General features: G+C 45.4%; 3 protein-coding genes and 3 long non-coding RNA genes across 8 annotated transcripts in view; 4 read left to right on the forward strand and 2 right to left on the reverse strand.

Annotated features, from left to right (window-relative positions):
- Window positions 1–10,141: 10,141 nt before the first annotated feature.
- LOC109753368 (uncharacterized) lies at window positions 10,142–15,277 on the forward strand. 2 transcript variants are annotated; one of them, XM_020312277.4, is made up of 15 exons: window positions 10,142–10,665; window positions 10,755–11,850; window positions 12,019–12,237; window positions 13,019–13,126; window positions 13,220–13,261; window positions 13,349–13,444; window positions 13,519–13,611; window positions 13,742–13,852; window positions 13,940–13,978; window positions 14,063–14,113; window positions 14,201–14,278; window positions 14,377–14,487; window positions 14,645–14,695; window positions 14,788–14,862; window positions 14,976–15,277. In XM_020312277.4, exons 2-15 carry the CDS (start codon window positions 10,771–10,773, stop codon window positions 14,979–14,981), a joined length of 2,160 nt encoding a protein of 719 aa, XP_020167866.1. In that variant the 5' UTR covers window positions 10,142–10,665; window positions 10,755–10,770; the 3' UTR covers window positions 14,982–15,277. The 2 variants fall into 2 exon arrangements, with proteins under 2 accessions (XP_020167866.1, XP_020167867.1); XM_020312278.4 differs by having other exon boundaries at window positions 10,181–10,665; window positions 10,760–11,850.
- Window positions 15,278–17,729: 2,452 nt separating this feature from the next.
- On the forward strand, window positions 17,730–38,915 carry LOC109753365 (ubiquinol oxidase 1b, mitochondrial-like). Its single transcript, XM_020312275.2, has 3 exons — window positions 17,730–17,813; window positions 37,557–38,387; window positions 38,531–38,915. Exons 1-3 carry the CDS (start codon window positions 17,730–17,732, stop codon window positions 38,588–38,590), a joined length of 975 nt encoding a protein of 324 aa, XP_020167864.1. The 3' UTR covers window positions 38,591–38,915.
- Window positions 38,916–60,027: 21,112 nt separating this feature from the next.
- Window positions 60,028–62,858, forward strand: LOC109753364 (uncharacterized). Its single transcript, XR_012203295.1, has 4 exons — window positions 60,028–60,585; window positions 60,989–61,720; window positions 62,050–62,127; window positions 62,542–62,858. It is a non-coding gene; the product is annotated as an uncharacterized lncRNA (long non-coding RNA).
- A 1,108-nt stretch (window positions 62,859–63,966) lies between these two features.
- On the forward strand, window positions 63,967–64,401 carry LOC141041252 (uncharacterized). The gene has a single exon (XM_073507378.1). It carries the CDS (start codon window positions 63,967–63,969, stop codon window positions 64,399–64,401), a length of 435 nt encoding a protein of 144 aa, XP_073363479.1.
- A 2,725-nt stretch (window positions 64,402–67,126) lies between these two features.
- On the reverse strand, window positions 67,127–71,061 carry LOC109753363 (uncharacterized). Its single transcript, XR_012203296.1, has 3 exons — window positions 69,254–71,061; window positions 68,591–69,153; window positions 67,127–67,368 (listed from the first exon to the last, which is right to left on the reverse strand). It is a non-coding gene; the product is annotated as an uncharacterized lncRNA (long non-coding RNA).
- A 19-nt stretch (window positions 71,062–71,080) lies between these two features.
- The window catches only part of LOC141041776 (uncharacterized), a 952-nt gene continuing 741 nt past the window's right edge, over window positions 71,081–71,291 (reverse strand). The window contains exon 3 of one of the 2 annotated variants that reach the window (XR_012203298.1): window positions 71,081–71,291. This exon is cut by the window's right edge and continues 72 nt beyond it. This is a non-coding gene — a long non-coding RNA (uncharacterized lncRNA). The other variant, XR_012203297.1, reaches the window with a different exon arrangement.

Raw genomic sequence — 71,291 nt, forward strand, 5'->3', positions numbered from 1 at the left:
CAAAACATGGCAGCCTGTTAATGGGCCGGCCTACTAGTGTCATCAAAATCTTTTGGGCCTTCAGCTGGGCCGGCCCATTATGGGCGGCAGAATCTCGTGGGCCTTTAGCTGGATCGGCCCATTATGGTCCGCAAAGTCTTGGGGGCCTTTAGCTGGGCCGGCCCATTATGGCCCGTAAAATCTCGCGGGCCTTTAGCTGGGCCGACCCATTATGGCCCGCAAAAACTTGTGGGCCTTTAGCTGGGCCGCCCCATTATGGCCCGCAAAATCTCGTGGGCCTTTTGCTGGGCTGGCCCATTATGGAACGCAAAATCTTGTGGCCCTTTAGTTGGGCCGGCCCATTTAAACTTTATGGGCCACTTTTGGGCCGGTCCACGTGTCAACATTTCATAAGCGCATCTCGGCCATTGGATGAGTGACACCTGCGCCAACGGGGAGCTGACACGTGTTTCCTCCAGCCAATGATGATTTTACACGTGGAAAATCCCCATTGGTCCGGGCTGTTAACGGGTTATCGGATCCAAAACGGGACCTGATAGCTTAACGGCGTTCCGTTACGGTGGATGCTACGTGTCGGTCACCCTTGACGAAAGCACTTCTGTGACGCACGATTTATCGTCATGGAAGTGGACACTTCCGTGATGATAATTTTGGTAATGTCATGGAACACTTCTACGACAGCACATGTATGACTATCTTGATTCTGTCATAAAATCGTCATGGATGTACATGCATGACAAAAAACGCGACCTACTGTGACAAACACGTATCATCACGGAAGTGTATTTTTTTTTTGTAGTGTAGCTAGTGGGAAGTGGAGTGGAGCGAGGTAGGATAACTTTTGCGCGAGGCTACCTTTTTATGTGTGCAAGTTTCTTTGTGGATGCTCATCTTCATGATTATTTGTCACATAAGAACCTTATACACATGAGAAAGTGCATATCCTTCTTTGATATCTGTTCGTTTTCTACCGGTCATTGAGATTGTCTCTTTATGATTCTTTGATGGATCCGGTAAGAGGATGAGTAGTGAGTGCTTGTATGTATTTCTTATATCATTGCACTCATGAGTTTTTGGATATATTTTGGAGCCATTTCCTATTGGATACTTCCCATATATCTTGTCCAGAATATGTTCTTTGGATCTTTTGAATGTGTGACTCTCATGTTTTATCTTCTTGTCGCATTCTATGGATCCCCAATATAGTTTGAGCTCCTCCATTTATCCATAAATGGTTATGTGCATTTGATTCCACTCACATTTGAGAAATGCACAAATTAAGGAGGAACTCATACTATATTGGCCTTCTAGATTTCTTACATTTTGGCATTGATGCCAATGGGGGAGAAGTTTAGAGGGTTTAGGAGAAGTGGGTTGGTTCTTATCATTCATACATATCTACATTTGTTATGTTTGCTTGTTGCACGGATGTGTATATAGAGAAAACTTCACCAAGTTCTTTCATGTGCATATATTGTGGGGGAGTTTGCTCTCTATAGTGTGGTTTTATTAGCATTAAATTCTTGTGTAGCATTTCGATGCTAGTAGAACCGGTTTTGATAACATCAACTATCTTTGTGATATTTGAGGCAATCAAAACCACCTCAAGTATATGACTTATTCTCGGATAGATTGCATACTTGTTTTAAATTCATTATATAAAACCTCTTGTTGAGATTTTCATCAATTACCAAAATGGGGGAGATTGAAAGGACATGTAGCCCCTAAGTGTGGTTTTGGTAATTAATGACAATCTCTATGGACTAGTGTTTTCATTGAGATATATTTGAAGGTATCGTCCGTAGAAGGTGCATCAGGGATATTGAAGGAATCAAGCATGAAGTCCATATATATGAAGATATATTTTCTCTAAGCTTTTGGTATTCATGGACAATTCCTATGGAGCATCAAGTGCATTAAATCCTATATGAAGAAATGTTCCATAGTGATGCATGAAGCATGTTGGATTATGTGGGAAGAATGCCATCAAAACATTCGAAGAAGTCCTCATGGTATCCCTCTCTGGATACCCCGTGCGCATGGGCCTCCTGACCCCCGTGCACACGGGGTCGAGTGTCAACTCTCTGGATACCGCGTGCGCACGGGGTCCTTGACCCCCGTGCACATGGGGCCTAGTTTTTGGCACTCGAGGTCCCATATCTAGTAAGGTTTCAAGTTGGTATTTGGGGATTTATGTTGAAGCCATCAAGATTGATTTTAATGTCTAACCAAATATATTCAAGGTGGAGTTCGTTAGAGGATCTCAAAGATGGACATATGTGGGCTTTTAAGGATCAAGGGCTTGAGAGAATAATCAAAGAGAAGAATTCAGGTTATGGTTTCAAGACAAGATCATGGTAAGCTCATGTGTTGGGTTTCGGTTGATCAAGTCTTGAAGCAAGCAACTAGAGTGAAGAGTTCATTATGCCTCTCAAGAGATTATGATGGAGTTTTTAGAAGAGCAAAATGATGACCAATGTGATATTCATAGTGAAACTTGATATGGTCATGAAAGAGTCTTTGGTGATATATTCTTGAAGCGATGAAGGGAAATGAAGAGTTCATTATGGCTTTCAAGATAGCAATATAGAGCTTGAAGTAAAGATGTTGGTTGACCAAGATGAAGCGCGAAGATTATCTAGATGGTCAACTCACAAAGTGCAATCTTTGTACCATGTGGGATCAAGTGATCTAGTGGTATGGTAAGTAATTGTGAACTGTGCTTTGTTACCTAACCCTTGCTATGTGTTTGCTATGTCTATGTGGGCTAGGTGTTTTCATGGGCTTGCATCAAAAGGAAAGATTTCAAGTAGCCTACGTATGGATGACATCAAGTGGTGATGGTCATCGGGTTCGAGGAGTCCAAGTGCAAGATAAGAAGCCGGAGGTTATATGCTTTGAAGCTTGCGGTCCACATCATGATAATGACCATGTGAAGATGGGCTTAAGTTAAGGCTTCCCTCATTTTAATACGAGGAAGCATTTCGAGTATCTTCACCAAGTGATTGTGGACAAGAAAAGGATTCCAACTTGAGGCAAACATTAAAGTCAACATCAAGCTCCAGTGGAAGGTTTAAGGAAAAGGTATAACTTAGCTAGGCTTTCCTAGTTTTGTCGGTCTCATGGTGCTTGGGGGAGACTGGATTATAGGTTTGATAGTCGTGCTATCAAGAGGGACCTTCGGGCGTATAGCTTGATCACGTCGCATGTAGAGAGCTAAAACCTTTGCATAATTTGCATCATTCTTTCTTGTTGATCTTGGGTGGTTCTCTTTGTGAGGACCTTGGGCTTTTCCATAGCTTTAAAACGAGCCCAAGATCATCGAATTCGGAGTTCGTATGACAAAGTTGTGCATGTTTTAGTGGGCTATTGCAGGTTGTTTCTGGGTACTCCGTGGGCACGGGGCCTCCGTGCGCACGGGGCTTGTACCGTGGGCGCGCGGGGGGGGGGGTGCCCAGGAAGTGTCCGTTGGAGCCCCAACTGCTAGTTTTCGAAGTTGGCTATAAAAAGCCCTTCCTCTATGTGAAGGGGGATTTGTGGATGGATCTTGGAGTCATTTGTTGATTTCCTTCATTGCATCCCCTCTCTTTAATCTCCTACTTTCGAGAGTGCATCTTGTGAGATTGAGAGAGTGAGTTAAACATTTGTTGCTTGACCTTGCATTGCATTTGTTGCATTGGTTTGAGCTCCCAGCATCGATTTGTTTGAGTGAGATCCCGTGAGTTTATACTCTTGGAGGCTTTCGCTTCCTAGACGGTTTGGCGATATTTTGAGAAGTTTGTGAAGAGGCCTAGGTGGCCAAGGTTCCTCCGGAAGCTTCCTTTTGTGGTGTGCTCCGGGGAAGGGTGTGAAGTGGCCTAGGTGGTCAAGTTACTCCGGAAGCTTCCGTGTTTGTGGTGTGCTCTGGAGAAGATTGTAAAGGTATGGTGGTCGCCTTCAAGACCAACCCCGAGTGAATCGAGGCTCATCCGTTGGGGGTGACCCGAAAGGGTGAATACGTGAGTCACTTGGTGATGTCTCGGAGCTTTGGCTTCGACACCGCTCTAATGGAGATTAGCACTCTCATGAGTGTGAACTTCGGGATAAATCCGCGTCCCCGGTTCCCTTGTGGTTATCTCATACCCACACTCTTTACTTTTCATAATTCATACTTGTTCATATTGATATATCTTGTGCTAGTTGAATTGCTTAGTTGTTCCTACATTTTCATATCTTGTGATATAGTTTGTGCTTGCTAGTTTTCTTAAGTGCCTATCTTCTTTAGCATAGGTTGTTGGTGCACTTAGTTGAGCCTAGCATATTTGGGATTTGTGCTTGAAAAGTAGCCGTTAATTTAATTCCACATTAGGATAAAGCCAAATTCATAAAAGTTTTAAAATGCCTATTCACCCCCCTCTAGTCGTCATCTAGATCATTTCAATTGCTTTCTCGCGGGGAGTCGAGAAAGGATCTCTGGGCGTTAATACTACAACATGTTTGTTAATTATAAAATGCTATTCTTTACTCTTTTACATGCTCCAAGATGCTAGTCTTCGATACGCTAGGCTTTCCCTTCTCCTCTGCCATTCTGTAGTTCAGTCCACATATACAACTCATTTCTTTGATACTTATGCATACTTAGTATAGATTTGATGTTTGCGAGTACTTTGGATGAATACTCACAGTTGATTTGCTACCTTTTTTCCCTTATGCCCGGTTGCTGCAATCAGATGGCGGATCCCAGGAGCCAGATGCCACCTCCGTCGACTACTACTACTACCCTGAGGGTGCCTACTACTACATGGAGACCGTCGACAACCAGGAGTAGTTAGGAGGTCCCAGGCAGGAGGCCTTGCCTCTTCGATTGTTGTTGTTTATGTGCTAGTCTTATTAAGGCGGGCTTGTTTAACTTATGTCTGTACTCAGATCTTGTTGCTTCCGCTGACTCCTGTGCATCCGAGTTTCTGTATTCGAGCCCTCGAGGCCCCTGGCTTGTAATATAAAGCTTGTATTATTTTAATTTGTGTCTAGAGTTATGTTGTGATATCTTTCCATCAATTCCTGATCTTAATCATCCAAATTTACATGCATGATTAGTGTATGATTGAATCGGGGCGTCACAAAGCCAAAAAATTGCTAAAAAGACCGAAAACAAAGCTGGCTCCCGTTTGGTGCTCAACGTGCCATTTAGTTCCTTGCTGGTACGTGGCGCTCACGTAATGGGTCGACCCATGTAATGTTACAACTAGCGTCGGTTTGGGTTTTTCCCTATGGTTTACTACCTAGGTTTTCTACTGGTTTTTGTTTTATTTTCTTTTTTCTTTTTTCTTTTTTCTTTTCTCTTTTATTTTATTTTTTTGAACATTTTTCAATCATGCGAACATTTTTAGATCTATGAATGATGTTCAATTTTGTGATTTTTTTCAAACTCGTGAACTTTTCTCAAATTCACGAGCTTTCATTCAATCAGTAAACTTTTTAAACTTGTGATTTTTTTGACACTCACGAGCATTTCTCAGTTTCGTGAACTTTTTTCAATTCCACGAACGTTTTCCAATCCATGAACTTCTCTCAAACTCAAGAATTTTTTCCAAATTCACAAACTAAACTCAAATTAATGAAACTTTTCCAAATTCCCGAATAGTTTTCAATTTCGCGAACTTTTTTTATCTGTCTTTTCTCAACGGTCAAATGATCGATCGTTGGTTGATCAACTGTAAACTGAGCGAACCTTTTTTTAGAAACAACTGAGCGAACCCAAGTCGCTAGCGGCAATTCCTAAACGACACCTTAAGCGCCCGTTTTAGGTGTTTACGCAATCGGGCGCACACCCCGTACCGCCGCACTGGGCCGGCCCATTTTCAATTCTTTTTCTGTTTCTAAAACGCAAAAAACTGCATCCTGGCGATCTCGCTAGTACACGTGTGCTGCCCTAACCACTCGGCTAACTCACCTAATCGTGTTTCCTTAGAGTTTTTTCACCCTTTTATTCTTTCTCCTTTTTTATTTTTCTTGGAAATGGGTCAGTTTGTTGTTTTATTTTCTTTCTTTCTTCTTTTCTACTAAGTGTGTGAACTTTTTTTTTCAAAATCGTGATTTTTTTTCAAATCGATGAACCTTTTTTCAAATTGATGATTTTTTTTTCAAAATCAATGAACTTTTTTCAATATCAATCTTTTTTCAAATCGATGACTTTTTCAAGTTGATGAATTGTTTCTCAAAATTGATTAAACTGTTTTCGAATGGATGATTTTTTTCAAAATCGATGAACCTTTGTTCTAATCGATGAACTTTTTCTCAAAATCAATGAACTTTTTAAAAAATAGATGAAAATTTTCAAGTTGATGAACTTTTTTTCAAAATCGATGATTTTTTTTTCAAATTCAATGAACGTTTTTCAAGTTTGATGAACTTTTTTCAGATTCGATAAACCTTTTCAAATTTGATGAATTTTCTTTCTAAATTCGATGAACTTATTGTAAATTTGATTGACTTTTATTCAAAATCAATGAACTTTTTTTTTCAATTTTATGAACTTTTCTTCAAAAATAATGAACTTATTCAACTTCACATCTTTTTGTATTATTCAGAAAATTTAAGTGATACAGTACACATGCAATAAATAGCGCGGCCACATGCTGTTCTAATGTTGGCGCTTTTATCATTCACTGTAGTTGAGTTGGTTTAGTTATTAGACGCGCTCGTACACGAAGGCATTGGCGCGAGTTGGAATCCTGAGAGGACCACATTTTTTGCTGTTTTCCCGCTACACGAGCCTTGTTGGGCCAGGCCCAGGTGGGCATCGCGTAGGCGCACGTCACGCACAGAATAACCAGTTGAGCTACTACCTTCGACATGCAGAATTTACCGTGAAACTATTAATACATAACTAAAGCCGCGCTGTTCCAAAAAAAAAGCTGACGAACAAAAAAAAGAAGTTTCACGAATTTGTTTTAAAAAAAGGTTCATGTATTCAAAAATGTTCACTCATTTCAGATAAAAGTTCACAGATTTGAAAGCTTGTGAAATTTTAAAAAGGTCAGTAAGGAAAGTTCAGTGTACATCAAAAAATGTTCAATGGGTATTTAATAGTTTTTCAGCGCATATCACAAAATTGTTCAATGTGTAGTTAAAAATTGTTCAGATTATATTACAAAAATGTTCAATATATAAAATTTGTTCATCTTATATAAAAAAATTTATAATATGTTTTAAATTATTTCAATGTATATCACAAAAATGTTCGCTGTGTAGTTAAAAATTGTTCATTGTACACCGAAAATATGTGCAGTGTATATTTGAAAATCGCTCGTCGTATATAAATTTTTGTTCATGTTCTCAATAACTGTTCACGTTTTAAAAAGTTCATGGAATTTTAAATTTTTCATCAAATTCTAAAAATAGTTCATCGATTTGATAAAAGTTTATTCGATTTTAAAATTTTCACGAATTTTAAAAAAATCGCATTTAGTTTTTTAACAGAAAGAAAAAGACGGAAACGGGCCGGCCAGCGCGGCGCGGGGGTATGCTCCCTTTTGCGGCAACAAGAAACGGGCGCTTGAGGCGCCCGTTAGGAAATGCCGCGCTAAAGGCGCAAGGCCTTCTCCGCCGCTTAGCCCTCCTGGCGCTCGCGTGCGCCTCTTGCGGGCCGGCCCAACAACCTGTTCCAAAATAGGAGGCGATACAAAAAATAAATGTGGAAGACAGGATTCGAGTCCACGCACTATCGTATTCGAGTGAAGGAAACGACGCAACAGCCATTGCACTAGGACCGCCTTGCTGTCTACAATCGAAAACCAAACCTACTTAATACTTCTTCCATTGCAATATACATAAATTCTGGACACGTATAAATCATTTCAAAAAAATAAAACGTAAGTTTGAAAAATAAAATCATATATTTGTAATAAAAAAAGTTCAGCAGTACGGATAAAAGTTCAATTTTTTAAAAAAGTTCTTGAAATTCAAAAAAGGTTAATCAATATAAAAAAAGTTCACGATATTGAAAATAAAGTTCACCGATTTTGAAAAAAGTTCACAAAGTGTGAAAGAAGTTCATCGATTTTGGAAACAAAACTAATCGAATCGGAAAGAAAAGTTCATCAAATGCGAAAAAAGTTCATCGAATTTGAAAAAAAGTTAATCAAAATTGAAAAAAGTTCATCAAAAATATAAATAAGTTCATCGATTTTCAACAAACATCATCGATTTTTGAGAAAAAAGTTCATCGATTTGGAAAAAGTTCAGAAAATTAAAAATAACTTCATCAAATTCGAAAATAAGAGTTCACATACTGAAAAATAGTTCATCGGTTTTACAAATAGAAAACCGAAATTGAAGAAAGTTCGCACAGTGATCATTTATCAAAAAGTGTAAGAATAAAGAAAAATATATAAATAGAAAACGAACAAAACCGTTCGATAAAACAATAAGTAAATCAACAGAAAAGAAGGTTATTAATTGCGTCAGGCTGGGTGCAGTGGCGGAGCTAGCTCCCGGTGACCTGGGGCAGCTGCCCGGGCTGCTCCAGCCATTCTTTACTGAACAATACAAAGAAATCATAAGAAACCATGATTAGCATTACTAATTACTTGGGCAAATGCGGGGCAACAACGCCGTGTAAAGACTCTGCCCCTGCTCCTTTAACTCCCTGGCTCCGCCACTGGCTGGGTGGTTAGCGCCGGGTGCTTGAAACCAGCAGGTCGCTGGTTTGATTCTCTCCTAGCGCGCTTCTTTTTGCGTTTTAACAAATAAACAGAAAAATTTAAATGGGCCAGCCCAGCTCAACAGGCGCCTGCAGCGATTTGCCTTCAGGAGTTCTCCCGTCGCTAGCGACAATTCCTATTTGGCGCTTAAGCGCCCGTTGGCAAACGGGCGCCTGCAGTGATCCCCCTCCGCTGGCGAGCTGGGCCGGCTCATGTATGTTTATTCTGTAAAACGGTTCAGAAAATGTCTGGGCCCCCGAAGTCGAACTCCCGACCACTTCAATCCCAAGGACCATAACCACAAAGCCATAGGACAACTGTTGATTACTAGCTTGTTTCCTTCTATTTGTTCTTCTTCAGCCGCGGGAATCCTCCGGTTTTGGGAAGCTTCCAAAAGCTTCCCAAACCGGTTTTGTCCCGGTTCGTGGTAATTTCCGGGGCGGTTTTATTTGGGTTTTCTTTTTCCATTATATTCTTTTTAAAATTCCTTTTTAATCGATAATTTTACAGTTTGGCATTTTTATTAAAAAAATTCGAAGAACTCTTTTCGAATTTATGAAAAAAAATTCAATTTTTTTTGTTTTTTTTCAAATTCGGTGCACATTTTTCATATTCCAAGAACTTTTTTTCAATTTTGATGAACTTTTTTGTTATAATTCGATGAACATTTTTCAGGTTTGATGATTTTTTTTTTGAAATGGATGAACTTTTTTCAAATGTGATGAAGTCTTTTTTTCAAATCCAATGAAAAATTTTAAATCCGATGAAAATTTTCAAATGCGATGAACTTTGTTTCAAATCCGATGAACTTTTTTCAAGTTTAATTAACTTTTTTTCATTATCAATGAACATATTTCAAATGCGATGAAATTTTTTCAAATCCAGTGAACTTTTTTCAAATCCGATGAACTTTTTTCGAATTAGTGAACTTTTTTCAAATTTTATCGAATTTGGGAAGGTTCATCAAAAATTAAAAAGAGTTCACGAATTGAAAAAATGTTGTCTTATGAGGAAGAAAAAAAAAGAAAAGGGGAAAACAAAAGAAGAAACAAGAAAATAATGGAAAAGATTTATCCTAGCAGATCTGCCTAAGTAGCCTATTTGCGACAATGAGGTCGTAGGTTCGATTATCTACACGCAGCATTTTTCTCTTGTTTTCCTTTCAGTCGTGGACCTGCTTTGGGCCGGGCCAGGAGCGCTCCAGCGTAGGCGCCGGAAGCCCTAGTTGGCGCTGAAGTCGCTGATTTGTTTTTTTGAGGGATAGGCGCTGACTAGGTGCTCCCGTCGCTAGCGACTGAACGAAGCGGCCAGCGACCAACGCATTTTGTTGGGCCGGGCTAACTACGCGATTTGGGAACGGGCCGTGGCGTGCCGGGCCTGGGCCGTAAACAAAAGGGCGTGCCGGACCTGGGCCGTGTCCGACCCTTTTTATTCTCGTGCCGTGCCTCCAGGTTTGCGCCCTTAAAAGCACGGCCTCCAGGTTTGCGCCCTCTCCCGAGTCCGGAGCCACGCGGCGGCGGCTGCTACCGGGTTTAGGGATTCAGATATTTTCTTACTTCTTTCCCCTTCCGATTCGTCCTGTCCCGAGCCGGCCGCCTCCTACCGCGACGCCACGGGCCTCCGAGTTCTCTTCTAGCGCGTCTTTCTTCCCCGCCCGTCTCAGATCGATTCGTTCTCTCTTATTTCAGTAAGATCGATTCGTTCTAATTAGGGGGTGTTTGGTTTATGGACTTTTTAGTCCCAAAGATTAGAAAAAGTTCCTAAAAAGTCCCTAGAAACCAAACGGAAGGGATTTTTTTTACGAGACTAAAAAAAGCTTTACTGAAGAGTCTTTTTTATTAGTCCCTGGACTGAAAAGAACCAAACACCCCCTTATTGTTTTCAAAAAGATCGATTCGTATCTGGTAGCCACCTCCCCGGCTCTCCCCGTGATCGCCGTCTGTCGAGGGAACGCGTCGGATCGCCACCGATAACACCGCCGGTACCCCTCTGTGGCCTTATAGCCCAATTTGTTTTTGTTTGGATGTTTTTTTTAACATTATTGATGTTGTGTGTTCATCTCCGTTGTAGGTTAGGGTTTGGAGAGATGCAGCAGTGCCACGGAAAGGACAAGGCGGCTACCAGCGCGATGCCGAACTACGCAAAGGCCACGGCAACTTCGAGCGCGATGCCGAACCACGCAAAGGGCACGGCAACTGCGAGCGCGATGCCGAACCACCTAAAGGGCACGGCAACTGCGAGCGCGATGCGGCCGAAGCAGGTCTTTGCAGACGAGAACATCGTGCAGGAGCCCTTAGCACATCCTCATCGAATCCGACAAAGGGGGTTGAACAGGGTGCCGAGCTCTGTCTTGTCACGGAAGCACCTTGGAAAGGAGAGATCGCACAAGCTAAAGGAGAAGGTGGATACAGGCTTGATTCCGCACAAGCATAATGCAAAGGTTAAGATGTGCCCCCCTGATCAGCTCCGCCATCATATACAGGGTATCCAGCAGCCTGTCAAGACTGAATCACGTCTTGCCAGAGAGATGTCTCAGAAGCTAAGGGAGAAGGTGGATACAGGCTCGAATCCACAGAAGCATAATGCAAAGGAGAAGACTTGCGCTTCTGATCAGGATATGTGGCCTTTCAAGACTGAAGCATGTCTTGCCGGAGAGATGTCTCAGAGGCGAATGGAGAAAGTGGATACAGGCTCGAATCAACAGAAGCATAGTGCAGAGAAGAAGATGTGCCCCCCTGATCAGCTCCACCCACATACACATGGTATCCAGCGAAAAGAACGTCTTTCTGTAGAGAAGAAGCACACAAAAAGCAATACATCTTTTCCAGCGAAAAGAACATCTCCACAACTCAGAACAAGGACAAATTCCCGCTGTTCTGATGCGGGTACCAGTCGTCCCATCGATGCTCATGATCATGGCAACACTGCTGCTATCCAGGAACAGAAACAACAATATGCCGCAACACAGGTAGATGAAGATGTGGGCGACATAATCCAGAAGCTGAACGAACTGGGCTTGGGAGAGGACATCGACTTTGAGGAATACTATGGATACTTGCAGCAGCTGCCTCCCGACCGCCATGTCGATACCAAAACTGAATTGAACCTTGAGGATCACTTTAACATGGACCTCCGCCATGCGGTGTATCGCATCAGATCCTACAAGGTTCGATCCATCCATGCCTCTGTTTTTCAGTCATCTATTAAAAGTCGTTCAATCTGTACATCTGTGTTCCTTGTGACTTTATGTTGCTTGTTCTATCCTACTTATGCTGGTTTCTTTAAACTCCCATCCATATCTAATTTGATCCAGTGGCGATATCATTGCCTACAGTTGTTAAAAAAGGAGTCCAAGAATGAGTTGTGCTGTGATGAATTGAAAGAGTGCCCTATGGAGCTTCTTGACAGAGAAGAATTTCCTACAGATTTCCTTGTGAAGATGCGATATTTTAGCTTCTTCGACAATGAAGGCATATTAGACTGGTTCTTCGATCCTGATCTCTACAAGCTTGCTTGCGTGAATGACTACCAGCGTCTAGTCCCTCGGAAGCATGTACGTATATAATTTGATAACCGAGTGTTCCTGTGATCATTAAATTGCCTTAGGTGTTCCATTGTGTTAGTATGGCTAGTTAGGTCCATTTCTCTGAATTTGGAAACCATGCTATATATATACACAAGTGAGACATTATGTGGACTATTTCCAGAAAGGGTTGAAAAGTTATTTATTTACTTATTTAAGGATCTAGATTGCAGTGCAATATATACAGTTACTGATGAGTTCATGATACATCTACAGAGTGTTAATTGTTATCTTGGATGGACATTTCATAGTGTTATATGCTGGAAAATGTATATCATCAGATCATCGGCCTCTGAAAACCGGCTAATCAACTACTTTAACATAGCCCCAATCCAGAATATTTTTCTTTCCACTTTATTGCCTAATAGAGGCTCACCATTTTTTTAGTATAGTAGTCATATGCATTTTTTCCTGTTGGAAATGGTAGTTTATTTTAAAGGAACCAACATATTTATTTAATTTTATGAATAATATTAGAATGTTTTTGCTAGCCCTATATCAAACCCTTGTTTTTTTTCTGCCCCTTGCTATTTACAGTTTGTTACTCCCTCCGTTCACAAATATAAGATGTTTTGGATATTTTAATAGACTACATACGGATTGAAATGAGTGAACAAACACACTAAAACGTGTCTATGTACATCCAATTCAGAAAGAAGTTAGAACATCTTATATTATAAAGTATGTTATAATTGTCATTCTATAAAGCATTCTGACCATGTGTTTCCTCTTTCCCTTCATTTTGATGCAGAGTGCTTATGAGTACGCTGGTTGGGTTGTGTACCGCGGTTACCTCCATAGCTACGAGATGCAATATGAATACATCGAGTACTTCGAAACATTATTAAGGGAACTTAAGGTATACATGCATTGTAAGTCAAGCAAGACTAGCTACCTGCAATGATTGGATTTTTGTTCGGGGACTAAACCATTTTTTCTATTCTTGATACAGTGGTTGAAAGATTGTCTACCGAGCAAGTTTTCATCTCTTTCTGTAAGTGCATGACCGCACAAAAGATCATGAACGGCAATGTTTCTGTATATGCTGCACCACCATGGTAATTCTTTTGTTCTTTATTAGGTAAGCAAGATACGCACCAGAGGAATTTATCAAGCAACTAAGATCGCCACTCGCTTTTCCAAGATCACAACTCATTTAGCTCGTATTGGCTTCCGTGTATGATCTCTAACACACTCACAAATGTATTTTTTGTGTGGTTTGCATCTAACAGTTCCATTCTTTCTATGCAGGATTGTTTTAACTACATGTGCATTGAGGCTACTTGGTGTAATGGGTCCGATGGTCTCTATTTCGAGATTTGGAAGCGGGTCACTCAACAAAAGGTTAACATTCAGCACTGTAAACCAGTGTCCTGCACACTCTTTGATTATCCATGTAATTCTGATTAATTCCTGGTGTTAATGAACTCTGTACATGCTTGGTAATGTATTTTTTTTCCTCAACAACGCACAGGAGAGTTTCAGAGATAGCTTGAAGGAAGTCTATAAGCTGAACAAGTGTCCATCACTACAAGATAGCATAAAATATGCCATGGAGCATGACTGTTCCGTGATGGAAACGGCAGTAGGCTCTTCTTCACAGATAATTTTCAAGTCTAAAATTCATGACATGCATGCTTATCTCTTTTGCATCTTTCCTTCTTCTTTTCAGTTTCTTCGTTGCACGGTAGGGGCAGGCATTACAAATGAAGTAAGTACTGTGATATGCATGTGAGATTGATCCAGTGGATTATGTGTCGTATATTTGATTTGTTTTCACGTCTGATTGCCTTAGGTACCAGAGGATAAAGCTCAGGAGTTGATTGCAGAGGCAGTTGAAAAGCTGGTACTGTGCTTGAATGAAATTGCATCTTGCTATATCCATGCCTATTTCAAAACCATTATGCTAAGCGAAAATCATTTATTTATTCAGAGGATAAAACCCAAATTCTATGATGGGTATATCAGAAAGAAGATCGACATTGCCAAAGCTATAGGAATGATTACTGAGGTATACTATCCTAATATTTGTTTGTAATTGCGCCTAATTTGATATCTTCTCTGTTCATGGCAACCAAGTTATATGTGTGCTCTAATTGCAATGCACAGGATAGTTCCACAGATACTTTGAAGGACGACTATAAGCTGAACAAGTGTCCGTCATTCCAACATAGCATAAAATATGCCTTAGAGGAGGACTGTTCTGTGAGGGAATGGACGGTAGGCTCTTCTTCGATACTCCTTCAAGTCTAAAACATTTTTGTAACGTGCATGGTTATCTATTCTGCTTGCTTCCTTCATCTTTTCAGTTTCCAAGGAAGTAAGTACTGTGATATGCATCTTATATTTGATTTGTTTTCACGTCTGATTGCCTTAGGTATCAGAGGATAAAGGTCAGGAGTTGATTGCAGAGGCAGTTAAAAAGCTGGTATGTACTGTTGAATGAAATTGCATCTTTGCTATATACACGCTTATGTCAAAGATACCATTGTGCTAAGCGCATATCATTTATTTATTCAGAGGATAAAACCCGAATTCTGTGATGATATCAGAGAGAAGATAGAAATTGCCAAACCTGTCGGAATGATCACTGTGGTATGCCATCCTAACCTTCATTTGTAATTGCACATAACATGGTATCTTCTGCGTTTATGGTACGCAAATTATACATGAACTCTTAACAACGATCATATGATTTGATTTTGTAGGAATGAAAAGACCTAATGGGTATTGCTTTTCATAGTTGGAGCTGCCATTTGCTCAAGATGTCCTTTTCTTGGGTTCCCTGTACTTTGCTGCTGCAATGAACAATAAACTAGACCAGACTTAAAGCACCTAGTACATACACTAGTATAATACTAGCAGGCTACTACTGTAGATGGATGGTTTGTCCGGAGTGTTCCTACAACCTATCGCATCATGTGATGTTTATGTGCCACTTGTCTGCTTTTCTATTATATGGCCACTTGGCTGAGCCGCTCCCGTGTTTTCAACGGGTGAATTGCTATCAGGCCTTGCTGCATGCGTTACGGGCTGTATAGTGCATACTAATAGGAAGTGCGGCTTGCCGCACCATCTGCCTCCGTTCCTAAATATTTGTCTTTGACTACATACGGAGCAAAATCTACTCTAAAATATGTATATATACATCTGTATGTGGTAGTCTATTTGAAATCTTTAAAAAAACAAATATTTAGGAACGGAGGGAGTATATTCTAAAGGTTCATAAAAACGAAAAGAACCATATTACATGCCAGTTATTAATAGGAAAGCATGGTATCTCAAAAGCAAGGTTCAACAAGTTATTACGAAAAGAAAGCTACGAATGATCAGTCATCTACCATTACCTCTGGATGATTAGTCATAGGAATAAGCTCAACATGGACAATACATCAAAGCTCATATGTGCACCAGAAGTCATGTTAGGTACACAGAACGCGATTTTACATCACCGATACAACAGCTCATTAATTAAAATAATGACTGATGTAAGCTATTTTTACATAGCATATATTGTGCAAAACAGTAAACATCATATCTCGGATTGAAAACTGCAAGTCATCCTTGTATGACGTACCAAGCAAAATAAAATACGTAGTGCATCTTGATAGAGATTTGGATAGGCAGCGCAATCTGTCATCACCCTCCTAAATCAGATGCAAGTAAAGTTACAGCAGTGGGTATCAAAGAGAATGGTCACCAAAACAAAACAAAAAAATGATATCCTAAGGGAATCGTATAAAGTTGGCCCCATGTAGCTGTTTTTTTTAAACGTTCCAGAACCTTATTTGACCGACGACATGTTTTAGCTCCCTTCGTTCCTAAATACTCCCTCCGTCCCATAATATAAGTAGTGTCAAAAACGTTCTTATATTATGAGTGTCAAAAACGTTCTTATATTATGGGACGGAGGGAGTAGATGAGTTAGTATAAAGTTGTGTCATCTATTTTGAAACAGAGGGAGTATTTGTCGTTCTAGAGATTTCAACAAGCGACTACATACGAAGCAAAATGAATGAATCTATAGTCTAAAATATGTCTACATACATCTGTACATTATAGTCCATTTAAAATATCTAGGAACGGAGGTAATACAAGACAATGCATCTGATCTGATAGAAGAAGAGCTGCCTCCGGTAAACATATGAAGCCACTTGCGGAAGCCAACCAATAATATTTTAGCAATCTTCATCTGCAGGCTCCCTAACTTGAAAGATGGGTCCATCTACAGGAGTCAGGCATGCAGTGTCACCAACAAACTTGAATGTACACCCTATATAACAAAACCTATCACTAATTGCAGAATGTACACCCTAAACAACAAAAAATAGAGAGCTAGCTTGTATTAGAGATGAGAAGGGGGGATAATGGTGTTGAAATGAAAAAAATGAGAGATGTTTCAGTCATATACGCACCTTCTATGGGTCTGGTCTAAAACAGAGCAATATCTAGCGAGCCATGATGCATAAATTCAGCATGCCACGTTTGAGAACTCAGTATTCTGGCAACCTATATTTGAACTGATTATAATTAAAAACAAGATCCATCAACATATTAGTACAGCAATGAAGGGGGTTTGGAAAGAAGGATTATAGGAATGGGAAATTAGAAGCAAAGCAGGCAAAGATGGTGTACATGTAGCAAAGGAATCCGAACCTTTTCCATGTTCATCGTCTTGCTCTTGCTCTCTTCTCGCCAATTTAGCATTGCCAATGCTTCCCCTAAATTTCTTCCCCTAATGGTCAGGAACAAACAATCAAGTAACATCAACCAAGCGCTATCAGTTGCTTCTTTTGAACCCCACCTATCAAGTGCTTTCTCTGAATAAAAAAAACCACTATGGTATTATCTGAATTATACTGTACGACCACTAATCAACCAAGCAACTGGAATTAACAATGTAATTAGGCATTGCCCTTCTAGTTAGCTTTTGTACTGTTCACCCCCTCCCCTCGGTTTCTTGCATTTCTGCTTCATCTTCCTTTCTATAGGCCTATATCTAAATTACATGTCGACAATTATACCATTCCAAACCAGGCAAATAAATAAGAGATAAAAGGCAGCAGGGCTTGACTACATATCCTCCAAACTCATCCATGTCCGAACTCCATTGACGACATAGAAAAGGGGCTAAGAGCCGGGCACCCTAAACCTGTCTCAAACGTTCGGGCGGGTTGACCGGTCACAGAAATTGATCCACCCTGATGCCTCAAACCGGCCTCAAACGCACGGGCTGTCTGGCGCCCCTCATATCCGGCCCAAATGTACGGCGGATATAGGCGGTCCGGGCACGCCCGGGCGTGTTCACCGCGTCGGAGCTGGCAGGCCCGGCCCACAACCGACCCCACAGCTGTCCCATGAAAAACCCCATCCAGCTCCTTGCTCGGAACCCTAGCTCACTCACTCCCCTCTCTCGCTCCATCCTCTCCTCTCCCCTCTCCGATTTCGATCCACTCTGGCCAATGTCGAGCTCCGGCAGCCACTTCGGCTCCGACCTCGACGTCGACGAGGAGCCGGCCCTCCGCATTGCCTTGGAGCGGTCCAAGGTGGACACCGGGGGCAACTCCCACTACTAGGAAAAACCTTACCAGTAGCGTGGGTTTTTTGCATACCAGTAGCGTGGGTGCCCGCGCTACGGCGCTACAGCTAAATTTTAGCAGTAGCGCGTTTTCTACCCCACGCTGCAGATATTCTAAGTACTAGTAGAGCTGCTTTCTACTCCCACGCTACTACTATCGTATGTACTAGTAGCGCTACATTTCCACCCCACGCTACAGCTAACTAATTAGAAATTAAAAAAAATTCAAATGCAGTATTCATGGATGGAAATTCAGATGCATTTGCTTCACCAACAATGATGCAAGTCCGTAGCGAGATGGATTCCATCTTGGCAAACGGGACATGGGAGATCACTGATCGTCCTTATGGTTGCAAACCATTGGGATGTAAGTGGGTGTTCAAGAGGAAGCTTAGGCCCGATGGTACTGTTGAGAAGTATAAGGCTAGGCTTGTGGCCAAGGGTTATACCCAAAAGGAAGAAGAGGATTTCTTCGACACTTACTCACCTGTAGCTAGGCTGACAACCATTCGAGTGTTACTCGCTTTGGCTGCCTCGCATGGTCTTCTCGTTCATCAAATGGACGTTAAGACGGCTTTCCTTAACGGAGAGCTAGACGAGGAAATTTACATGCAACAGCCGGATGGGTTTGTAGTAAATGGTCAGGAAAGAAAGGTGTGTAAGTTAGTGAAATCTTTGTATGGCCTGAAACAAGCGCCTAAGCAATGGCATGAGAAGTTTAATACAACTTTGACATCTACTAGCTTTGTTGTTAACGAAGCTAACAAATGTGTATACTATCGCTATGGTGGGGGCAAAGGAGTTATACTGTGTCCGTATGTTGATGACATATTGATATTTGGGACCCACCTCAAAGTAATTGAGGAGGTCAAGGCTTTTCTATCTCATAACTTTGAGATGAAAGACCTGGGCGTGGCTGATGTTATCTTGAACATCAAGCTACTGAGAAATACTGAGGGTGGAATTACACTTTTGCAATTCCACTATGTTGAGAAGATTTTGAGCCGTTTTGGATATTCGGACTGCAAACCTTCTGCAACACCATATGATCCCAGCGTGCGGATTCGAAAGTTCGAAGGCACGACTGTAGATCAATTGAGATATTCTCAAGTGGTTGGTTCACTCATGTACCTAGCTTGTGCTACTCGCCCTGATATCTTATTTGCTGTGTGCAAACTGAGCCGATTTTTTTCAATCCGGGAGATGTGCATTGGCATGCCGTTGAGCGAATGATGCGCTATTTGCAAGGTACTGTGAACTACGTGATTCACTATTCTGGGTACCCGACGGTACTTGAGGGGTATAGTGATTCTAACTGGATATCTGATGCTGATGAGATGAAAGCCACAAGTGGATATGTCTTCACACTTGGTGGTGGTGTTGTTTCCTGAAAGTCTTGCAAGCAGACGATCTTAACCAGATCGACTATGGAAGAAGAACTCACAGCATTAGACACATCATGTGTCGAAGCAGAATGGCTTCGAGAGCTTTTGATGAATTTGTCGGTGGTTGATAAACCAGTCCGGGCTGTCCTTATAAACTGTGACAATCAAACAGTGATTGCCAAGGCTAAGAGTTCAAAGGACAACTTGAAATCCACAAAGCACATAAGAAGAAGATTAAAATCTGTCAGAAAATCAAGAAACTCCAGAGTAATAGCGTTGGATTATATCCAGACGGCTAAGAACCTGGCAGACCCTTTTATGAAAGGGCTATCACGGATTGTGATAGAAAATGCATCGAGAGAGAAGGGTACGAGACCCACGTAAGTTGCCATGGGGGTAACCCAACCTATGTGATCGGAGATCCTGTGAATTAGGACCTGGGAAAACAATCCAGCGGTCAACTGAGGAGAGTATCCTTAATTATCCCACTCCGTTGGGGATGTAATAATACTCTCAATTCTGTAAGGCAGGCTGACTTTTGTCTTAATGTGTTCCAAAGCTTATGTAAGCAAGATGCTAACCTACAGAGCATTCTTTAGAGGAACACACCTATGTGAGCCCGACTACTGGTCACAGTCTATGAGATTGGGTGATCTTTAGGAAGCTCATGAGAAGGTACGGAGTATGACTAATAAGCTTCACCCGTGGGGTTTAGCCTTCGACAGCCACGTATCAGCTGACAATAGGCGAAACTTCTACAGCCAAACTGACGATTCAAGGCATAGTCCATTGTTCAGTTGTGAAGAGTCTAACCCTATTGCTCTAGGTGGAAGTTCAACTTAACAGCCTCTACTGAAAATTCTGGTATATCAAACATTGTTTGGAACAGTTGTCAAACTTATGTGCCTCGAGATCTGGTGGGGGATTGATGGATTATGGATGGGCTTAGGCCCATATAAGACAATAATCCCTAGTTAATCTCTAAGGCCCATGCATGTGTACGGCAAGTGGTGGGAAGTGTGGGAAGTTTAGTCCCATACTGCTACAGTAATAAGAGTGAGACCTCTTTATAAGGGCTACTCTACCACTTTCTATTGGGAGCTTGGGAATAGGAGCTGTACATGCGCGCTCCTCCTCCTCCGCCGCCCGCCTCGACTCGTCACGACGCGCGCGCGCCGCGTGTTGCGGGAATGAGCCGAGCCGAAGCTTATTTTTGCCGCTCAGAAATGGTTAATTCATTAACGAGTAGCTTACGGAAGCGCCACTGTCCGAGACGTTGGACCGTGGGCTGTTTGCGGACTCAGTCGTGGGCCTGGCCCAGGCCCATCTACCTGACGGCCTACATAAGAAGGCGCTGGCCAGTGGAGTGAACCCTAACTCAGTTCACTCACTCCTTCTCGTACAACCCTAGGCGTCATCTACTGTTTCTCTCTTTTGTGCTGCTTCCGGCGATCCCACCCTGACGACCGCGTGCACGGTTGGTCGGGAGAGCAGGTCCCTCCGGAACCCTGTCGTTCGAGATCCTGCCCAGGAGAACGGCAATAAGGTTTTTGGGGAGCGTCTCAACGCGACTGCTCCCGATCCGTCCCTGTCTTCGTCCGCCTCTGCTTCCAGTACTTCCTCTACATCGACTCCATGACTGATGACAAAGTCGCCAAGAAGAAGGCTTGGCTGATGCCGAGGCTGCTGCCGCCGCCGCCGTGTTGGCCTGGCCAACCGGAGGGTATGACTCGTTCATCCCCTATTTGCTCGTTCATGTGCTGGCCGTATATATGTTGTTCATAGATGTTTCGGTTTTATATACTGTACGTGCTCACATGCTTAGGTATCGGTATGAGATGCATACCGTATTTGCCATGTTTACTGTCTACTCGTGAATTAGATTAATCAAGTAAGTGCTAATATTTCCAATAGGTAAGTCATGAAGAAGTGCATCGATGCACGCAGCGGCAGCTGCACGCACCGCATCGACGGCGCGCATGCCGTTGCGATTTGGATCAGCTGAGCGTGCTAGTTAGAGTATATGGCTGAACGTTGGGGAGCGAAGTGAAACGTATATGCATATTCGAAGGACCAAGCCTGACAACACGATCTGACACAAGCAGGTACGTGCGCAGACGAATCCGATGTGCAACGCAGCAGCCTATACCCGCACATCGCACAACCCGGCTACACTTCACTGTCAGGAGTGTTTTCAGTTAATGCACGATGTACTGTGTACAGCGACGCAGGCACGCAGCAACCTTAGCTAGGCAAACATTATCATATTTTTTATTAGTTGCTGTAATCACATGGTTCATCCATAAACACCGAAAATATCTCTAGTTCTATTTCAAACGAAACGCTTAATACATTATTGACTTAAATAAAAAAATCATAAGCGATCTCCAACACTACACGTAGATAACCAAACTAGCATGGCCTACGTTTTAACAGCATTTTTGCTAGGCCACTAAAGTACTAAACGGGAGCACGAATGCCCACGCTGCACACTTCGTCCATCCAGCACGCTCACGGGCAACTGTTACGTCGTACACACAGCAGAGGACACGTCTGGCGCGGCCACACCACCACCATGTTGACTATCGGGTCATGGTCCCCACCTGCTCGCACATAACACTTGTCACGGCGCCATGCAAAGCAAATAGTATGGGACGCAGGACAGCGGCACAGCCGCGCTATATACGTGCCGTCTCAAAAAAGTAGTGGTTTTAGCGTGCGCGCTACCGTTCCGGACGCGCAAAAACCGCGCGCACGGCATATGTAATTCAGCGCGCGGGCGGAAACGTCATCATGCGCCGCTTATTTGCTACGTCCGCTCCCGCGCGCTGGACTCTCGAGCGCTCGCGCGCAACTCCACCTACCGCCGCGCCGCCGCCCGCGCCACCCCATTTTTCCGGCGACCGCTCCGGCGCTTCCCCGGCCTCTTCCCGCGCGGCCGCGGCTTCCTCCCTCTCTCTCTAGTTAGCGCCGCCCGTCGCGCGCGGCAGTCCTCCGACGAATAGCGCCCGGCCGCCCACCACCGCTTGGCGCCCGCAAGGTGTTCGACAAAAGGCGCGCAAGGTATGTATTGCTTCCAACTTCCACATTTTTACATGAAATTTGGTGCATGTTGTTTATAGCCTAGTTTTGAACATTTTAGATGAGTTCGCCATATGATTCTTCCGAAGAAGAATTTGATATGGAAGAGGAGGAGGATCTTGCAATGATCCTAGCTATGCACATCAATAAAAAACCGAAGCACGGTGGTTTGGTTATGGGTCGGCAGAAAATTTGACGGGATAGGATTGGTGCCCACAACAGATTGATGAGGCACTAATTTGTGGAGAATCCCACATACCCCGAGTCGTACTTTTGTCGCCGGTTTAGGATGAGCACCGAGTTGTTCAGGCGCATTGCAGAGAAACTAGCGAGCCATGAACGGTTTTTCAGCAGAGGAGGAATGCGCCGGAGAGCTCAGGCATAGCACCTTTCAGAAGGTGACAGCCGCTTTGCGTATGTTGGCATACGGTATCCCTGCTGATCTAGTTGATGATCACTTGGCCATTGGTGAGATCCAAGCCATCATGTGTGTCAAGCGTTTCGCAGTCGGAATTGTGCAAGTGTTTGGCCCGGAGTACTTGAGAACTCCCAGCTGAAGACGTCGCAAGGCTATTGGAGATGAACAAAGCTCGCGGGTTCCCAGGTATGCTTGGCTCAATAGATTGCATGCATTGGAGTTGGAAGAATTGTCCAAAGGCATGGCATGGCCAATTCCACGGACAAAAAAAGGGTTTCACTATAATCCTTGAAGCGGTGGCCGATCAAGAGACTTGGATTTGGCATGCTTTTTTTGGAATGCCCGGATCTTTGAATGACATCAACGTTGTCAACCAATCACCACTAATGAGTAAGATTGCAAATGGTGAACTGCCACCGGTGCAGTTTGTAGCTAATGGTCGTACATACAACCATGGCTACTATCTTGCGGATGGCATCTATCCAAAGTGGCAAACATTTGTGAAGCTGTTGAAAAAACCGAAAGGTAAGAAATATCTTGATTTCCACAATGCTCAGGCGGCGGCTAGAAAAGATGTGGAGAGAGCTTTTGGGATTTTGCAAGCCCAATTTGCTATTGTAAGAGGATCGGCTAGATTTTGGGATCAGAAGATGCTTTGGTACATAATGCATGCTTGTGTGATCATGCACAACATGATCATCGAGAATGAGCGTGGCCAAGATGTAGACTACTCTCACTATGAGCTCTTGGGGCATCCTGTCGTGGAATAGTCACGACAGATGCCCTTGTGAAAGGACTTAGTCGTGGAGCCATCGCAACTAGGAAGCTTAAAGGGGTTAAAGCGGGACAAAGGACAAGAGGGTTATACTGGTTCGGCCCCTTACGGTGAAGGTAAAAGCCTACTCCAGTTGAGGTGAAATTACTAGGGTTTCGATGACCAGGGAGCGAATCCGCTATACCTGGCTACCGATTTGATGTTATCTCTCCTAAACCGCCGGCGGGTCATCCCCTTATATACACGGGTTGACGCCCCGCGGCCTACAGAGTCCCGACCGGCTTATAAACAGAATCCGGCTCGGTAACTAGTTAATCTTGCCTTACAACACAAGTCACGCCATTACGGCGGTTTATCACTACGGGCCTTAAATCACCTACGGGCTTTAGGCCCTTTATTGAACCACCATCTTCAAGCTTGATATTGGGCTTCATATGATGAATTGCCATAACGTAACCCGGCCCCTCCTGGGCGGGTTACGCCAGTAGTTATATCCCCAACATTAGGCCCCAGATTGATTTGAACTGGTTCATGTCGATCTTCAATACCTTAAGAAGAAAACTTCTGGCTTCTGTCTGTGCAAAAGTTATAACCTGCCGTGACGTCATCTTCTGGATTCCTGATAACCCACCATGACGCCATCTTCCATTAAATTCATTTTTTATTCCGTCATATCCCAACGGATCTTTATCTTAATAACCATCTTGAAAATCGAGGCGTCGGAGCCGCTGGGTAATCAAGTTTTCGGCCTCCTCGTTTTTCGCGCCCACTTATCAGTCCTCACTTATAAATAAGCACGACCAGGTCTTTTCTCATTATCCCCCTTCCTATCGTCTTCCTCCTCTCTCGACCTTGCTGCCGCTCGAGCTCCGCCGCCGCCGCCGCAACAGAGCACCTCCTCTTCGTCGATCTTGGCCACTGCATCAACCTGAATCGACCAGTGAACAACGGCGATCCTCCGCAGTGAATCTGCAGCCGTAAGTCTCCTCCTTCTCGAACGTCAGATCTGCATTAGGGTTTCCGAGTTCTTCCCTGTTCTTCGTGGTTCATCACTGTTTCTTCATAGTTCTTCCACTGCGGCCTTACTTGATCCAAAAGTAATATGGAAACTTACGTGGTAGTTATTTCGCGTCCATTTTTAATACTGGCAGATCCCTTTCCTTTGTGCAAAGGCCTCACTAGAACTCACGAACTCATCTGTACCTGTTCTTAGGTCTAGAATATTTTCTTTTCTGAACGACCATTTGATCCAAAATAACAGCTGCAACTTGTGAAACTTGTTTGTGCGACACTTAGGCAAAAACTGTATCCGTTATCCATGACGGCTCTTACCGCCGGCTTAACGAGACAATGCTCAATGAATGATCCTGATCACTCATAGTGGATTTAAATAATTTAATTGCTACTGTTTCCCATGGCGGCTTAAACAATCTGACACAATTAGCCATATATCATTAGGCCCCTTCGTAAGCCGCCATCTTGAATATGAATTAAAGTATTTTTTCCGGCTTAAATTTGAACCGGAAATTTTTATTTTGTCATAGGCTTCCATCCTTCATAATGCCGCCCAAAGCTCCCAAAGCACCCATCACATGCAACCGGGTTAAATCCACCGTCACTGATAGCATCTTAGCTGATTTTGTGAAAACTGGTTATCTGACGAAGAAAGAGGTCATGTCCTATTGTGCTCCCGATCCGTCAGAAGAAAAACCTCAACCCAAGGATGGGGAAGTTGTCATCTTTACTGATCACATGAACCGGGGCTTTGCTCCACCCGGCTCAAAAAATTTCAGAGACGTCCTGCACTTTTTTGACCTGCGACCTCAAGACATCGGACCCAATTCCGTGTCAAATATCTGTAATTTCCAAGTGTTCTGTGAGGTGTACCTTGGAGAAGAACCCAACTTATTACTCTTTAGAGAGTTATTTTATCTGAACCGCCAAAACGAATGTGCCAATGGGCCCAGCTTGGAGCTCGGCGGAATCTCAATCCAACGACGGAGAGATTGTCTCTTCCCTTATGCTGAGCCGCCAAGTCACCCTAAAGATTGGAACCAGACATGGTTCTACTGTCAAGACACTTCTCCGGCTGATGAGAACCCTCTGCCCGGCTTTCGCGCCCTGCGACTGGAGTCAAATCACCCCTTGCCAGATAAACTATCTCCAGCTGAACGTCAACCACTTGCTCCCACCATCAACAAGATCAAAGCTCTTCTGGGGAACGGCCTAAATGGCATTGATCTGGTCCGGGTTTGGATTGCCTGGCGGGTTATCCCCTTAAGCCGCCACCCCGGCTTGATGTGCGATTACACTGGCCTGAACAATGATCCTTTACGGCACAGTCCCGACGACTTACCCGATGACGTTGTTGATGATATGACCAAGTCTCTTCTGAACGAAAGCCTGGCCGATTGCGGGAAAGTGGGCTTAAGCCCTTTCTGCAAAGCTAACCCAGCTCCAGCGGTAAGCCATTGACTTGAGCATTTTACTTCCTACCTTGATAATGTTGTCTTTACTCAAAAACCTTTGTTGCAATTTGCAGGCTGATGACAAATTTTGGAAGGTCAAGTATGACCATGAGGCTGCAAAGAGAGCCAGAAAAGCTAAGAAAGCCGCCAGGAAAGCCGCTCCCCGTAAGAAGGGAAGCAAGCCTAGCGCCTCGGATATGCTTCATCTGGATGATACCTCCGAGTCAGAGGTAGCTCTTGACTCTTTAGGTTCCTTTTTTAACCATCTTATTGACACTGATTATCAGCAGGAGGATACAGGAGCGAGTCCTGCAGTGACTGAAGAGGTAACTATAATTTCCTCCGACTCCGAGCCTTTGCCGAGACAGAAAGTCCGAAGAGTAACCCGGAAAGTAAGATTTTCACATCCTTTAGCTTATCAAGATCCTCAATTTCTTTTGAAGCGACAGACTCACGAAAGTCGGAGGCAGACCCGGACCAGTAAAGATGCAGACCTCTCCTCCGGCTTACCTGATGCAACAAGAAAACGCCGGACTGAGGTTACCTCCGATTTACATTCTTTGTATCCTTTGGCGGGTTTCACTCGTCAATCACTCAAGTTTTCTGACTCAAACTATCAGGAGACTTCACCTTCTTCCGGCGACTCAATGCAATCTAACATGCCGGCTTTCAAAACCGCCCGAGGGTAATGACAATCTGTTTATCTTGTGTTTTATCTTACTCGTGTTTTTGTACTAACCCTTTGATTCCCAGTGTGCAAGTGAAGCCCAGCAAGAAGGCAAGGAGAAGTAAGCCGGCCGAAGAGCCGATCTTGGCTGAATCGGAGCTCAGAACGGCTGCTGCCGATACTTTCGTTCCTGAGCCGCCGCCTGAACCAGCTCATGATGCTCCAACTTCCACCACTAATCCATCTGTCGAACAAACTATGGAAGGCTCTGAAAACCCGGAGATCCCCAGCTCGGCCATGATGGATGACCCGAGGTCGAAATCACCCGGACGGACTTTGTTGAACCGGGGAGACCTACCGCGCTGGCCAAATGTTCTGCCAAAGAACTTCTGGAACGCCGCAAAGCCAAACTGGACGTTACTAATTATGCTCATCTGAGTATTGGAGACATCGTCACTGGCTATCTGAATCAAGTCACAGCAGCCGTGACTTGGAAATTGACATGGTGAAGCAGATTCACCAAAAATCTGAGGTATAATTCTCATTGCTTATTCCTTAGTTATCTTAACTCTACCAGCCCCCAAGTCTACTGCTTATGATCAAATATGTTGTAGACTTAACACCAGCTTAGTAATTACTGCAAGAAAACCGGCTTATCCGGTAGCGCCCAAGGTCCGGCTTAGATAGCATATTTGATCCGGCCCTCACCGTGTTTTAACCAAGTATTTGAACAGCAATATGCATTAGCCCCCAAGTGCCAAGTACCTTTGCCTGCAAAGTGCTTGGGACTTATTTTCATAAACCGCCACTGTAAATAGAGCTCTTCAGCATACATTAGCCCCCAAGTGCTAAGTGTCTTTGCTTGCAAAGTGCTTGGGACTTAATGTTGCATTATGATCACCCTAACTGTGACCCGAAATTTATACAGGCCGCCATTAATCAATTTGAGTCGGAGATCTCTGAACTGAAGACTCGATTGAAAACTCAAGAGAGTGAGACCCAAAAGGCAAATTCCAAGTTTGAATTCAGTGTATCTGCTCAAGAGAAACTGAAAAAGAAGTTTGAAGCAGAAAGAAAGGCCTGGGCTGATGAAAAGGCCGCTTTGCTCAACCGGGCTGAACAAGCGGAGGCTACTCTTGCAGAAACAACCGCCGAATTATCCGGCTTAAAATGCCATGTATCTCAGATGGTCTCAGCAATCTTTGGTAAGTTACTCTGCAAGTGTTAGCTATTTTAAATCTTTTTCAACAAGTATCTCAATTGCCATTAGCTCACCTGACTTTGCAATGCGGGAGTTCCAATCTCAACCAGAGCATGCTGACAAAGCTGAAGGCCGTTTATACCCTGGTGGAACAACTCTACACCGGGTCACAACGTGCCTTAGCCGTCGTGGCTCTGTCAAATGAAGTTCCCACTCATCTGGCGGATGTGCTAAGGCGGCTTGCCGTGCTACCTCAACGATTCCAAGAACTGAGACGAGTTTCTGCAAGAGTCGGAGCCATAGCCGCATTAAGCCGGGCCAAGGCGTGGCCACCGGAGCTAGACCCGGCCGACATCGCCCTTGGGTATCCCAGCTTGAAGGAGGACGGCACTCCATTTGATCAGAAGGACTTCGCCGCTTGCGTGAAGGACATACGCCCTGTGGCCACTCTGATTGGCAACGATACAGATCTCACCAAGTATCAACCGGGTTATGATGCCGAGAATCAGAGAATTCCAACCCCGCGTTATGAAGCAATCAGCCTGATCCCTCCAACTCGTAAGCATACCTTCGCCCCTGAAGTTGACCCGGCCGGGTTAATTGATGATGAAGCTGAATTTGAAGCCTTGAGTGGCATTGACTGGAAATCATCAACCTTCCAGGACAGGGAAACAGCCGGAGGAGCGGAAAGGGATGAACCGGAAGCTTCAGCCCAACAACACCTTTGATCCCTCAGGCGGCTCATGGTTATGTCTTGATAAAAAACAATGCCTCACTTTTTGGACTCGGGGAGTCATGTAATAGGGTAGGAAAATACTTAATTTTGTCGTGCCATTGCGCATTTGTGTGGCGCTCAACACTTCTTAAACCGCCATCTTATATTCACCACTATTATCCTGATCCTCTGCTTTCCTTGCTTTAATTGTCCTGCATATAGAACAAATCACAAGTACCTTGGCGGCTTACCGCCTGGAGGGTCATATATTTTACATATAACCTGGAATATGTAACAATCATAAAAACCGGTTCTCAATCATATCTTTGAGACATAATCATAACAGCATACCTGTGATCCTTCGATTATGCTGCCGGTTTATGCGATCCGAACAATGAGGTTGAGAACCCAACTCCAGTTTATCAGCACATATGATATTTATTATGTGCTATCAACGTTATTGATCAAGGTTAACCCAGTGGAATAAAAACCACCCGTGAACACTTTAGATATGATCAAAAAAGAACTTCAAGTAAAATCCAAAAAATTGTTTGCAAGAAGAAATTTCAAAAAACCTTAAGGCCTCTGGTTCGAATACGACCAGAAAACCGTCCCAAAGGGGTTAAGCTAAGATTCGAATACGATCATATAGCCCCCAGTGGCTTTGGCGTTGCCGATCAAGAGGGTACCAACAGCTATGTTCTCTTTGGTTCGAATACGACCTATGTTTGAACAGGAAGCCCCCAAATGACCTTGAGAGTTGTTTAACGACGCTGATTCGAATACGATCCACATCGGTTCTCAAAGGGGGTTGAGCTATGGTTCAAATATGACCAAGAAAACTCCCCAATGAGCTCGGCAGTGTGCCGATCAAGAGGGTATCGGCAGCTATGTTCTCTTTGGTTCGAATACGACCTATGTTTGAACAGGAAGCCCCCTAGTGATCATAATTTTTAACAGCTAGATTCGAATACGATCGTAAGCCGGATCAGCCCCCAAGTGACCATGTGAGATCATAACGGAAATAACAATGACACATGTTACCTTTGAGGGGGAAAAGGACAGAGGTCCTGCTTTATTATTTATCATAATATATACATTGTCACGGAAGTATGTACATTATGAGAGCCGGTGGCTCAAGTGTAATAAGGCCGAAGCTGAGCTATATTCCACGGCCGGTGGGTCTCCTCCTCCGACTTACGTGAATCTTTGTGCTCTCGAACATCGATGAGGTAGTATGACCCGTTGTGCAAGTTCTTGCTGACCACAAAGGGCCCTTCCCAAGGTGGGGATAACTTGTGTGCATCTGTTTGATCCTGGATGAGTCAGAGCACCAAGTCACCTTCCTGAAAGGTTCTGGACTTAACCCGGCGGCTGTGATAGCGGCGCAGGTCTTGTTGGTAAATCGCCGAACGAGCTACTGCTATATCACGATGTTCATCCAACAAGTCAAGAGCATCCTGACGCGCTTGTTCATTGTCCGTCTCAACATAAGCCGCCACACGAGGCGAGTCATGACGGATGTCGCTAGGGAGAACCGCCTCGGCTCCGTAAACCATGAAGAAAGGCGTATAACCCGTAGACCTATTAGGAGTAGTATTGATGCTCCATATCACAGAGGGTAACTCCTCCACCCAACAACCCGGCGTCCGCTGCAAAGGGACCAAAAGCCGGGGCTTGATGCCTTTCAAGATTTCCTGATTGGCTCTCTCAGCTTGACCATTGGATTGGGAGTGAGCCACTGATGAAACATCAAGTCGAATATGCTCTTGTTGACAAAATTCTTCCATGGCGCCTTTAGACAGATTGGTACCATTGTCAGTTATAATGCTGTGTGGAAAACCAAAGCGAAATATCACCTTTTTCATGAACTGAACCGTCGTGGCCGCATCACACTTACTAACTGGCTCTGCCTCAACCCACTTTGTGAACTTGTCAACCGCCACCAAGAGGTGGGTCTTCTTATCCTTGGACCTTTTGAAAGGTCCAACCATATCAAGCCCCCAGACTGCAAACGGCCAAGTGATTGGAATCATCCTCAACTCTTGAGCCGGCACGTGAGCACGTCTTGAGAACTTCTGACAACCGTCACATTTACTAACTAAGTCCTCTGCATCAGCATGAGCCGTCAGCCAATAAAAACCGTGACGAAAAGCTTTGGCCACAAGGGATTTTGAGCCGGCATGGTGGCCACAATCCCCCTCGTGAATCTCTCGTAAAATTTCTTGCCCTTCCTCAGGGGAAACACAACGCTGCCCCAGTGACACTGTGATGATGCAACTCGCCATTGGCAATTATCATTGACTTAGACCGTCGGGTTATTTGTCTGGCCAAAATTTCATCCTCAGGCAATTCTCCCCGGGTCATGTAAGCCAAGTATGGCACTGTCCAATCTGGGATAACATGAAGAGCCGCCACCAACTGTGCTTCAGGGTCTGGAACAGCCAAGTCTTCCTCTGTAGGTAACTTGACAGAAGGGTTATGCAGAATATCCAAGAAAGTATTAGGCGGCACCGGCTTTCGCTGAGAGCCCAGCCGGCTTAAGGCATCAGCCGCCTCGTTCTTTCTGCGGTCAATGTGCTCTACTTGGTAACCCTGAAAATGTCCGGCAATGGCATCAACTTCACGGCGATAAGCCGCCATGAGGGGGTCCTTGGAATCCCACTTGCCTGATACTTGTTGGGCCACCAAATCTGAGTCGCCAAAGCACCTCACCCGGCTTAAGCTCATCTTCTTAGCCATCCGAAGACCATGGAGCAAGGCCTCGTACTCAGCTGCATTGTTAGTACAGGGAAACATCAACCGCAGTACATAACAAAATTTGTCACCTCGAGGGGAAGCTAACACGACTCCAGCCCCCGAGCCCTCCAATTGCCTGGATCCGTCAAAGTGAATAGTCCAGTATGTGTTATCCGGTTTCTCTTCAGGCATCTGCAGCTCTGTCCAATCGTTGATGAAATTTACCAATGCTTGTGATTTGATAGCTGTGCGTGGCACATACTTTAGACCATGAGGCCCAAGTTCAATGGCCCACTTAGCGACTCTACCTATGGCTTCTCTGTTTTGGATGATATCTCCTAAAGGAGCAGAACTAACCACAGTGATAGGGTGGCCCTGGAAATATTGCTTAAGCTTCCGGCTTGCCATGAATACCCCATAAACAAGCTTCTGCCAATGTGGATACCGTTGCTTGGACTCAATAAGTACTTCGCTGACGTAGTAAACCGGCCGCTGAACCGGATGTTCCTTACCCGCCTCCTTGAGCTCCACCACGATGGCCACACCGACGGCTCATGTGTTAGCAGCTACATACAATAATAAGGGCTCCTTATCAACAGGAGCAGCAAGAACTGGCGGTTCAGCTAACTGTCTTTTCAAATCCTCAAAAGCGGTGTTGGCAGCATCACTCTAGACAAAGTCATCTGTTTTCTTCATCATCTGATACAGCGGTATGGCCTTTTCACCCAACCGGCTTATAAATCGACTTAAAGCAGCGATCCGACCTGCCAGACGCTGGACGTCATTTATACACGCCGGCTTAGTCAGAGAGGTGATTGCCTTGATCTTCTCCGGGTTAGCTTCAATGCCTCTATGAGAAACCAGAAAACCCAAGAGCTTGCCTGCAGGAACTCCAAAGACACACTTGGTCGGGTTAAGCATCATCTTGTAAACCCGGAGATTACCAAAGGTCTCCCTCAGATCGTCTATCAAGGTCTCCTTCTCTCTGGATTTTACCACAATATCATCCACATAGGCATGAACATTGCGCCCAATCTGATTATGAAGACAATTCTGTACGCACCGCTGGTAAGTCACCTGGGCGCTCTTGAGCCCAAACGGCATAGACACATAACAGAAGGCTCCAAAAGGGGTAATGAACGCCGTCTTCTCTTGGTCCTTAACTGCCATTTTGATCTGATGGTATCCAGAGTAAGCATCCAAAAAACTCAAACGCTCACAACCCGCCGTGGCATCAATGATTTGATCAATACGGGGGAGAGCAAAAGGATCGGCCGGACAAGCCTTGTTTAAATCTGTATAATCCACACACATACGCCAGGTGCCGTTCTTCTTGAGCACGAGCACCGGGTTAGCTAGCCATTCTGGATGAAAGACTTCAACGATGAACCCGGCCGCCAAGAGCCGGGCCACTTCCTCACCAATGGCTTTCCGCCTCTCCTCATTAAACCGCCGGAGAAATTGCTTGATTGGCTTAAATTTTGGATCAATATTAAGAGTGTGCTCAGCGAGTTCTCTCGGTACACCCGGCATGTCAGAAGGTTTCCATGCAAAGATGTCCCGGTTCTCACGGATGAACTCGATGAGCGCGCTTTCCTATTTAGGATCCAGATTGGTACTGATGCTAAACTGCTTAGATGAGTCGCCTGGCACAAAGTCAATAAGCTTAGTCTCATCGGCCGACTTAAATTTCATTACCGACTCATGCTCCGTGGTCGGCTTTTTCAAAGACCTCATATCTGCCGGGTCAACATTATCCTTGTAAAACTTTAATTCCTCTGTCGCACAAACAGATTCAGCGTAAGCAGCGTCACCTTCCTCGCACTCCAAGGCTATCTTTCGGCTGCCATGAACCGTAATGGTCCCATTGTGACCCGGCATCTTGAGGTGCAAATATACGTAACACGGCCGTGCCATGAACTTGGCGTAAGCCGGCCGCCCAAATAAAGCATGGTATGGGCTTCTTATTTTGACCACCTCAAAAGTCAGTTTTTCCGCCCTGTAGTTGTACTCATCTCCAAAGGCTACTTCCAGCTCGATCTTACCAACTGGATACGCCTACTTACCGGGCACCACACCATGGAAAACAGTATTGGACCGGTTGAGGTTTTTATCAGTTAATCCCATACGACGGAAGGTCTCATAATAGAGGATGTTGATGCTACTGCCTCCGTCCATGAGTACCTTAGTGAATTTATACCCACCAACTTGAGGAGCCACCACCAAGGCCAGGTGACCTGGATTATCAACCCGGGGAGGGTGATCTCCCCTACTCCATACGATCGGCTGTTCAGACCATCGCAAGTAACGTGGAACTGCCAGCTCAACAGCGTTCACAGCCCTCTTATGAAGCTTCTGGTCTCCCTTGCACAAATTGGTAGTAAACACATGATAATGTCCACTGTTGAGCTGCTTTGGATGGGTCTGGTATCCCCCCTGCTGCTGCTGATTACCCTGGCCAGATTGCTGGTTAAAACCACCTTGATTACCTTGAGAATTCTGAAAATTGGAATTTCAACCGCCGCCCGGGCCATGAAAGCCGCCGCCACCTGAGCCGCCGCCCTGCCCATTGTTACCGTTGAACATGTTGGAATTCTTGAAAGCTTTCATGATTGCGCAGTCTTTCCATAGATGAGTGGCCGGCTTCTCCCTAGAGCCATGCCTTGGGCAGGCCTCGTTTAACAACTTCTCAAGCGTCGGGCCTGACCCGCCAGACCGGGGAGGCTGCCTCCCCTTACGTCGGAGATTGTTACCCTGCGTGTTGGTGTTGGCCACAAACTCCATACCGTCATCAGCCTTACGCTTATTACCTCCCTGATTCGCCGGGTTATGCTGAGGGCCCTTGCCGTTGCCATTCTTCTTTCCCTTCCCTGTCTTTTCCTCATCAGACGCAGGATCCTTGGTACTATCAGAGTCGACGTACTTGACGAGAGCCGCCATCAACGTACCCATATCGTTGCAATCGTGCTTGAGCCGCCCAAGCTTCATCTTCAGGGGCGCAAAATGACAATTTTGCTCCAACATTAAAACCGCAGAGCCGGCATCCATCTTATCAGACGAATGTATTATTTCCTTGACCCGGCGTACCCAATGGGTCGTAGACTCGCCTTCTTGCTGCTTGCAGTTAGTCAAATCCACAATTGACATAGATTGCTTACATGTATCTTTGAAATTTTGGATGAACCGGGCTTTCAGCTCTGCCCATGACCCGATGGAATTAGGTGGCAGTCCCTTTAACCAAGTGCGGGCAGTCCCATCCAACATCATGGTGAAGTATTTGGCCATTGCCGCTTCGCTGACCTCCAGCAACTCCATAGCCATCTCGTAGCTTTCAATCCATGCTCCGGGCTGTAAATCAGCCATGTAATTAGGTACCTTCCTAGGTCCTTTGAAATCATTGGGCAGACGTTCGTTACGGAGAGCCGGCACCAGACAAGGGACACCTCCGGTCCTCGTAGCTATGCCTGCCTCGGTAGAAGCCGTCGAATAAACCGGGAGGGGTTGGTAAGCTGTCAGCTGAGCCGCCTGCTCCGCCTCTTGACGTGCTCTGTCTTGGTCTACCGCGTTAAAGGCTCCGTTATGCGCCGGGCCGTGGCCAGCTGGCAAGTCACGGTGTCGGACGTTGCTTGAGCCGGTCGCTGAAACCATGTGTCTGCTATAACTTGGGCTCCGGTCTGGATGAGGGATTGAATGAATCTTGTCCCGGCTATATGAATATGCCTCTTATTGTGCCAGAGCCGTCTGAAGAAGTTCTTTGACCCTGCGGGTTTCGACCGCCGTTGGAGAGTCACCCTCGACTGGGAGAGCCGCCAGTCGCGCCGCTGTAGCGATCATGTTTTCCAATTGATTAGAATAATGACCCGGTGGTATCGGTACATATTGAGGTGGGGCCGTATTCACACGGGGAGGCCCCATCACTTGCGGCTGAACCGGCGTGCCAGCCCCGGGTGCCGTGATTTCTAGCGGGTTACTGGGCCCTGCATCGGGCGTGTTGAAGAGGTTTCGAGGATCATAAACCGGAGGGAGCCGAGATTGAGCCTTCTGATGCCTCCTTCACATGACCTCATTGGATGCGTTCTGATCAATCGTGAGCCGGAAAGACTGCGCCTGAATCAGTTGAGTCTGGGCGTCCAGAGCCGCCCGTTCTGCAGCCATCCTGATTCCCTCCGCTGCCAGATCTTCCTTGGCTCGTGCTATATCCAGCTTTAACTGTGCCACCTCCGCATCATGTTGAGCTTGATCCGCTGGGACGACCGTGGCGGTTAGCAGGGCGGTCATCTTATCCGTGAGATCCATCAGCACCTGAGCCGACGAGTGCACAGGGCCTCCTGCCCCAGCGGCGGAGTTTTGAACAGGTTGCGTGCCGTCCATGAAGATTCCAACCCGGCTTGGCGGCTCAAAAGGGTCCGGAATACTGTCGCCATCGGAACAACCCCCGAGCCTGCCGTCTTGAAGTTGATACAACGAGTCCGTCTCACCTGTGGATGATTCATCATCAGAGCAGATGGCCGTCTCATCGCTAGATCTAGATCCTTCAGAGAGTCCTCCGTGGATGCACCCCACGAAAGCACGCTTCAAGGCGGGCAGAGTCCGGGCGGGTCTCGCACGCTGAGCCGTCTCGATGAGGTCGGCGCAGATGTCCGGCTCAGGGCCCGGCTCGCCGATCTTGCCAATGAAAACGTGGATTTCGCCGAAGGGGACCCGTTACCCGTACTCGATTGAGCCGGCTTCGGGGCCCCAGCCTGCATCGTTGATGTAGAGCTTGCCGCGACGACTCTTGGTCATCCGGCCCACAACGTATCCCTTGAGCCCTTCGAAGCTGCCCTTCAAGAACTCAAATCTACCGTGCGCTGGCCCCACGGTGGGCGCCAACTGTCGTGGAATAGTCACGGCAGATGCCTTTGTGAAAGGACTTAGTCGTGGAGCCATCGCAACTAGGAAGCTTAAAGGGGTTAAAGCGGGACAAAGGACACGAGGGTTATACTGGTTCGGCCCCTTACGGTGAAGGTAAAAGCCTACTCCAGTTGAGGTGGAATTACTAGGGTTTCGATGACCAGGGAGCGAATCCGCTATACCTGGCTACCGATTTGATATTATCTCTCCTAAACCGCCGGCGGGTCATCCCCTTATATACACGGGTTGACGCCCCGCGGCCTACAGAGTCCTGGCCGGCTTATAAACAGAATCCGGCTCGGTAACTAGTTAATCTTGCCTTACAACACAAGTCACGCCATTACGGCGGTTTATCACTACGGGCCTTAAATCACCTACGGGCTTTAGGCCCTTTATTGAACCGCCATCTTCAAGCTTGATATTGGGCTTCATATGATGAATTGCCATAACGTAACCCGGCCCCTCCTGGGCGGGTTACGCCAGTAGTTATATCCCCAACACATCCCGTGCGAGTGCAGCGGAGGGCTGAAAGGGTGGCCCGTTTTGTTGCCTCCTATCATGCCATCCGATGTCCGGCAGCGCATAATGAACTCAAGAAGGATCTCATTGAGGAGTGGTGGGCTTGGAATGGCCGGCAAAGAGCATCATGATTTGTGAGTTTGATGTTGTATTGTTGAACTATTTGTTGTATTTCATGAAAGATACTATTTGTTTGAGTTGTAATAAATTGAACTATTCATTTTAAACTTGGTTGAATGATGTTTGTGATTTAAAAATTATATGCCATGTCTTTGTTTTGTGGATGTGTTGTGAGACAAAATGCAACAAATGTGATGCGCCGGCTGCTCACGCGCGTTGCATTTTAGCGCGGCTGCTGGAGCCAGCGCTGCGCGCCACGCCAAACCTGGCGATGGACGCGCCGCAAACCAGATTTTAGCGCGCCGCGCGTTGACCGCCTGTTGGAGATGCTCTAATACTTACACGCCACCCAGAGTGTGTCAGATACTTTAGTGATAACAGTACCATGCACCAGGTCCTTTGCGTCGGATGTGTACCCCGACGAGCCCACCAAACCGACGTGGACACGGGTATTTCGCAAGTATGAATCGATGTATGTCACCTTTTCTCGTTTGAACAAAGATTAATGCCCGGATCACATCGCCTGGAGCAGCGGCTGGATATCTGCGTCCACGACGTCCGCTCTCGTAAGTCACGATGAGACTTAGCTTCAAAGTCACAGAAGCTGAGTCCAACATACACCCGCAAGCCGGCGACGACGTTCCTTGTCATGAGCTTTCGTCTAGAAAGACTTATCTAGCTTGTTAACCAGACAGACACTTGCACGGCAAGGAATTAGTTAGATTATTAGGCACCGGCGCGCCGCCGCGCGACGGCTGTGCTGCACCTGCACTGTCCAAGAAGCGCCGCCACCCCACATGCCAACCAAGAAAGTGGCGCTGAAAAGCCCGAGAGCGCCTCGACGCCGGAGCAGAGCAAGAGGGCCGTGGTGAGCTACTGGGGCATCGAACCGCGGAAGCTCGTCAAGGACGACGGCACGGAGTGGCCGTGGTTCTGCTTCAGGCCGTGGGACACGTACAGGCCGGACACGTCCATCGACGTCACCAAGCACCACGAGCCCAAGGCCCTGGCGGACAAGGTGGCCTACTTCGTGGTTCGGTCGCTGCGTGTGCCCAGGGACCTCTTCTTCCAGCGCCGGCACGCCAGCCACGCCCTGCTGCTGGAGACGGTCGCGGCGGTGCCGCCCATGGTGGGCGGCGTGCTGCTGCACCTGCGCTCGCTCCGCCGCTTCGAGCACAGCGGCGGCTGGATCCGCGCGCTCATGGAGGAGGCCGAGAACGAGCGCATGCACCTCATGACCTTCATGGAGGTGACCCAGCCCCTGTGGTACGAGCGCGCCCTCGTCATCGCCGTCCAGGGCGTCTTCTTCAACGCCTACTTCTTCGGCTACCTCATTTCCCCCAAGTTCGCGCACCGCGTCGTCGGCTACCTCGAGGAGGAGGCCGTCCACTCCTACACCGAGTTCCTCAAGGACCTCGACGACGGCAAGATCGACAACGTCCCCGCCTCGGCCATCGCCATCGACTACTGGCGCCTCCCTGCCAACGCCACCCTCAAGGCCGTGGTCACCGTGGTGCGCGCCGACGAGGCTCACCACCGCGACGTCAACCACTTCGCATCGGTATGAATCTTTCCAAATCCCACAAGATCAGCAAGTCAATCTTTGACCCCCATTTCCTGACCCCATGCTCATCTGTTTTATGCGGATTGGTTCTGAACTTCTGATGATGTATGCTGATTTGGTCTGTCGATTGTGTCGTGCAGGACGTGTACTACCAGGGTATGCAGCTGAAGGCCACCCCCGCGCCGATCGGATACCACTGAGGCTGGCCGTGTTCTGCTGAATTTTGCATCGCTACTACTACTACTACCACCACCAAGCAAATGAGTGTTTCGTTTTGAAGGCAGAGGAAATGAGAGCTCTTTAGCTGTATAGGATGTTGCGACTGTCGCTCGTTTGGTAACTATTGAGTACTGAGAAATAAGCAGTGTGCTTGTCAGTTGCGTATCTAGGATATTGTTGAACCACCGTTTCGCTCTAAGATGAACCTATTTGGCGTACGCCACAATGTCTTCGTTATCAGACCACCATTGATCTACCTCGCTATGTACATATCCCCTATTTGAATATTCTTCCTTTTCCTTGCTACTGTTGCATTTTCTGATCAGTAGATCAGGTGTTTGTGGCTTGACTGAACGCAATTGACGTCTTTCCTCATAGTCGGGCTTTGTTGGAGTTGTCAGACCATCTACAGCTGCACCCCACCGGGGCGAACGGCCAAAAACCCGACTTGTCCGCCCGATCATTGACTGGTCACAAGACCCTAAAACAACCGAACCCCTGCAACCACCCTATGTTCGGGCAGATAGTAGAAGGCATGACGAGTCCATCATGTCGGATCCGGCCTAAGCTGGCCCACCCCAAACCCTAGCCACTTGCTACTCCACTTCCTCTCTGCCCCCTCCGATCCAATCATAGCTCATCTCCGGTGATCCGACTCTGAAACTTCTGATGCGGGGACGAGGAGTTTTTTATCCACTTGGCTCGTCAACGATCCCAGGAGGAAACGAATCTGTCCCACGCTTCGCCATTCAGTCCTTCTGACGGGAATCCATTGCTTCTGTGCAAGTGGGCACAGGCGGCCAACCGCGGAGGCTCCAGAACTGGCAAGAAGAGGGTGGCAGTACAGGCACTCCGCACCGGCCTTTCCCTGGCTGGTCGCAAAACCCCTATGGTGGGTCATCATAGCGGTGTCGTCCAAGGTAAACGCAGGCACTGCCCACTGCCTCGGATGCAATGCCCAAGGTGCGGTAAGACTGCGGCTGAGGACCGACGTGCCCATCGTGCAAGGAACAAGGCCCGGAACGCCGCCAAGGCCGAGTCGTGCTTCGCCGCCCCAGGCAAGGGTTCAGAGGCCAGGGTCGTCGAAGACGCTCGTGCCAGCATTTGGGCGAAGCGGCAAGCCCTGGCTGCGTGTGCCTTTGCATTGGAGCAAAGCTAGGCTATATGTGGCCTCTCTGCCAGCGTGTCCCTCTCGTGTCGCCTCCCCCGCGGGCGGCTCGGGAGGGCTCAGCCACCGCCTAGAAACCCTCCAGCGGCCTTCCCCCCCTCCGCCGCTGCCGATGGTCGGCGTCGGGCAAAGCCCGTGCGTGCGACGGCGGCGGCGGAGGGTCTCTCCTCCCTCTCCCGGATCCGCGGCAGCGCGGGCGTCCTGATCTGCGGGGTGCGGCCCTCCCAACGGTGTGGCAGATCCCGGAAGCGGCGGGCTCGCGGCGGTGCACGGGCGCCCAGATCCATCGGTGTGGGGCTCCCGGCAGCGTGCGGGCTCCCTGCGGCGGCGGGATCGGTTAACGGTGGGCTTGGGCGATGGCGCCGCCCGCGCGGTGCCGGATCTCGTCGCTCGTGGTGGATCTCATCACTCCGGCCTTCGTGGAGGAACCTGGACCTGGGGCGGCGACCCCATTAGGCATGGCGACGGCGCCCTCGACTGGCGACGTTCGCGGGGGGTGGATGGACGTCATCTTGACCGTGTGGGCGGTGAGTTGCCGGTGGATCTCCTCCGCGCTGTAGGCTCTCTCACGCTACACTTGGTGGCTTACGATCGCGGTCGTCGGCCCCGGTGCGTTCGCGGGGGCTGGTAGAGGTGACATCGGACCGGAGGAAACTCTGGATGACTCATTCATCCCGACGATGGCGACGAACAGGGTCGCCGTTCTCCTACTTGCAGGCGCCGTCGAGGTCCCTGTCCTCCACCCCGACCCCATGCCCGGGTGAAAACCCAAAATCTCCTTAGATTGGGCGGCGGCGGCACCGTGTGTGTCGTACCCTTCTTGGAGGCGCCGCCTGGGGCGTTTGGGTGCTTGGTTAGGGGAACTGCAGGCGAAGGGGACCAGTGGCAGCAGGTGGTGCTCGCAACGGAGGAGTGATACGTCTCCAACGTATCTATAATTTATGAAGTATTCATGCTACTAAATTATTCATCTAGGATGTTTTATATGCATTTATATGCTATTTTATATGATTTTTGAGACTAACCTATTAACCTAGAGCCCAGTGCCAGTTTCTGTTTTCTCCTTGTTTTTGAGTTTTACAGAAAAGGAATACCAAACGGAGTCCAATTGACGTGCCAATTTTTGATGAATTTTAATGGACCAAAAGAAGCCTCAGGAATGCAAGAGTTGGGCCAGAAGAGTCTCGGGCTGCCCACGAGGGTGGGGGGCGTGCCCCCCTGCCTCGTGGACAGCCCGGAGACCCCCCCTGACGTGAAACCTACGCCAAAAGTTCCTATAAATACGGAAACTTCCAGAAATAAACCTAGATCGGAAGTTCCGCCGCCGCGAGCCTCTGTAGCCATGAGAAATCAATCTAGGCCCTCTCTGGCACCCTGCCGGAGGGGGCCATCATCACCAGAGGTCATGGAGGAGGATCCCGGAGGGGCCATCATCGCCATGAAGGCCAAGGACCAGAGGGAGAACCTCTCCCCATCTAGGGGGGGGCCATGGAGGAGGAAGCACAAGGGGGAGAACCTCTCCTCCTCTCTCCCGGTGGCGCCGGAGTGCCATCGGGAGGGGAATCATCGCCACAGTGATCGTCCTCATCAACATCACCATCATCATCACCATCCTCATCTATTTTACGCGGTCCACTCTACCGCACCCCGCTGTAATCCCTACTTGAACATGGTGCTTTATGCCACATATTATGATCCAATGATGTGTTGCCATCCTATGATGTTTTGAGTAGATATCCTTTGTCTTTGGGTGGATTGATGATCTAGATTGGTACGAGTTGTATGTTTTATTTTGGTGCTGTCCTATTGTGCCCTCCGTGTCGCGCAAGCGTGAGGGATTCCCGCTGTAGGGTGTTGCAATATGTTCATGATTCACTTATAGTGGGTTGCTAGAGTGACAGAAGCTTAAACCCGAGTAAGGGAGTTGTTGCCTATGGGATAAAAGGGGACTCGATGCTTTAATGCTATGGTTGGGTTTTACCTTAATGATCTTTAGTAGTTGCGGATGCTTGCTAGAGTTCCAATCATAAGTGCATATGATCCAAGAAGAGAAAATATGTTAGCTTATGCCTCTCTCTCATATGAAATTGCAATGACGACTATCGGTCTTGTTAACAATTGCCTAGGACAATTCCGCACACCGATACATCATTATTCCACACTCGCTATTTATAATATTTAGTAATATATTCTAACTTTATGATAACAGCACCTACTTTTATATTTTAGCTCTCCGATACCATGCAAAGTTATCCTCTTCATACCCACAACGTAGTTTTATTTCTCGTTTCTAGTTGAAAGCAAACGTTCGGTGCACGTAGAGTCATATCAGTGGCAGATAGGGCTTGAGAGAATATTGATCTTACCTTTAGCTCCTTGTGGGTTCGACACTCCATACTTATCACTTCCACCTTTGGAAATTGCTACGATGATTCCCTGCACTTGGGGATTATCAAGCTCTTTTCTGGCGCCGTTGCCGGGGAGCAATAGCGTGGGGTTGATATTCTCGTGTGTGCTTGTTTGCTTTCTTCACTAAGTAGATTCTGTTTTCCTTTTTGTTTCTGTTTATTTGTGGGTGAAACATACAAAAAAATTTAAAAGAATGAAAATACAAAAAAAATATCACTTGCCTCCCATGCCTAAAAAGTTTTCCAAAAAGAGAAGTGATTGGAAAGTTATGCATTGAAGAAGTAAGGGTCGACCTTGAGCACTTGTGTTCATGCTCACGGAAACAATGTAGAATTTTTCATGGAAGTTTCTCTGTAAATAATTATCCCTTGTTCATATCCATTGTATTATAAAAATAATGTGCCAAGCTTTGGTTTTAGGATGATTAGATTGCTTGTTTACTATGTGCAGAACAAAAACATAAACTTTGGCTGTAGTGCGTGATTTTACATTTCTTTTACTGGAAGCTCAAATGGGTCTGAAACTTTTTGCACATTACTTCTGTACAAATTGTTCAAATTTTCAAATTTATTTCATAATTTTAGGAGTTACATAAGTTTACTAAACTTCCAGATTACTACAGACTGTCCTGTTCTTGACAGATTCTGTTTTTCGCGTGTTGTTTGCTTATTTGATGAATCTATGGCTAGTATCGGGGGGTATTAACCATCAAGAAGTTGGAATACAGTAGGTTTAACACCAATATAAATAAATAATGAGTTCATTACAGTACCTTGGCGTTCGGATATGTAGATTCCTTCCTTTGTAAACCAACTCTGTACAACCCTAGGCCCCTCCGGTGTCTATATAAATCAGAGGGGTTTAGTCCGTAGAGGCAATCACAATCATACATGCTAGACATATAGGGTTTAGCCATTACGATTTCGTGGTAGATCAACTCTTGTAATCCTCATATTCATCAAGATCAATCAAGCAGGAAGTAGGGTATTGCCTCCATCGAGAGGGCCCGAACCTGGGTAAACATCGTGTCCCCCATCTCATGTTACCATCGACCCTAGACGCACAGATCGGGACCCCCTACCTGTGATCCGCCGGTTTTGACACCGACACCGAGTCCACAATTTTAGAAACCACGGAACTTCATGCTAAAGTAGACGCAGAGATGAGATTGAAAGAACTCCTGCGAGAGGAGGAATTGAAGTGGGCATTGCGGGCTATGGTTCGCAAAGTTGTCCTAGGGGACGCCAACACTCAATTTTTTCATATGATTGCCAATGGCAAGCATAGAAAGAAAAGAATCTTTCAGCTTGAGCAAGACGAGGGCACGATTTTAGGACAGGAAAACCTAAAATCATACATAACCAACTACTACAAGCAGCTTTTTGGGCCTCTGGAGGACAATTTCATGTCCCTGGTTGAGTCGAGGATTGAGGATGTTCCTCAACTCGCTGCGGATGAGAACAATCTTTTGAGTGCCCCGTTTTCAGAGAAAGAGGTGTTTGAAGCTATTTCGCAGATGAAGAATAATAAAGCTCCGGGTGGATTTCCAGCGGAGTTTTATAAAAAATGCTGGCATATTATTAAAGGGGATTTGTTACCGATGTTTTATGATTTATTCTCTGGCCAGCTTCAGTTGTTTCATCTGAATTTTGGAACAATTACTTTGCTCCCTAAGAAAACAGAGGCCGTGAGAATTGAGCAGTTCAGGCCGATCTGTCTTCTTAACATAAGTTTCAAAATTTTCACCAAGGTTGGGACTAATAGACTCACGCAGATTGTGCACTCTGTGGTGTAGTCGTCCCAAACTGCTTTCATGTCGGACAGAAACATCCTAGAAGGGGTTGTGGTCCTTCATGAAACGCTCCATGAAATTCATATGAAAGAACTAGACGGGGTTGTTTTCAAAGTGGATTTCGAAAAAGCATACGACAAAGTCAAATGGCCTTTTCTTCAACGGGCTTTGCGTATGAAAGGATTTGATCAGGCCTGGAGACAACAGGTAGAATCTTTCACGCAAAAAGGGAGTGTTGGAATTAAAGTGAATGACGACATAGGTCACTACTTCCAAACACATAAGGGCCTGAGACAAGGAGATCCGATGTCACCTATTCTGTTCAACATTGTAGTAGACATGTTGACGATTCTAATAGGAAGGGCTAAGGATGTTGGTCAAATAGGTAGTCTGGTACCTCATCTAGTGGATGGAGGTGTGTCTGTCCTACAGTACGCCGATGATACTATCATCTTCATGGAGCATGACTTGGCAAAAGCGAGAAACATGAAGCTGGTGTTATGCTTATTCGAACAATGACTGGACTAAAAATTAATTTCCCCAAGAGCGAATTGTTCTGTTTTGAAAGAGCCAATGAGGAACAAGAGGCATATAAGCAATTGTTCGGATGCGAATTGGGGGCTTTGCCTTTCACTTATTTGGGCATACCAATTCACCATCGTAAGCTAACAAACAAAGAATGGAAGTGCATTGAGGGTCCATTTGAGAAGAAACTCAGTTGCTGGAAGGGCAAACTCATGTCATATGGAGGCCGTTTAATTCTCATTAATTTGGTTCTCATGAGCATGCCCATGTTTCTCTTGTCTTTTTTCGAGGTACCAGTTGGAGTTCGGAAAAGACTAGATTTCTATCGATCCCGTTTCTTCTGGCAGAGTGATGATCTGAAGAGAAAGTATAGACTCGCTAAATGGGATATTATTTGTCAACCAAAAGACCAAGGGGGTCTAGGTATCGAAAATCTTGAGGTGAAGAACATATGTCTTCTCAGCAAATGGTTGTATAAGCTATCTGGTGAGACGGGGGCTACATGGGCACAAATTCTGCGTAATAAGTACCTTCATTCCAAAACTTTATCCCAGGTCACACTGAGGCCAATGGACTCACCTTTTTTGGAAAGGATTGATGAGAGTTAAATCAGTTTTTTTCAATCGGACAAAGTTTGTGATCGGTAACGGTACTTCTACGAGATTCTGGGAGCATACTTGGCTAGGGGACACGCCCCTCGCGATTCAGTATCCTTCTCTTTATAGCATTGTTCAACGGAGAGACGCTTCCGTTGAGACAGTGCTTCAGTCCACGCCTCTCAATATCTACTTCAGGAGAGCGCTAGCCGGAAACCGTTGGGAAGCTTGGCTCCATCTTGTGAGAAGACTGATGGATGTACAGCTTTCTCAATGACCCGATCACTTGTGTTGGAAGCTAACTAGGAATGGAGAGTTTACGGTTAAATCCATGTATCTGGATGTTATTAATTCTAGCTCTATTCCTACGTCGAAACATGTTTGGCATGTCAAAGTTCCCTTGAGAGTTAAAGTGTTTATGTGGTTTGTCAAACAAGTCATTTTAACTAAGGACAACTTGGTAAAGCGCAACTCGACTGGGTCTACTAGATGTAGTTTTTGTGATCGGGATGAATCCATCAAACACCTCTTTCTTGACTGCCCATTGGCAAAAAAAATATGGCGGACAGTTCACATAGCCTTTAATATTACTCCTCCGAATAATATCAACACGTTATTTGGGACGTGGCTTGATGGGATAGCGCCCGTAACAGCGAGACACATTCGTGTAGGAGCATGTGCATTATTATGGGTTATCTGGAATTGCGGAAATGATTTGGTCTTTAACAGAACAACAAATACTCATTTTTTGCAGGTTATCTTCCGAGCCACTGAGTTGATCCGTATGTGGTCGCTACTCACTCCGACGGAGGCCAGGGAGCATTTGGTTACTAGATCTATCTGATGGGAGATGGTAGCACGGGCTATTTTCAACCAGTTTGGATGGCGGTCATGTAATAGGATAGGCAATTAGTTTTCCTATCTTTTTCTTGCCAGCCGGTTGTGGCCTTATTTTTACTCTTTAGCTCTTTGTGAGCACCTTTTTTTGTCCTTTGTTGAGACTTTAAGACCTCTGTCGAACTGATTTGCTTAGTAATAAAGGTGGTCGTATGCATCGTTCTGATGCAGAGGCCGGGGAGATCCCCCTTTTCAAAAAAAACTGGGTACTACTTCTGCCCAACGAAGATGCACTTTAGCTCCGTCAATGGTAGTTGCAATTGCAAAGCTGACTGCAAGGCATACTTTAGGCCTTGTTCTGTTGAGGTGGTTTTTGAAGGGGAATGGCAGGGTTTGAGGGGGATTAGATTCCCTACAAGCCAAAATCCTCTCCAATCCACTCCAATCCCCTTGGGAGGAGGATTAAACAAACAAGGCCTTAAGGAATTTGCACCGAATTTGGGGGACATTGTATGTGACAATGAGGATGGGGTATTTGTTAAAAGTGGTCAGAAGTTCATCATCACTGATGATCTCCAAGTGACTCCTTCTACAAGCGTCGTGTTTTCCCTATTCGACAAGCTTGGGCTACAAGGGGAAGTCAAGCTCGAGGAGAAGGTTTTCACACTCAATTCCAATAAGGTTTGTCCACAAAACTTTAACTGTGTGTCAATATTTTTTTGTGGAATGCAATAATCAGTTGGTTATCACAATTCACAAGTTCATGAACATCATCATCTTTTTCAGATGACTAGCCTGCTTAAGAATGCATTGATGTCCAAGCAACCTTTAACTCGACTGTGTTTTGATGTTGCAATCTCACCGGACGCCTTAAATCTTGATCGGCTCCTTCAAGATCTTCCTCAAAAAGAAGCTAATGAGACAAAGCCCGCGTTTAGTGCAATCAAGATAAAAGCTTGTTCTTACAGGCGACGACAACTCGGTGTTGTATACTGAAGTCAGAGGGGATTTTGTGGATATTCTCTTCGGACTGCTTTGTGTTCCACTTGGATCCATAATCAACACTTATGGTGAATGGTCACCAAATGGGTGCATCGATAGTCTTTACATGAGTGTTGATGGGAGCGCAAAAGCATGCATAAAACAACAATTCCGAAGCTTACTTGTTTCATCGAAGTTGGCGGCCTTCTTTGGTTTCAGCAAAAATGTACTACAAACAGAAGAATTAAGCCCAAAAAGTTTGTTCATCAGTTGCTTTACGTGTCGTAACTTCAGTTTATAATGCGGCTGCCCCTGCCCTTCGTCCAGAACATTTGGTGAGACAAATCCAAAGTCCCCAACCAATGGAAGGGATGACACTGCTAAAGCATATGTCAAGGGAGGGCTCAGAAACTTCTTGGTGACCAATGATCTGCGTGTCTGTCATTTCTCACTGGCTAACACTCTCCAAGTCATGCGTGCAGCTAAGATTCCAAAGGAGAAACTTGTGGAGAAGGAGATCACTCTTGATAAGACCCAGGTAAAAAAACTATTGACTTTTTGTTTTTCAGCTTCTGTGTTTTAACACTGACAGATGTGAGTTTGCTGGTTAACAGGTTTTGAAGCTACTGAGAACTGCAATGCTGACTCATGGCGCACTCACCAGCTTGCTCTTGCCTAAGTAGCAGCATCAGTTGAACCGTGGCAGGGTTTCTGGAGTACCCTGATCTGGAGCCAGAAATGCGAAGAAGATACTAGCATATTTTGGCATATTACTCCTGTTGTTCGGCCCATGGCCATGCGATTGTTTCTTATCCAATGTGCCCTCTTAGTACCATGTTTCGGATTATTGAATGTTTTGAACCACTTACCTGCAGTTTACGCAGGATCCTGTTTACTCCTGGCCCTTTGAGTTGCTTAAAATTTCTGTTCATCCTTTCTTAACCCCGAGGGTGCGTACTTCTATAGCTTGCCCAACAGATCCTAAACATTTACAAATCTTCTGGTTGGTAAAAGATGGGTGACAGATGGGGACGTGGGTGAGTGGCGCGAAGGGGGGGGACTGGTAATTTGAGGAGAATTGTGAAGCTTCGACTATATTCCAAACGAGGAATTAACGATAGAGTGGCATATACTCAAATTTCTCCAAGAGCACAGAAGTTTTTTTGGAAATGGAGGCGTACCCCTGGCCTCTGCATCATAATGATGCATGCAGCCATCTTATTAAAAGTTCGCAAAATAGCACAAAGTCGTCAAAGTATTACAACTTGCAAGTGGAACGAAAATAAAAAATCAAAGTTCATGCCGACAATCACAACCGGAATGGCAATAAGAAGGATAAGCTCTCTAGACTCATATCCTGTTACGCGACCGCCATTCGAACCGGTTGAATAAAGCCCGTGCTACCATCTCCCACTGGTTGCACCCAATAACCAAAGGCTCCCTGGATTTCATAGGAGTGAGTAAGAACCACGTATGGATCCAAGCAGTAGCTCTGAAGATGACCTGCAAGAAAGTTAAGTTGTTTTGTCTGTTAAATATCAAATCATTCCTGCAATTCCATATAGCCCACAAAAGCGCACATATTCCAATCCTAATATGAGCCACCGTAGTATGTTCAACCCCAGTTAACCACGTTCCAAACAACGATGTAATGTCAACTGGAGGAGTAATGTTAAAGGCTATATGAATCGTTCTCCAAAGTAATTTGGCGAGTGGGCATTCAAGAAATAAATGTTGTATTGTTTTATCATGATCACAAAAACAACATCGTGGACTACCTACCCATCTCCTCTTGATTAAGTTGTCCTTTGTAAGAATTACTTGTTTGTGGACAAACCACATAAAGATTTTAATGCGCAAAGGAACCTTAATCTTCCAAATATGCAGTGATCTCGAGATAGGGCCAGAATTAACCAGATCCATATAAAAAGATGTTACCGTAAAAACCCCATTCGTAGCTAGTTTCCATTGCGTCGAATCCGGTTGGTCGAAGAGTCGAACATCTATCAATCTCCGAACCAAGTGCATCCATGCAGTCCAACGCTCACCAACTAACGCCCGTCTGAACTGGATATTCAATGGACTCGTATGTAGAACGGTGCCTACGTAATCCTCTTTACGTTGCACTATGTTATACAGGGTGGGATACTGTACGGACAGGGGCGTCTCTCCTAACCATGTATCCTCCCAAAACCTTGTTGACATCCCATTGCCAACTAGGAATTTGACCCTACGAAAGAACAAGTCCTTCACTCTCATAAGCCCTTTCCAAAATGGCGAGTCGGTTGGTCTCATGGTAACCTGAGCGAGTGTTTTCGACTGTAGATACTTATTACGCAAAATCTGTGCCCACATGCCCTCCGGCTCAGTCTCTAACCGGTAGAGCCATTTGCTCATAAGGCATTTATTCTTGATTTCTAAGTTCTCAATACCGAGCCCGTCCTGGTCTTTTGGGCGACAAAGAATGTACCATCGCACAAGACGGTATTTCCTCTTGGCCTCATCTGACTGCCAGAAGAATTGAGATCTAAAGAAATCAAGTCATTTCCATACCCCTTTTGGAATTTCGAAGAACGATAATAGGAACATCGGCATACTAGTCAGTACTGAGTTAATCAACACTAGCCGGCCTCCATAAGACATAAGCTTACCCTTCTAGCAGCTCAGCTTTTTTTCTATTCGATCTTCGATACATTTCCATTCTTTATTAGATAACTTACGGTGATGGATCGGTATGCCCAAATAACTAAATGGTAAAGAGCCCAATTCACATCCAAACAATTGTCTATATGTATCTTGTTCATCTTTGGCCTTCCCAAAGCAGAACAACTCACTTTTGTGGAAGTTTATCTTTAAACCAGACAATTGTTCGAAGAGGCATAATATAAGTTTCATATTACGCGCCTTAGCAATGTCGTGTTCCATAAATAAGATAGTGTCATCAGCATACTGTAGAATGGATACTCCTCCATCAACCAGATGAGGAACTAACCCCTCCACTTACCCATGCTGTTTGGCCCTGCCAATGAGAATGGCTAACATATCGGCCACTATATTAAACAAGAGAGGAGACATGGAATCTCCTTGTCTCAAACCCTTGTGTGTCTGAAAATAATGACCGATATCGTCGTTAACCTTGATTCCGACACTACCCTTCTGGACTTGAGAACCCACTTGGTTCCACCAGACCTCGCTAAATCCTTTCATGCGCATTGCCTGCTGTAAGAAGGGCCACTTTACTTTATCATACGCCTTCTCGAAATCCACTTTGAAGATAACCCCATGAAGCTTATTTTTTGAATGGATTTCATGTAACGTTTCATGCAAAATGACCACCCCTTCAAGTATATGTCGCCCTGGAATGAACGCTGTTTGGCTCGGTTGTACCAAGAGCACAGAAGTAACTGAAACAAAATAGGCAAGGGGATCTGTACGGTACCAGATCAAAGTAAATGGCGTATTAACCCAACAATTCACTCCCTACCGAGGTCTTAGGCAAGGGGATCCAGCCTCGCCATACCTTTTTGTCATCTATGCGGAGGGATTATCGGCCCTGCTACATGATGCGGAGGCGACAGGGAGAATAAGTGGGGTCAGAATCTGTCAGCGTGCACCGGTGTTGTCGCATCTGCTCTTTACAGATGACTCGGTTTTACTCTTGAAAGCCAAGCAAAAAGAGGCCCAAGAGTTGCGCCAAGTGTTGGATCTTTACGAGGACTGCTCAGGGCAGTGCATTAACCATGAGAAGTCAACGATTATGTTTAGCCCTAACACTGGAGCTGAGGTAAAAACTGCTGTGAAGGATGCCCTGCAAATTCAGAGCGAGTCCTGGAATGAGAAGTACCTAGGCCTGCCCGTTCATGTTGGAAAATCAAGAAGGAAAGCGTTTGCCTTTGTCAAGGGAGCTATGGCAGGCCGAGTGTATGGTTGGAAGGAAAGACTCATCGCTAAGGCCGGTAAAGAGACATTGGTCACAACTGTTGCTCAGGCTATCCCCATGTTTGCTATGTCTTGTTTTACTTAACCAAATCCTTCTGTGAGGAGCTCAACTCGCTGATAGGAAACTACTGATGGAGCCAGCAAGACAAGGAACACACCCCCATTGGATCGGCTGGAAAACGCTTACTAAGCCAAAAGCTCGGGGGGCTAGGGTTCCGAGACATGCATGGCTTCAATATAGCAATGCTATCCAGGCAAATATGGAGACTCATCCAACACCCGGATTCCCTCTGCGCTAAGGTGCTGCAGGCTCGTTACTATCCGAGTGGCCAGATTCTAGAGGCGGCTCCTAGAGAAGGTATCTCCTACTCCTGGCGCAGCTTACTCCATGGGCTACACGTCTTCCGGGAAGGGTACATCTGGAGGATTGGCGATGGTACGCAAGTAAAAATTTGGTCAGATTCGTGGATACCTCGATCTTGGTCACGGCGAGTCTTGACCCCCAAAGGGCAAAATCTCCTTGAGCGGGTTTGTGACCTTATCGATCCAACCACCGGAAAGTGGGACGAACAGCTGGTGAGAGACACCTTCTGGGCGGATGATGTCAAACATATTCTCCAGATACCGTTACGAGAAGGGGTCCAAGATTTCATTGCATGGCAGTACGATACCAAGGGTGTCTACACCGTCAAGAGTGCCTACAAACTCTAGTGTCAGCTAGAACAGAACATGAGGAATGGTGGTGTGGGGGGAAGTGATTCGAACCCTGGCATTCTAGATAGTGCTAAGGATGAATCCTGGAAGCGCCTTTGGAAGATGCCATGCCCAAAAAACATCCAAATGTTTACTTGGCGGCTCAAGCATGAATCCCTCGCACTCCGCACAAATATAGCACGTAAGGGAATCCCTATCGCTGACACAAAGTGCTTGTTCTGTGGTAAGGCTGATGAGGACGAAGCACATCTGTTCATAAAGTGCAAGTCAGCAAAGGAGATGTGGAGGGATCTAACCATGGAGAAGGAACACATTGAACTAGAGAGCATTACATCCGTGCATGCGATGTTTGATTTGTTGAAAATATGCCCTAGAGGCAATAATAAAGGGGTTATTATTATATTTCCTTGTTCATGATAATTGTCTGTTGTTCATGCTATAATTGTGTTAACCGGAAACCGTAATACATGTGTGAATACATAGACCGTAATATGTCCCTAGTAAGCCTCTAGTTGACTAGCTCGTTGATCAATAGATGGTTGTGGTTTCCTGAGCATGGACATTGGATGTCGTTGATAATGGGATCACATCATTAGGAGAATGATGTGATGGACAAGACCCAATCCTAAGCATAGCACAAGATCGTGTAGTTCGTTTGCTAAGAGCTTTTCTAATGTCAAGTATCATTTCCTTATACCATGAGATTGTGCAACCCCCGGATACCGTAGGAATGCTTCGGGTCTACCAAACGTCACAACGTAACTGGGTGGCTATAAAGGTGCACTACAGGTATCTCCAAAAGTGTCTGTTGGGTTGGCACGAATCGAGACTGGGATTTGTCACTCTGTATGACGGGGAGGTATCTCTGGGACCACTCGGTAATGCATCATCATAATGAGCTCAATGTGACTAAGGAGTTAGTCACGGGATCATGCGTTACGGAACGAGTAAAGAGACTTGCCGGTAACGAGATTGAACGAGGTATGGGGATACCGACGATCGAATCTCGGGCAAGTAACATACTGATGGACAAAGGGAATTGTATACGGGGTTGATTGAATCCCCGACATCGTGGTTCATCCGATGAGATCATCGTGGAACATGTGGGAGCCAACATGGGTATCTAGATCCCGTTGTTGGTTATTGGCCGGAGAACGTCTCGGTCATGTCTGCATGGTTCCCGAACCCGTAGGGTCTACACACTTAAGGTTCGGTGAAGCTAGAGTTGTTATGGGAAATTGTATGTGGTTACCGAAGGTTGTTCAGAGTCCCGAATGAGATCCCGGATGTCACGAGGAGTTCCGGAATGGTCCGGAGGTGAAGATTTATATATGAGAAGTCCAGTTTCAATCGCCGGAATGGTTTCGGGGGTTATCGATATTGTACTGGGACCACCGAAAGGTGTCCGGGGGTCCACCAGGTGGGGCCACCTGCCCCGGGGGACTTAGTGGGCTGAATATGGGAGGGAACCAGCCCTAGTGGGCTGGTGCGACCCCCAAGGGCCCAAGGCGCCTAGGGTTTGGAAACCCTAGGGGGAGGGGGCGCCTCCACCTTGCTTGGGGGCAAGTTTCCCCCTCCTGGCCGCCCCCCCCCCTCTAGATGCATCTAGGGGGGGCGGCTCCCTCTCCCCTCCCCCTATAAATAGTGGGGGGGAGGGCAGCCGCACCCCTTCCCCTGGCGCAGCCCCTCCCTCCTCCAACACCTCCTCCTCCTCCGTAGTGCTTGGCGAAGCCCTGTCGGAAAACTGCAAGCTCCACCACCACGCCGTCGTGCTGCGGGAGTTCTCCCTCAACTTCTCCTCTCCCCATGCTGGATCAAGGAGGAGACGTCCCTGGGCTGTACGTGTGTTGAACGTGGAGGTGCCGTTCATTCGGCACTTGGATCAGATCTTCCGCGATTTGAATCGCCGCGAGTAACACTCCATCACCGTGTTCTTGTAGCGCTTCCGCTTAGCGGTCTTCAAGGGTATGAAGATGCACTCCCTCTCTCTTGTTGCTAGCATCTCCTAGATTGATCTTGGTGACACGTAGGATTTTTTTTGACTTATTACTACGTTCCCCAACAGTGGCATCATGAGCTAGGTCTATGCGTAGATTCTATGCACGAGTAGAACACAAGTAGTTGTGGGCGATGATTTGTTCAATTTGCTTACCGTTACTAGTCTTATCTTGATTCGGCGGCATTGTCGGCCCGAACCGACCTTACACGTACGCTTACGTGAGACTGGTTCCACCGACTGACATGCACTTGATGCATAAGGTGGCTAGCGGGTGTCTGTCTCTCCCACTTTAGTCGGATCGGATTCGATGAAAAGGGTCCTTATGAAGGGTAAATAGCAATTGGCATATCACCGTTGTGGCTTTTGCGTAGGTAAGAAACGTTCTTGCTAGAAACCCATGCAGCCACGTAAAACATGCAACAACAATTAGAGGACGTCTAACTTGTTTTTGCAGGGTATGCTATGTAATGTGATATGGCCAAAAGGATGTGATGAATGATATATGTGATGTATGAGATTGATCATGTTCTTGTAATAGGAATCACGACTTGCATGTCGATGAGAATGACAACCGGTAGGAGCCATAGGAGTTGTCTTAATTTATTGTATGACCTGTGTGTCAATGAAAACGCCATGTAATTACTTTACTTTATTGCTAACCGTTAGCCATAGTAGTAGAAGTAATAGTTGGCGAGACAACTTCATGAAGACACGATGATGGAGATCATGGTGTCATGCTGGTGACGAAGGTGATCATGCCGCGCCTCGAAGATGGAGATCAAAGGCGCAAGATGATATTGGCCATATCATGTCACTTTATGATTTGCATGTGATGTTTATCGGGTTTACATCTTATTTGCTTAGAACGACGGTAGCATAAATAAGATGATCCCTCACTAAAATTTCAAGAAATGTGTACCCCCTACTGTGCACCGTTGCGAAGGTTCGTTGTTTCGAAGCACCACGTGATGATCGGGTGTGATAGGTTCTAACGTTCGAATACAACGGGTGTAAGCCAGATTTACACATGCGAAACACTTAGGTTGACTTGACGAGCCTAGCATGTACAAACATGGCCTTAGAACACAAGAGACCGAAAGGTCGAACATGAGTCGTATAGTAGATACGATCAACATGGAGATGTTCATCGTTGATGACTAGTTCGTCTCACGTGATGATCGGACACGGCCTAGTCGATTCGGATCATGTATCACTTAGATGACTAGAGGGATGTCTATCTGAGTGGGAGTTCATTAAATAATTTGATTATATGAACTTAATTATCGTGAACTTAGTCTAAAATGTCTTTACCATATGTCTTGTAGATCAAATGGGCCACGCTAATGTTGCCCTCAACTTCAACGCGTTCCTAGAGAAAACCAAGCTGAAAGACGATGGTAGCAACTACACGGACTGGGTCCGTAACTTGAGGATCATCCTCATAGCTGCCAAGAAAGCATATGTCCTTGGAGCACCGTTAGGTGAAGCACCCATTTTCCCAACAACTCAAGACGTTATGAACACCTGGCAGTCGCGTAGTGATGATTACTCCCTGGTTTAGTGCGGCATGCTTTACAGCTTAGAACCGGGCCTCCAAAAGCGTTTTGAGCAGCACGGAGCATATGAGATGTTCCAAGAGCTGAAAATGGTTTTCCAAGCTCATGCCCGGGTCGAGAGATATGAAGTCTCCAACAAGTTCTACAGTTGTAAGATGGAGGAAAACAGTTCTGTCAGAGAGCATATACTCAAGATGTCTGGGTTGCACAACTACTTGTCTCAGCTGGGAGTCAATCTTCCAGATGACTCAGTCATTGACAGGATCCTCCAGTCGCTTCCACCTAGCTACAAGAGCTTTGTGATGAACTACAATATGCAAGGGATGGAGAAGTCCATTCCTGAGTTATATTCAATGCTGAAATCAGCGGAGGTGGAAATCAAAAAGGAACATCAAGTGTTGATGGTGAATAAGACCACTAGTTTCAAGAAAGTCAAGGGTAAGAAGAACTTCAAGAAGTACGGCAAGGGAGTTGCCACGCCCGCTAAATTAGTTGCCGGGAAGAAGCCAAAGAATGGACCCAAGCCTAAGACTCAGTGCTTTTATTGCAAGGGAAATGGTCACTGGAAACGGAACTGCCCCAAGTACTTAGCGGATAAGAAGGCCGGCACCGCCAAAGGTATATATGATATACATGTTATTGATGTGTACCTTACCGGCACTCGTAGTAGCTCCTGGGTATTTGATACAAGTGCGGTTGCTCATATTTGTAACTCAAAACAGGAGCTTCGGAATAAGCGGAGACTGACAAAGGACGAGGTGACGATGCGCGTCAGGAATGGTTCCAAGGTCGATGTGATCGCCGTCGGCACGCTACCTCTACATCTACCTTCGGGATTAGTTTTAAACCTCAATAATTGTTATTTAGTGCCAGCTTTGAGCATGAACATTGTATCTGGATCTCGTTTAATGCGAGATGGCTACTTATTTAAATCCGAGAATAATGGTTGTTCTATTTATATGAGAGATATGTTTTATGGTCATGCCCTGCTAGTCAATGGTTTATTTTTATTGAATCTCGAACATGATGTTACACATGTTCATAGTGTGAATACCAAAATATGTAAGGTTGATAATGATAGTCCCACATACTTGTGGCACTGCCGCCTTGGTCACATTGGTGTCAAACGCATGAAGAAACTCCATGCAGATGGACTTTTGGAGTCTCTTGATTATGAATCATTTGACACGTGCGAACCATGCCTTATGGGCAAAATGACCAAGACTCCGTTCTCCGGAACAATGGAGCGAGCAACCAACTTGTTGGAAATCATACATACTGATGTGTGCGGTCCAATGAGCGTTGAGGCTCGCGGTGGCTATTGTTATGTTCTCACCCTCACTGATGACTTAAGTAGATATGGGTATGTCTACTTATTGAAACACAAGTCTGAGACCTTTGAAAAGTTCAAGGAATTTCAGAGTGAGGTAGAGAATCAACGTGACAGGAAAATAAAGTTCTTACGATCAGATCATGCAGGAGAATATTTGAGTCACGAGTTTGGTACGCACCTAAGGAAATGTGGAATTGTTTCACAACTGACGCCGCCTGGAACACCTCAGCGTAGTGGTGTGTCCGAACGTTGTAATCGCACTCTATTGGATATGGTGCGATCTATGATGTCTCTTACCGATCTACCACTATCATTTTGGGGTTATGCTTTAGAGACTGCCGCATTCACTTTAAATAGGGCTCTGTCGAAATCCGTTGAGATGACACCGTATGAATTATGGTTTGGAAAGAAACCTAAGCTGTCGTTTCTAAAAGTTTGGGGATGCGATGCTTATGTCAAGAAACTTCAACCTGAAAAGCTCGAACCCAAGTTGGAAAAATGCGTCTTCATAGGATACCCTAAGGAAACTATCGGGTATACCTTCTACCTCAGATCCGAAGGCAAGATCTTTGTTGCCAAGAATGGATCCTTTCTGGAGAAAGAGTTTCTCTCGAAAGAAGTAAGTGGGAGGAAAGTAGAACTTGTTGAAGTACTGCCTCTTGAACCGGAGAGTAGCGCAGCTCAGGAAGATGTTTCTGTGGTGCCTGCACCGACTAGAGAGGAAGTTAATGATGATGATCATGAAACTTCGGATCAAGTTGATACTGAACTTCGTAGGTCCACAAGGACACGTTCCGCACCAGAATTGTACGGCAACCCTGTCCTGGAAATCATGTTGTTAGACAACGGTGAACCTTCGAACTATGAAGAAGCAATGGCGGGCCCGGATTCCAGCAAATGGCTTGAAGCCATGAAATCCGAGATAGGATCCATGTATGAAAACAAAGTATGGACTTTGACAGACTTGCCCGATGATCGGCGAGCCATAGAAAATAAGTGGATCTTTAAGAAGAAGACTGACGCAGATGGTAATGTGACCGTCTATAAGGCTTGGCTTGTCGCTAAGGGTTATCGACAAGTTCAAGGGGTTGACTACGATGAGACCTTCTCACCTGTAGCGAAGCTAAAGTCCGTCCGAATCATGTTAGCAATTGCCACATTCTATGATTATGAGATATGGCAAATGGACGTCAAAACGGCATTCCTTAACAGTTTCCTTAAGGAAGAATTGTATATGATGCAGCCGGAAGGTTTTGTCGATCCTAAGAATGCTGACAAGGTATGCAAGCTCCAGCGCTCCATCTATGGGCTGGTGCAAGCATCTCGGAGGTGGAACATTCGCTTTAATGAAATGATCAAAGTGTTTGGGTTTATGCAGACTTATGGAGAAGCCTGTGTTTACAAGAAAGTGAGTGAGAGCTCTGTAGCATTTCTCATATTATATGTGGATGACATACTATTGATGGGAAATGATATAGAACTTTTGGAAAGCGTAAAGGCCTACTTGAATAAGTGTTTTTCAATGAAGGACCTTGGAGAAGATGCTTACATATTAGGCATCAAGATCTATAGAGATAGATCGAGACGCCTCATTGGTCTTTCACAAAGCACATACCTTGACAAGATATTGAAGAAATTCAATATGGATTAGTCCAAGAAGGGGTTCTTGCCTGTATTGCAAGGTGTGAGATTGAGCACGGCTCAATGCCCGACCTCGGCAGAAGATAGAGAAAAGATGAGTGTCATCCCCTATGCCTCAGCCATAGGGTCTATTATGTATGCCATGTTGTGTACCAGACCTGATGTGAACCTTGCCGTAAGTTTGATAGGGAGGTACCAAAGTAATCCCGGTATGGAACACTGGACAACGGTCAAGAATATCCTGAAGTACCTGAAAAGGACTAAGGATATGTTTCTCGTTTATGGAGGTGACGAAGAGCTCGTCGTAAAGGGTTACGTCGATGCTAGCTTTGACACAGATCTGGATGACTCTAAGTCGCAAACCGGATACGTGTACATTTTGAATGGTGGGATAGTCAGCTGGTGCAGTTGCAAGCAAAGCGTCATGGCGGGATCTACATGTGAAGCGGAGTACATAGCAGCCTCGGAGGCAGCAGAGGAAGCAGTCTGGATGAAGGAGTTCATCACCGACCTAGGAGTTATTCCCAATGCGTCAGGCCCGATGACTCTCTTCTGTGACAACACTGGAGCTATTGCCCTTGCCAAGGAGCCCAGGTTTCACAAGAAGACCAGGCACATCAAGCGCCGCTTCAACTCCATTCGTGAATATATTCAAGATGGAGACATAGATATTTGTAAAGTATATACGGATCTGAATGTCGCAGATCCGTTGACTAAACCTCTTCCACGAGCAAAACATGATCAACACCAGAACTCTATGGGTGTTCGATTCATTACAATGTAACTAGATTATTGACTCTAGTGCAAGTGGGAGACTGTTGAAAATATGCCCTAGAGGCAATAATAAAGGGGTTATTATTATATTTCCTTGTTCATGATAATTGTCTGTTGTTCATGCTATAATTGTGTTAACCGGAAACCGTAATACATGTGTGAATACATAGACCGTAATATGTGCCTACTAAGCCTCTAGTTGACTAGCTCGTTGATCAATAGATGGTTGTGGTTTCTTGACCATGGACATTGGATGTCGTTGATAACAGGATCACATCATTAGGAGAATGATGTGATGGACGAGACCCAATCCTAAGCATAGCACAAGATCGTGTAGTTCGTTTGCTAAGAGTTTTTCTAATGTCAAGTATCATTTCCTTATACCATGAGATTGTGCAACCCCCGGATACCATAGGAATGCTTTGGGTCTACCAAACGTCACAACGTAACTGGGTGGCTATAAAGGTGCACTACAGGTATCTCCGAAAGTGTCTGTTGGGTTGGCACGAATCGAGACTGGGATTTTTCACTCCGTATGACAGGGAGGTATCTCTGGGACCACTCGGTAATGCATCATCATAATGAGCTCAATGTGACTAAGGAGTTAGTCACGGGATCATGCGTTACGGAACGAGTAAAGAGACTTGCCGGTAACGAGATTGAACGAGGTATGGGGATACCGACGATCGAATCTCGGGCAAGTAACATACCGATGGAGAAAGGGAATTGTATACGGGATTGATTGAATCCCTGACATCGTGGTTCATCCGATGAGATCATCGTGGAACATGTGGGAGCCAACATGGGTATCCAGATCCCGCTGTTGGTTATTGGCCGGAGAACGTCTCGGTCATGTCTGCATGGTTCCCGAACCCGTAGGGTCTACACACTTAAGGTTCGGTGACGCTAGAGTTGTTATGGGAAATTGTATGTGGTTACCGAAGGTTGTTCGGAGTCTCAGATGAGATCCCGGACATCATGAGGAGTTCCGGAATGATCCGGAGGTGAAGATTTATATATGGAAAGTCCAGTTTCAGTCGCCAGAATGGTTTCGGGGGCTATCGGTATTGTACTGGGACCACCGAAAGGTGTCCGGGGGTCCACTGGGGCCACCTGCCCCGGGGGACTTAGTGGGCTGAATATCGGAGGGAACCACTACAACAAGAACCCCCGCATAGCAACGCATGTCTACCAAAGATAACAAAGAATGCGTTGTTTAGTTAAACCTCCCACCTCCCCACTTAGCGCTGATCTCCTCGTTCCCTTCAAAATAGCAGCTAACTTCCACGTGCCCACCTTCAATATTGTACCTCCTCCGTCCAAACATTGTTAAAAAAGAAAAAACAAATTTCCTTATCCTTCTCTTCCATCCTCCCCCGATTTCTCTCCTACCAGAGCTCCATAACCACGACGCCGCATCCGCCGCCGCTGCTGCCTCCTACGATTTGGGCGAGCTCCGGCGCTCTCCCGCGGCATAGCTTGCCGGCCCTGCCACCCTCAGTGCTCCCAGCGGATCATCCACTTCCGCGACGTCCTCAACGCCCCTGCCCGTGCCCCTGCATCAACCCTAGTCGCCATGGGTCGAGGGCGCAGCCCCTGCCCCTCCGGTTGGTCGGCTCGCTACCCCCCGCATCTCCGGACGGGCGGTTGCCGCCACAGGCTGGACGGCGCTGTTCCGCCACGTCTACCTCGACTCCGGCGCCAATAGTTCAGTGAGACACTTCTCCCCTATGTTCTTATCCTCTCTGGTATTTTATGTGGCATGGCTACCAAGGGTTTGTCATCATGGCATCGTAGATGACGGCTGGATATACCAATACCTACAGCCGCTCTCTCCCAGGGAGGCTGCCATGGTCGCCTACTGCCTACCTCATCGCTCACCTGGATTATCTCCCTGGAGAACGTGACAATTCCGTTATTTCCACTAATCTGTCCCCCCCCCCCCCCCCCGAATTTAACAACATTGTGGCTTCTATAATTCCATTGGCATTTGGTTCCCTAGCTTCTCTAACCTTCCACTTGTGCTATGGGTGGACCAATTACTTTATTAAATTTATGGCTAGTGTTCTCTTTTTTTTGTTGAAGGAAACCTGATGCTCTAATTTTGCTATGCAGGTTTCTGCTGGTGATCTTCTGCTTTAGTTGTTCAAACCATAATCGTGTTTGCATATCCATATGTACTTATTTCTATAGATGTATATCATATTCTAGAGTGCTAGATTACACTGGAGAACAAAACAATTAGTTGTCCACCAGTCTTGTTTATATCAATGCTTGCATCCTCCCAGGCTTATCAGGAGAGAATCTAGTTTTCCATGGAAACAAGGTGATCGTGCATTATTTATTCACTCGTGTTACTAAAGCTTCTGTTGTCAAGGAGGCAATAATATTCCAAGTACATAACTACTTCTTATTCAGTAATATTAAGCATGATTATACAAAACTACATATTAAAAAGGTATATGAATCATAGTCTAGACATCTCACACTTGCTAGCATGCGTAAGTGTGTATGTAAATTTGATCGATTTTGTTTAACTTTAGGTACTTCTAAATTCTCATATGTTTGTATTTATTCACATATTATGATGAACTACAATCTTTTCTAGATCAGACGAAAGCATAACAACAAAAAATGTTTCATGAGATGCCACTTCACATCTTTTATTCTCACCAGTATGCGAATTTTAAGTTGTTACTTAGTGAACTATAGTCTTGCAGGTTTACACATAATATTAAAGATATAAATCTACATGATGTAATCAGATTGCGCATTTGAATGAGTGCTGCAAGCTGGGAAGGTAAATATGACCAGCGATGATGGCAGTACGTCAATGACGTCATGGAGGTGTGGTGTTCATCGATCCCTTCTCTCTTTTTGTTTGTGCGGGTGGCGTGTGTATATGGATTCATCTTTATATGTCATGTTAATTGTTCATTTAGATTGATCTCTCTCTCCGAGAACGTTTGCCCCATGTATTTGATATCATCTTAGAAAAGATTGATTAGTTTTGGTGCCAACTCTTTCTAGATTATTTCAGATATGATGTCTCGATTAGAAAAATAATATCACTAGAGGTATTTTCTGTTGTAATTTGTGTATGTGTTTTTCATGTTGTGCAATAGTATTTTTTTCTCTTTCTCAAGAATCTTAATTATTGATGCATATGATTGTAGGATAATTAACTCTAACAACTGCTCTGTGCCTGCGCCTATTCATATGCTCTGACTTCGGAAGTGCAAACCAATAAAAAGGTAAGCTCCAAACATAGAGCCTTTTTCTAATTTGTATTTTGTTTCCTATAATTTCTGATGACTATAAATGTGAACATGACCCAGTATTTACAAGCATAAGTTGTGGTTAGCTTTATCATCTCTTCCACATTTAGCACAATCTGTTCACCCATTGCAATCAACATTATTAATTGAATATGTGGCTGGGCATTCACTATGCCAAATTTACAGGAAATGTAGCCTCATTTAATTTTTGTTACTTGCATGTTTTTTCTTTGCTTATATTGTCTGAATCTAAATTTGTACATAACTCCAAAGGGATAACCTTGAAATAAGAAAGAAATTCTTGGCTGGTACCTGCACTTAAATTCATCGAGAACTTATTATTACCCAAAGTGCTATATTAACTGTTCGTATTTCATTCATTGCTAGCAGAGAGATGCAGAATATGCAGTTTACTATAGCTGCAATTGGCATTAACTATCTTCAAGATATGGAGTTATGGATGCCAAGGGAAACTGATCATTTTGGTTTTAGTTAATGAAGGTTGAACATGTCAGTCTAGATGCTCATGTGATGAGCTTAGTTTTTTGTTTCCTTCAATGAAGCTTCGATCTGTTTCTGTGTAGAGTGCACATGCTCTTGTAAAACACATCTGTACAAGATGATGGTGTAAAGCAACAATGTGTTCTTTGGATGGTGTTCTTTGTAAAACAACATTGTTGATTTAATATATGAGGTCTTTCTTACTATATTCCATCTCCTGTATACTAGCAAAATTGCCTAATATTCTACTCCCTCCGTTCCTAAATATATGACGTTTTGGTAGTTCGAATTGAACTACCAAAACATCATATACTTGGGAACAGAGGGACTACGTAGCAACTAATTCGGGAGTTGCAATGATTTATTTTTGCCAATTGAAAATCCATTTGTGCAGGGTAATCACCAACGCATATGATGTGTTGTTAGGATTTAGTTTAATACGTTGCCGTCTTACAACACTTATACACACCAATTACCAACGCATGTGTATACGTTGTTGTAGGCCCTTCCAACGCCACCAACGGCAACGCATACAAATCCGTTGGTGTAGACCATAGCAACGCCTATATGAACAAAAGGCAACACATCGATGCGTTGTTGAAGGGGGGTTCCTGTTGTAGTGAACCAGCCCCTAGTGGGCTGGTGCGCCCCCCCCCCCCAAGGGCCCAAGGCGCCTAGGGTTTGGAAACCCTAGGGGGAGGGGGCGCCTCCACCTTGCTTGGGGGGCAAGTTTCCCCCTCCTGGCCACCGACGCCCCCCGTCTAGGGCCGGCCCCCTCTTCCCTTCCCCCTATAAATAGTGGGGAGGGTGGTAGGGCAGCCGCACCCCATCCCCTGGCGCAGCCCCTCCCTCCTCCAACACCTCCTCCTCCGTAGTGCTTGGCGAAGCCCTGTAGGAAAACTGCAAGCTCCACCACCACGACGTCGTGCTGCCGGAGTTCTCCCTCAACTTCTCCTCTCCCCTTGCTAGATCAAGGAGGAGACATCCCCGGGCTGTACGTGTGTTGAACACGGAGGTGTCGTCCGTTCGGCACTTGGATCGGATCTTCCACGATTTGAATCGCCGCGAGTACGACTCCATCAACCGCGTTCTTGTAACGCTTCCGCTCAGCGATCTTCAAGGGTATGAAGATGCACTTCCTCTCTCTCGTTGCTAGTATCTCCTAAATTGATCTTGGTGACACGTAGGAATTTTTTTGAATTATTACTACGTTCCCCAACATGATTATCTCTGGGGTCTAGATGTAAAAAAGCAGCTTCATGTGCTCACATTTTGATGGTTGTGGTGGTCCAATAGGAACTCAAGGAAGGGGAGATGCCCCTTGTGGCTGAAGAAGTGGTTAGACGGACCAGGAGCAATGTTCTTGAATATTTGCACATCTTTGGGAAAACAGTTGACAAATCACCCCTGGATAGATGGCGGCCCCCGGCGGAGTCTGAATACAAAATAAATGTGGACGGCTCATTTGTTCCTGGTCAGCACCACGCTGGTTGGGGCTTCGTAGTAAGATCAAGAGATGGCCACCTGCTATGTGCCCGGGCAGGGAGAAGCGACAACATAAGTGATGCTTTTGCTGCTGAAGCTGTAGCTATGTCCCAGGCGATCAATACTGCAGCTGAGCTAGGCCTGGTCCGGGTGGAGCTTGAAACGGACTCGCAACTTCTGGTTGAGGCATTGGACTTGCGCAAGGTGGATTCCTCGGCGTATGCAGCTGTGATTGAGGACAGGAAATACCAATTGAAGCTCTGATTCTCTAAATTTTCTATCTCTATTTGTAGACGCAGTGCAAACTCTGTCGCTCACGAATTGGCTAGCCTTGGCCGTATGTGTGAACCTGACCACTACATGCAGTGGGAATCGGATGTACCTACCCAAGTGGGTGAATGTCTTGGGCGATCTGCCCGCACGTTGAGTAATAAAGCCACATGTTGCTTTCAAAAAAATTGAAACAAAATAGATACACAGAATATTTCGCGATCAGTGTTTACAAAGCAAATAAAAATTTGGGTCTCGATAACGCCCACACGTGTGGGCGTTAAGGGTCTGGCTACATGTTTCGTGTGGTATCTAAGAGAACCAGTCCACACGTCTACGTGTGGGCCAAACAAGTAATGCCCACACGCCCGTTCTTTTGCCTCACGGTCCCTCCCACACGGCTACGTGTGGGCAAAGTAGATAACGCCCACACACCCGTACGTCCGGCCTCCTACCTCACGGTCCCGCGCGCCCCGCGTGACAGTCACCACGCGTCTCCGCAGTTGCCATAGTCCGGACCCTCTTCCATGTTTGTTTAACTCCAGTTGCCATGTTGCTGAACTACAGTTGCCATGTCTGACAACTACAGTTGCCATGGTTGCTCAACTGCAGTTGCCATCTCAGGTCAAGTGCCAGATGTCATTTTTGGACAACTGCAGTTATTGCCATGTATGGTCTGGTCTACTACAGTTGCCATGATTTAAACTTTAGGAGTTGCCACCTACTAACACTAGGCAGTTGTCATGCAGCACTACAAAAAAACATGGCAAAATAACATGTTCGGGTAAAAAGAGAGTTGTCATCTGCTTACAAGCACACTAGGGCAGTTGCCATGTACCCTGCAAAACACATGACAACTGCACAACTTTGGGTGTGGGAGAGGAGAGGGGCGTGTGGGCGAACTGATAAACGCCCACACACCAGCCCCTTTACGTGCGTGAAAACTGATGTGTGGGCGAACTGCTAAACACCGGCACACCAGCCCCTCCGCGTGGTGAAACGGACGTGTGAGCGATCGGACGAATGCCCACACTCCAGCCCAGTCCTATGTGGCATAAAAAATCTGGCAAAATATGCCAAGATTCGTGCAAACACAAACGGATATTGATCCACATGTGTAGGCGTTATCTTTTTCAAAAAAATTTGGATGCCAAACCTTGATGGCGCCCACAAGATAACACCGAACCAGATCGGTGCCCGGTAGATTTGCCGGCGCTGTGATTCCGGATCTCATGACGGACGCGTTGTATACACGGTGACGGGCGAGGGGCACGCACGGCCAGCGGGCAAGCCGTCGTTCGTCCGAACTCGTAATGGTCGTGAGGCCATTCCGACGCAATAATTCTACAGACTGCTCCTTCCGTTTCTAAACATTTCAAAGGATGTATATAGACATATTTTAGAGTGCAGATTCACTCATTTTACTCTGTATATAATTATTTGTTGAAATGCCTAGAAAGACAAGTATTTAGAAACGGGTGGAGTAGTTAGAAAGTGCGGCTTGCCGCACCCCGCCGGATGCATCATATCTAACCCGGTAACAAAGCCAGTGAAACTCCGGCTGGGTGCATCATATCCAACCCGTTAACAAAGCCATTGAAGCATCTCGAATTGATTCAATCATATTCGGCCCAGTAATTCAGAACGCAATGGTCCAAAGCATGAAGACTCGTTACATTTCATAGATGCATTTCATATAATATGTAGCATAATGCACCAGAAGTTTCAAGGTTTAGAACAAAACAATAATAATAAGTTCGATGCGACCAACGATTACGAGTCGAACGACTAGTCTAGACTAGTCGCTCGACTAGTCTATGAGTCGCAAACTGCCTGTCGACTCGGTTTCTCGTGTAGACTACTTGTACGAGTCGAGCCAGTCATCGACTAGTCGACGACTAGTCCAGACTAGTCGACATGTTCGAGTCGAACGACTCAAAAAACTGGGGGAGTATAAATACGATGCCTCATCCCGCGGGAGACCTAATCCTTTCTTTCCCCTCCTCACCTGGACGCGCCGCCGGCTGCTGGACGCGCCCGTCGAGCCCTCCTCGCACCGCCGGCCGCTGGACGCCCGCCGCCGCGGATCTGAAGCTCCACCGTCGCCGGCCCCACGTCGCGGATCTGAAGCTCCACCATCGCCTTCGTCTCGCGCCCCTCCTGCTCCTTCGTCTCACGCCCCTCCTCGAGCCGCCGGCCCCTTGTGCTCTTCTCCTCTTCAGGCAGGTGAGCCTCAGTGCTGCTCTGCCTCGCTGCTGGACTGCTGGTGCTGCTCTGCCTTGCCCCTCCTTTCTCCTCCTCTTTCTTCTTGGCTTGCCGCTGCTGTTGCTCTGCTCCGCTGCTGGACTGCTGGTGCTGCTCTGCTTGCTGTTGGTGCTGCTCTGCTCGCAGATAGACTGCTGGTGCTGCTGTGCTTGCTGCTAGTTGCTGGTGCTGCTCTGCCTCAGTGACTCCACTTTGCTTGTTTCAATTGTATACTATACTTGTATACTTATATAGTGTAATACTACATACTACTACTAGGTATTATTAGTTATGTACTGTAAGTTCAGTGCTACAGTACCATATCGACTAGTCTCGCACTAGTCTAGACTAGTCTATGAGTCTCAACCTTGGAATGACTCATCAACTCTTCGACTCGTAAACGTTGGATGCGACCTTCTGAGAATTACTTCAAATATACAAAGACGCCTTGGGATTGACATTTAATTACATAAGATTAAAAAAACATAGTTCATTAAATAATTTGAATCAACAAAACAATAGTTTCAAGAAAAAGACATAGAACTGGGGTTTGGAATACTCTGAAGGATAAACATGTAAGCAACATATATATATTGTCCAGATCGACATACGCTATTTTTTCTCTCTCAACGCGAGACATTTAGACATATAAACATGTCTTGCTTCAGTAAATAGATTAAGTAGTCCGCTTAGATATTCATACATTCAACCTGTGATCTGCATGGTAACACAAAAAACACAAGCAAACAGAGGCAATGAGATCCTGAATCATGGGCAGGAGAATGAGAACATTGATATATTTGCTTGTGTATTTTTGTGTTCTGTTTGCTTAGTCTGGGTAAAAAATTGCCTGAATCTGCATGACAACACAAAAAAACACAAGCAAATAGAGGGAATGACCTCCCCAGAGGGAATCCGCGAGGCAAGCGGGTCTCTTAGTTACTCTTCTCTATACGGTAATCAAAGAAAGAAAATACTATTCTTGGAACTAAACCTACTGAATGAACCAGGGAGCAAAATCAAATGTTTGTAGCTCATGGATTAACTTGCAACTCCACACTTGGTCTAACAAAATGATGATGTCTGCCTCACGGCTTTGGTTCCATGTCTCCACAGAGCTGGCAGAACTGAGAATCGTAAATCATGAGAAATGGAATACACGGAAGATGTCGTGAACATAAATTGGTCAAAAGTCTAGGGATCAATGAACGGTATCTACCAACCCAAACACACTAATTAGTTTGGGAGTACAACCTTCACTTGATATTATGTGGCAAAACAGGGAGTTCTTAACTGGTTGATGGATATCAATTTGAAGGAGGCAATGTAACTGTAATCGTCCATGATGATGCCTTTATAAAATAAAACAACACTGCAAGGTTGGAAGACTTCACATAAGGGTATAGTCTGCATTCAATACTTTAGGGAAGCTGTAGTACTGCGTGTCTGCGTCATCCCTATGTGGCGGCATATCTTGGAATTAATAAGTTTGCTCTATTTCTCTATTCCCAGTGTGGCATAGTAATATATGGAGTGACACTGTCACTGTCACGGTCACTCCTTTAATACTGATTAACACTCTGTACTATATAAAGGGAAGTGCTTATTCCCTCTGGATGGTACTGAAGTTTTTGTCAAAAATTTGAACAGTTTTGATACACTAACATAAACTCAATGCATCTAACCTGAATGTTGTATGCTTGATATGAACATTTTTTAAGACAAATTTGATAACTTAGTTTGTGTCAAAGGTTTATCATCCATTAATCATGTCATGACAAATTTGAATTGACTTCATTACTCATTTTGTATGCCTAAACATCTATTTCATATGCCCCTTTTGGCAAAATTATTTGTTCCCATTAGACCAGCATTGAAAATAGATCGAAGCCCAAAAACTGAGAGAAAAATAGAGCCAATGTTATGAAAAGGGCTATACCTTTGATTCTCAATCCATTAATGCAAGGATGCCTCATCAGCCTGAGCACAACAATAGGCATGCCAAGAATCCAGAACCCGAGGAAGGGGGCATAGACTAACATGATGGAGTGTGCCTTGGCGCACGGTACCTATCTATAGTAGTGACCCATCCTCTGGTATTTCTCAAGGAAAGATTAAGGTGCAAGCATGATATACATATGCCCCAGTATAAATCATACATATGTAGAACAAAGCAGAATATATATGATAGAAATAAAAAATAAAACAACACATTCTGTTCTGAAGCATTTGACTATTGATGACATGCTTTTGAACAGAATATGAATTTTTGCCAACCTAGAGTGAAGTTAAATATAGGAACATAACCAATTATATTCTAGGCACTGTTATATATCACAGAAAAGAGGTGACAATAGCGCAGAACACACAAAATTTTAATGGAGAATATACATATCAATAATGCATTAGTTAGCAGGTTGTGAGGTGCCAGAGTCGCTCTTGGATCAACTTTTGCACCTTTAGTGATCTGGAAGAGCGAATTTTGGAAGGCAGAAATGCAACCTGCAGAACCATGTTAACAAAGGACAAGGATACCCATGAGTGCAATGGATACAACAACGATAGAGTGTACATCTACAATTTGTAATAAATGGCTTAGCACCTTGTCCATCTCAAGCAGATTTCCAATTTTATCTACCACTTTGCTTTCCACTTAGCCGGTTTGGCCTTCATTCTAAATTTCCTCGAACAGAGAATTAAGAACCACTTAGTCTGTCAGAATCTTCTATGGTTTTGCATAATTGCATCAGATTATAGAATACAGTAGAAATAAAATACAAATGACATACAAGCTGTAACACATAGATAGGTAAGAGGCATGTAAAGATGAAACCGAGGGTATGATGAAACGGCAACACATTGATAGAGAAAATGAAGAAAAGGATTGGTATTTTGTTCACAATAACCATTCTATGATAACAGGGTTCAGAAATTGTCTTTGTTAAAAATCATTCAGTCATACTATTATAAAATGCATGAGTTATTTCTAAAGGTGGTTAACGACAATCTTAGAAAAATGCACGAAAACAGAATAATAATCAAATAATTGTTGCTTGCAATAATTACGCAAAGCTAAATAAACAATTCTCATAGATGAGCTGGTGGCACGCCATGCTTTTTCCCCTGCATTATTTTTCTCTGCAGAAGAGATAAGCTTGATCTGTGGTCAAAAAATTGTGCCTTGATTAGTTTAATTATCTGCGGCATCTCTTAGCGTCTCAGTGGCAACCACATGCTTAAGGACACCATTAGCTAAAAAGGTGTACAATCAGAACCATGATCATGTAGTGCTTTTTCTAACCAATTAAAACAAAGAGTAAATAAGCAGCTAACAGGTTATGCACTAACATAGAATATGCACATGGAAGAGACTTAGCTACAGGATAATCATGAGACTGAGAGATACAGTTAGCTAGCTAGTATACCTAATTTTTTTTCGAGTAAACATAGATATGAAGATCCTATTCCTAATTTTTTCGTCTGCTGAATCAACCTAATGTTTTTTTGTTGTTTCTGAATTTTGAGCCGCTGCCTACAAAACAACCGCAAACCCTTGAGCTCATGACGGCATCACCATATAATTAATCAAAAAAACCCAGCCAGCTCTGCAATTCAGGTGTAGTAGCCATGTTCAATCGAACGATCAGGGTGAGTTATGTACGCACTAATCAACACACGGCTGTGTAGCAAAACACATAAAAATACTAATAAAGATATAAGAGGCAGAGTTGGCCTTCGGGGCATACCTTTTCCTCCTGCTGCCTAGTTTTTCCTGAGAGTAACCTTATCTAAACTAAAATTCTAGATGCAAAATAGACAAGTAATTTTCAACAAAAAATAGGAATCATCAATTTCAGATAGGAGCATGTTGCAGCATATCTAATAAGGGTTATAATGGACCAATGGCAAGAAATTGCCCACACAACAGAATAGTGGAGATAGAAATATTCATTAATTAATCAGTTTACATGCTAACTTTAACTTCCATTCCATCAGTTTAGATGCTAACTTTAACTTCCATTCCATCATGGACAACCGACGGTAAGGATCAAATAAATAGATAAACAAATTATCCTATACAGGAAACAAAAGATTGCATCTACATATCTTATCTAGTTTTTAGTTTCCTACCATATAAGTTTTTGCAAGCAATTATTTCAATCAATCTAGGCTGAGATACAAAAGTGAACTATGCTTATCCAAATTTTACATTCTAGGAACATAGTTAGGCACTGGTGCTAATCCACCATCCAATGATCACGCCACAACGCAACACAAATGCAGTTGCAGCTAGTTATTCGAGAATAAGACGACAACACAACTTGTTATACCTATCATGCAGAGCTGTTCAAATAGTGGTTGTAAATGAAAGAACAGAATAGAGCAAGCAGAGACTAAAAAGTCTGAAACTTTCTAGTCACAAAAGTCACTGCTGGCTCAGCCCATCAATCATTGCTAGCAATTGAATTCGCATGTCAAAATAACGCAACATGATGTATGGTTGTTCAGGGAAGCCCGTGTTGACCGATCTAGTCCTTTCTTCCCGAAGCTAGGAATATGTATGTAGCTTAGTTAGTACCTTCCTTTTTGATGCAGTGGTCATGGTCGCTGCAGCAGGCATCGAGGTCATCGCAGGGGTC

The sequence above is a fragment of the Aegilops tauschii genome, chromosome 2 (genome assembly GCF_002575655.3).
Source record: "Aegilops tauschii subsp. strangulata cultivar AL8/78 chromosome 2, Aet v6.0, whole genome shotgun sequence".
NCBI classification, from domain to species: Eukaryota; Viridiplantae; Streptophyta; class Magnoliopsida; order Poales; family Poaceae; genus Aegilops; species Aegilops tauschii.

What these genes read in the sequence shown, in the direction of transcription:
- LOC109753365 (XM_020312275.2), top strand. Translation starts at nt 17,730, where the DNA reads ATGTCGAGCTCCGGCAGCCACTTCGGCTCCGACCTCGACGTCGACGAG. An exon ending in TTGCCTTGGAGCGGTCCAAG is followed by an intron (nt 17,814 to 37,556) that starts GTGGACACCGGG and finishes TTAGATTATTAG; the next exon opens with GCACCGGCGCGCCGCCGCGC. An exon ending in ACGTCAACCACTTCGCATCG is followed by an intron (nt 38,388 to 38,530) that starts GTATGAATCTTT and finishes TGTGTCGTGCAG; the next exon opens with GACGTGTACTACCAGGGTAT.
- LOC141041252 (XM_073507378.1), top strand. Translation starts at nt 63,967, where the DNA reads ATGCCCCTTGTGGCTGAAGAAGTGGTTAGACGGACCAGGAGCAATGTT.
- LOC109753368 (XM_020312277.4), top strand. Translation starts at nt 10,771, where the DNA reads ATGCAGCAGTGCCACGGAAAGGACAAGGCGGCTACCAGCGCGATGCCG. An exon ending in GTTCCGTGATGGAAACGGCA is followed by an intron (nt 13,853 to 13,939) that starts GTAGGCTCTTCT and finishes TCTTCTTTTCAG; the next exon opens with TTTCTTCGTTGCACGGTAGG. An exon ending in CTATAGGAATGATTACTGAG is followed by an intron (nt 14,279 to 14,376) that starts GTATACTATCCT and finishes TGCAATGCACAG; the next exon opens with GATAGTTCCACAGATACTTT.